This window comes from Apteryx rowi, unplaced genomic scaffold (assembly GCF_003343035.1).
Source record: "Apteryx rowi isolate R43461 unplaced genomic scaffold, aptRow1 scaffold_197, whole genome shotgun sequence".
Taxonomy (NCBI): Eukaryota; Metazoa; Chordata; class Aves; order Apterygiformes; family Apterygidae; genus Apteryx; species Apteryx rowi.
The window spans coordinates 1,503,135-1,575,223 of NW_020448274.1; the positions used below are offsets into that span (position 1 = coordinate 1,503,135).

General features: G+C 37.6%; 2 protein-coding genes across 2 annotated transcripts in view; both read right to left on the minus strand.

The window, feature by feature from the left end:
• Positions 1-16,425, minus strand: part of CCDC152 (coiled-coil domain containing 152) — an 18,689-nt gene extending 2,264 nt beyond the window's left edge. Inside the window, exons 1-6 of the mRNA XM_026062979.1 lie at positions 16,345-16,425; positions 14,623-14,728; positions 4,567-4,635; positions 3,370-3,434; positions 1,728-1,830; positions 816-943 (exon numbers count right to left, since the gene is read on the minus strand). Coding sequence (XP_025918764.1) covers positions 816-943; positions 1,728-1,830; positions 3,370-3,434; positions 4,567-4,635; positions 14,623-14,728; positions 16,345-16,407 — 534 coding nt within the window. The 5' untranslated portion in view covers positions 16,408-16,425. The remainder of the gene's footprint in view (positions 1-815; positions 944-1,727; positions 1,831-3,369; positions 3,435-4,566; positions 4,636-14,622; positions 14,729-16,344) is intronic.
• A 16,840-nt stretch (positions 16,426-33,265) lies between these two features.
• Positions 33,266-49,093, minus strand: GHR (growth hormone receptor). Its single transcript, XM_026062927.1, has 7 exons — positions 48,957-49,093; positions 46,334-46,494; positions 45,091-45,269; positions 40,017-40,188; positions 37,735-37,825; positions 35,027-35,096; positions 33,266-34,764 (listed from the first exon to the last, which is right to left on the minus strand). The coding sequence occupies exons 1-7, from the start codon at positions 49,091-49,093 to the stop codon at positions 33,793-33,795; spliced, it is 1,782 nt and encodes a 593-aa protein (XP_025918712.1). The 3' UTR covers positions 33,266-33,792.
• Between the last annotated feature and the right edge of the window lie 22,996 nt (positions 49,094-72,089).

A 72,089-nucleotide genomic window follows, 5' to 3' on the forward strand; every position in this document is an offset into this window, starting at 1 on the left:
TGAAAGTTTATTTAAAAGAAGAATGCAATTACATGTTAAATTTTTAAAAACAATGCTTCAAATTATTTCAAAAAGAAAGAAAATTGATGTAAAATATTATAACGCCAATTTACCATACGTAAGTATTTCTGAAATGTTAAATGAACAAAAACTCTGCTAAACAATGTTGAAAAAACAAAGATGGTTCCTCAGTCCCACATATGTGGGAAGAGAGAATGGGGAGGATGCTAAAAAACCTTGAAACCATTACCCTTCCTTCATGTTCCAAGGGGAACTCAGCCCAAACAGTTTCACACCTTATTTCTTTTTTAATGTGAAAGGTTTGAAGTATTTCCTTAATTTTTCAGTAATTAGGAGAGTGGCCTTAAAACCTAAGCCATGAAACACGCATTGAATTCTGTGACTCTCAAAGCTCTGCAGGATTAGAAGTCTTTAAGCTCTTGAAGCTTATAAATAACYGTATCTTCCAAGCATTAATGAAATTAAAAAGAAGTAAGTAGAAAACATTTTCTTTMATTTCATTATAGCTTAAAAAATAGATGGCAAAATTTCCAAAATAATTTAACTTAAGAATACAGCAAACTTCAGTGTCCCTATATAGCAGGTAAAACTTATTTCTGAGCAGAAGCTATTCAGATATGGTTATGGAAGGGAGTTCATGCCACTGCCATTTGTACAGACAATCGCTTTTAAGTTTTCCTAGGTTCCATCAAATTACTCTATTAAGTACCATTTACACCATTCTTCACTACACAAAATCTTATTCCAAGTCTACCAGTGTCCAATTATCTTTAACTCAGCTTCATAATGCATACCTCTATCTGCAGTTTAATTATTTCATTTTGCTTCTCTTCATCTTGAGTTTTCAGCTGTCTAGTTAACTCTATTATTTCCAGTTCTTTTTTCTCTATTTGTTCTTTATATTCCACTTCTATTAATTCAACTAATAACAGTAATAATAACACAAAATATTATCATTAAAATATAAACAGGCTTAGATGGAAAAAAAATAATAGCATTTCACAAATATTAAGACTTTCTTGAACAGCCTTTGAGTACTTCACAGGAAAACAATTTCAGTCAAACAAAAAACATGTTTTAAAACTACATGGAAATGACCCTGTCCCATCACAGTATGATGGAGTCTCTTTAAAGAGGCATCGCATTCRACAAAGACTTTGTTAGCCTTTATTTGAGTTAAGTGGATAACCAAAAACTCCTACTTTTGAAAGTTACATTAGTAATGAAAAAAATTAATATTGGAATCAGGTGTTTCTTGTTGCAGTATTATTTATTTACAAAAATATATGAAGTCCTGTTCTTCTGAGCATAGCTGGAACCCCGTAAAAACAATCTATCTCACAGTTCAAACGCAATTTTCCAGCCAGCACTTAACTCAAAATTTCATTCCTCCAGATTTTTATTAGGCCCATGTTCCCAGTTCCTGGGATTGTTCCACCTGTTTTGGAATTTCTGATCACCTTCTGTACTATTTCCTCACTGCAACTGGCTACTCTTGAGCTACGATAAAATTCAGTTAAACACTCTATTCACTTACAGTTTTCATGGGTCTTTGTTTTGTCAGTACTACATTTGTACTTTAAGTAGAAAATGTTTTCCACTCATATGTTTCCATTAAGAAGTTGAACTATATCTTGTATTTATCCTAGAATAGGTTTCAACATGGTTTACCCAGCTCCATAGCATTTAGTCTTTAGAGAACTTACTTTTTTTTTCCATGTCGCAATTCAATCGTGTGATTTCTAATTTGTGGTCTTCCTCTTTGTTTTTAATTTCTATCAAAAGCTTCTCAATCTGAAGTTTATATTCCTGTGAATGTAAAAAGCTTCATAAAAAATCTTCAGGTTTCTGTGCTTACTTAGAAAGTCTTCTGTGACATTCTGGTCAAAACGTACAATACTCTCTATAATTCAGTATTTGTTTTTTCTGGCTCTAGTAAATTCAGAATGTCCAGTTACTACTTCCACAACCTGACTGAAGTCCACAGATGGAAAAAAGTAGCAGATACAAATTGTATTACAGCTATCGGTACTGTTAAAATAAAATTAGAAATTGCTCTTATTAGGAAAAAGGGGTGAATGGAGAGGTGATAGCCCTTTCCCCAAACCAGTGCTGTAGTTAGTTAATGACTACAGTTACACAGTTAATGACTACAGTTAGTTAATGACTACAGTTACACTTTCATAGATTTTGACTAAAGTCTGTATAACAGTGAATTGCATTTAAAATACGTAATTTTGTTACTATTGCTTATATCAAGGATTTCACARCTTCTCACTGGCAGCAATGGAAATGGTAGTGGTATTAGCAGTAGTGATGCTGGTGGCACTGATATCCAAGAAAAGGGAGTTTGAGCATACCTATTATAAGCTTGCTATAATAYATTAAGAAATACTCCAGAATTACCAAGCAGTAATTACTGGCTGTAGTAGCCAGTGTAGAGGTGCTTACTCCAAAGCTCCTGTCCAAGCCCTCTGCTGTAGGCAGTCACTGACCAGAGCAAAGTTCAGAGGCACTTAAAAAGGCAATTACTGATTGGTGGTAATAGTATATATATCAGGTAAGTGCCTTCAGAACACTGGGAGGCTCCACCGCGTATATAATCATAGTTTGTATACCACAATTTGAGGATTAACAATGTAGGTTTTCTCATCCTTTTGAAGGCTTYACTTATTTAATCCTCAAACTGTCAAGATAACAGCTCTATCGGTATATGAGTTTAATATAAACAACTCACAGTTAGTGTTAATGCAGACAAAGAAAATCAGTATTAAGAGTGTTCCAAATTCTATATAGATAACAAATGTGCGATCTTAGCACAGAGCACTGAYGTGACTCCTGACTAGCATCGCTGGTGTTATCTGTCTTCCGAAAAGGAGTGAAACAGATGAAAAGGAGAGAGATGCTAGATGGAATTTGTTATGAGTCAAGCAGCCTATCCTTTTCGTAGCATTCACTCCCAAGGAAACCACAGACAAAATTCAGAATGGTTCTTGATTCTCTGGCAGTAAAGCAGTTATCTTGAACATCAAAAATATATTTGCACTTTTGGACAAATGATTAGCTTCTAGCCTATGAAGCTGAATTTAAAGCTAATACAGCTAAAAGTAAGTACAACTTGGATTGAGCCAGAGTTCTCAGCACCTAGTGGAACTGACCTCTTAGTCTTGCAACACATTCTCATATCGATACTGGTGAGAACAACTTCTCTTTGTACACATGATGAACTCCAGGAAAAGTGCAACAATAATGTGATCAGTAGCAAAGAGTTTAAAAATATATGAACTGTTACAATAGAGAAAGAGACACCTTATTCCTCTGCCTAAAGAAAGACCATTTGTGACGGACCTGTTCACGAGCCTTTAATTTCTCTTCCAAGATGTGAATGTTATCCTTCAGTCTCTCATTTTCATCTATGTAATAATAAAACAAACTGTATGAGACACTAAAAAGTACATTTCAGCAGTATTATTAACATGAGTAAAAAAACCCCTTCCATTTGACTTGTCTAAACTTTGAGAAACTGTTAACATTTTGAAGACATGATAATCTTCATTTACACAGTTATGTAATTTTAGTCGCCATTTTTTTAAACAGAAAATTTATAGTTTAATCATAATATTTGCCCAATATTACTACTTTGATTGATTTTTAGCCTTCTGATAACTGATTCAGTCAATAAAACTTAGATGCAAAGTTCTTTAGTTCAGAAATTAAGAGATTATTATCACRTCTATGGCACCTGCAAATAGGAGATGCAACCCTTTCTTTTTAAGTACCTGTTTCCCAAAAAATGAACTCAGGAAATGCATGTAGGCTCCTACACAGCCTGACTATAGTCATAGTAAATATGCTATTATTGGTAAATATGCTATTAAATGGAAAGTAGCATTGCAAAGACAGAACTTAGAAAAAGCAGATAATGCTTTTATTATTAAAAATCATTCTGATTATTAAAAACAGCCACATACTTCCCATTTTAAAGGTAAATATACTTTGGTTCATGTTATGTATAAAAATGTAATACATGTTTATATATTATATATATTATTTATTATTTATATTATATTTATATATTTTTATTTTAAAATAGCAATGAGACTTTGTCAAGTATTCATGTATAACAAAATTTTACAACAGCAGCTGAGGATTAAGACTTTGATTTAATAAAGCAGTTAAACATGTAAAAACTATGAGTAAATGCTTTACTAGACCACAGTCCAAAGAACGAATAAAACTTTCTCACTTTTTATAAGATTTCCTGTGCAACATTGAACTAAAATTAAAACCCAGCTATTGACTAAAAATCTCACTGAGCTAGAACCTCTTTTACTAGTGGATTCTAAGGATAATAGCAACAGACATTTATTACGCACATAGACCACTAAAACATGTGCAGGATTGATTTTAGATACAATTTGTTTCCTTTCTCATTGGCTGCCACTGAGTTTTCCTCTCTGAAAAAAGCATTAAATATAAATTAAACTTTTAAATGCCTGCTCATTCTAAATTACAGTACAGTATATGTAAGATTTTTGTTTTTACCTTTCACGTTACATTGGTTTTCAATAGTTTGTGTTAGACCATTTATCACATTCTGTAGAGCAGTACATTCTAAAAGAAATGACAAATCCAGTATTTTTGAATAATTTCATTATTTTCATTTTGGAATTCATTATAACTATCAAAAACAAATAATAAACACCACGTTTAAGTGTTTTTTAAAACTAATAAAAAACGTAAGAGAATAACATACATTTTTCATAACGGAAGTTTAAACACCCATCTTCTTGGTCTTCCAAGAATTTTCAATACTTTGAATAGTAGGAACAATATACTCCTTTGCCAACTGTAAAAATAACTGAAATTCTTTCTTCAAGAATCTCTGCACAAGTATGACCAGCTCTCTCTTTTTTTTCTAAGACACTCTCCTTATTTCATTTATCATACAACTTTGCAGAAGGCCATCTTTTGCAAGAACAAATTATGGACTATACTGATTTAAACCTCACTTCCATAATTCAGCTTAAAGATTCCTAGTCTTTTATTAACAGACCACAAAACTTTAGAAAAAAAATAAAAACCCCATATGTTGTGTTGTCCTAAGATTGTACATATAAAACAAAGAACATTTAAGTTACTTCATAGTTGAGATTTAGCTTATTTAACAATGTTATTATCCCAAGCCTCTCCTTTTGCAGATATACTTCAGGYAAGACAATAGTATGCAAGAGAAAAGGCTGCTGAACATTTTGTTAATGGCCATACGAACAGGAAATGTTTGGCATGTATAGGCATTAGTATAGTTTATTTTAAAGATTCTGTGAACATGGTGTATAGGATAGGGACTTGAAAAATGGTAACAAGTCAGATATTACTAGATGGATTTGGGAGTTTCCAGACAGTGTATCAAAGTGCTCTGTAAATCCGCATTAAATTCAGCAATCTATGAAGGGAGGAAGATTGCAGCACTGGGGTCTTTGCTGTACAATGCTATCTACAACTAAATGTTTTAGTAAAGGAAATTTAAAGGCAATAGACATTACTTTCCTACATTAAATGAGGATTGCCCACAGCAATGTTTTAGTCATTCAAGGTTGCTGAAAATATCAGTGATGAAGACACATTTTCAGTGGTTGGATATTAGCTTGCTTTCTTTCAGAAAGTGCTAAGCATTTTTGTGAATAGCTGTAAAATTAGAATACTCTAATCCTATATGTGACCTATGACATAATGCGTTAATTAGTTAATTACAATAAAAATTGATGAAAAATTGATCAATCTGATTTAACTCATCTAAAAACATATAACAAAGCAGAAAAAAACCCTGAGATTATTTGTTATACATGAAGTTTCAACTAACAGGCTTTGTATTTTGATGTCTGCAAGCAACATCAACAAAACTTGCTTTAGCAACTTCCTCCGAAAATATGCTGATTTTTCAAGAAACCATAACCATTACTATAAGGTTGAATATTACTGTAAGCTATACGTGTATTTTTTCTGTGAGGATTCAATAAAGTATGTATACATATTTCAGAACTATTATGTTAGGGATAGATGTAATGTTCGATTTCTTAATATTTGTGCAATTTATTAGATTCTTTCCCTACTTTTAATACAGCAAGGAAAACATTTTCCTTTTGTATATCTGTTTGGACATCTTGCAGAAGCTGGCTAAATACTGATTTTAAGACTGCTGCAAATTAGTTTCAGTTTTACATATAGTTATACACCATTCTTCCCCAGAATGAACTAGAAGAAGAGAATGGGGAGGGATAAAGACAGTGATCTGGGGATAAATCAGTACCACTGTCATTTCAGTTATAGAAAGTCAGAATTTTATTTTGAGTGAGACAGGATGTTGTAGGACAGGGAAGGGTTTGACACCACAGCGCAACAGATTCTATCCCTGCCTCCCTCAAACAATTTCTTTGTGGTACTGCTAAGCCACTTAAACCAACAGTAAATACTTTCATGCTTGCAGGCCACCTTACACGTCAGCAGATGGTGTCAGTGTGCCACTGTCCATATTCTGTGCCACTAAGTGTCCTGCAAGCCACTGAATATTTAAGATATTACATCCTTAAAGGCATATTAAGACGAGAATAAAGTGTCCTTGACCACTTATTCCTCATTTTATGGATACTCACCTTAAGATCTGAGCTTCCAGATACTGCAAATGTGTCACTACTAATCAAGAAGCATGCCAAACCTATGAAATGGTATAAAGTATAACTGACCCTGAAAAATCAGACCTTTTATGTCTCAAAGTGGACATCTACAATTGAGGGACTTTTTTGACATTCATATGTCAGTAAGAATCCATCTGTAAAACTGAAATAATGTAAGATCTGCTTTTCATTAAATAGTATTTATATGCCTTATGTTCCTTGTAACCTTACCAGTTAAGTTACAAATCATTCAAAGACTGAGAACACTAAAATTGAGGTTGCCTGCTCTTAAAACCTTCCTTTTAATTTCTGGAGTACCGCTGCATTTCTGAAATGGCTTTTAATTTCTAAAATAAATAAAGTACACAAAATAACAATTTCTCATCCCTTAACACCAAAGCTCTATTGAAAACAGCAGATCATATAATTAAAGACTACATCACAAATAAGGCAGTCAAGAATAATTAAGAACCCAGCCCCAAGATTAAGTTTTCCAGTTGTTTTTTTTTTTGATCTTTAATCTGTTTTTCCATCAAGCCCGCTTTTCATGCATCTGAATTTGTCAGCCTGCCACATTCTCCTGTTCCATGCTTTCAAAGAAGCAGTAGAGGGAGCACTAACAGCACAGAAACATTACCTGCCCTCAGTTTCTATACTGGATACCACACCAGCTCGAAAGAATTTGCAGAAAAATCCTGCTCAAAAGCTGAAGCTCCAAGTTAGCATGCCCAGTACACAGAGAATGTTAATTATGCGGAGATAAATCTTAATTTACAATAGAGATAATTCTGGGGATTGAAAAATTGGGCAAATAGGAAATGTTTTCCATGAAAAAAAACACAAAAGACATCCTTTACACCAAGAAATGTCTAAAAATATTACGTGTCTGCTCTAAAATATGGAGAGGCAAGAGCTTCTCTGAAAAGAAGCTTTACGATGTTCTATCAAAATAAAATTTTTCTGATTTTTTTTTCTACTCTGGTTTGGAAAAAACACTGACATGTTTGTGCTGAAGTGTAAACTACATGCATTCAGTGCAAGACAGACACCTGGTATAGAAATTYGCACTGTAAACAGTTTGACAGAGATATAATCAACTGAAAACCTGTTAATCTTTACCACAGGCAGCAGTAGTAGCTCTCCCTGTAATTTAAAGAACTTAATGGCTCACTCTATTAAGCCACCAAAGAGTGATTATTCTTTATTATCACTTCTACTAATAATCACAATGCATTCAACAGTGCATTATTTGGGTGCCATACAGATTTTTTCTCCTGTAGGTCTGTTTGTGCTGGAAAAAATTTTCACATTTCCATTTATGGTCAGAAGCTAAATCAAGACTACTTTCTTAAAATGTGACTCTTCCAAACAGTTTACAGTGTTTGTACTGACTAGTTCTACTACAAATTTTCTATCCTTTCAGAACATATGGATATCAATTCAAATGCTTGAAATTTATGCAGAAATTGGAAATGCATCTGGGTAAACATGGAAATAGCAGCTAGTCTTACAGTGAACCACAGCCATTTTAAGTGCAAGCCATTTCAGACAAAACATATCCAGTCCCAAGAATATTTCCTTATTTTTATTATCTTTAAAGGATATATCTTGACAAATTCCTTACGTTACTACAGTGGCGTGACTGTAAAATTTACTGGGAACCCACAGTGAGTTTTACTTGCCTACATTAAGGAAGAAAAAGCAGAACTGTGCTAAACTGTTGCAGCTTTGCTAGATCACATGGCATTAGCATGTTAGGAATTCTGCGTGGTTCTTCTTCTGTAAAGAATACTCCCTTACATGCAGAAAGACTGAACAGCCTAATTGATCTTTTTCCATGTTTAATGTTTCTAACTTAACTGCAGTTTCTTCCATCTGCATTTACACTTGAAGCTACTGGCTTTTTAAATAGGGCAAATTACATCAACCATTTTTTAAACACACTCAACACACTAAGTCAACATCCTCTACAAATACATGATCCTGAAGATACTATGAAAATGTGACATTCAATATGTCTGCCCTATCTTGGTTACTTAGAAGCATGATCTACTGCTACAGAGTAATTCCCATGAGAAATATTTCAAGAAAGTGAAGGAATCAACTATTAGCAAACATATTCTAACAAAGTGTTAATTTAGTCAAAATAAAGCCATAAGGTGTTTTGTGGGTAATTCAACTGCTTTCTTTTCAAAGATTACAGCAGATACAAGAGTCTACTGCAACAGGAAAGTTCACTTGGTCACCACAGAAGTTCAGGGACGGGGCGGGGGAGGAACAAGAATGCCAGAGTTTTGTCTGTCTTACGTGGATCTGCAGTGATTTTTCATCAAACTAGAACTGTGGTCCTGAAGCTGACCTTTGTTTAGCAAAGAATGTATTAGGATAAAACAAGGCTTATTCACGACCTTTCAGAATACGCTTGCCCAGCTTTCTCACCTTTTCTACCTTTAGTTTTGTTTAAAGGGTATCACTCTCCTCTCTCCCTTGAGTTTTATACATTTTCTTTCCTTTGCATTTCCTTCAGAGTTCCCACTCTTCTTTTATGTTACCTTAAACAGTTCTTGAGATAAACTTCTGGCAACTGAAGGATATCAAGGAGCCCTCAGATTCTCACTGATACTTGACAGAGATTTCTTGGGGCATGAAATGCTATCCCTGTTGCTGTTTCTCCTACTAGAAGTTCTTTAGCTGGAATAAAGTTACACTTGCTCCACACCACCACCACTAGCAGCCACGAATCCTTTAGGRCAGATGGAACAAGAACCTCCCTTCCCTAATGCTCCTTCTCTTTGCTCCTCTGCTGTAAGCAGCATGTTTGGAATCATATGTGAACCATTCACCAGTAGGTGGTCTCTTGTGCTTTTTCCTTAGTCGTTCTATGAGTCTCTTTGTGGTCTACTATTAAGCCTTACATTCTAAGACTGAATTGTTTACTTACCCTACAAATACATTTGCTCTTGTTTCAAATTTGTAATATGATGAACTGAATATTAAGAATGCATGTTGATATTGGTGATCATGACGTTGATGCAATTGTCCAAACCTAGCAATTTCAGCTGCCTTTGTACTGACTCTTCAAACGATATGCTTGAGAAGTGTGGCTGGATTGGATTCTGGGAAGTGGTTTGGAACATGAGGCTAGGAGATATCTTCTTTTCCAAGTTGGCAGGATCACTGTATAAAGCCATTCTTATAACAAGAGTCCCGAAAGATAATGTTGTCAGAAAAAGAATGGAAGTATCAATGCTATATTTGATCCCATACTTCATCTCCAGTCCTGAGGATCTATTTCCCCAATCAAAGAAGGAGAGCTTTTTTAACCCACAGTGCTTTGACTTTCAAAAATGTTTTACAAAGCAGGAATCAAACTACTTGACACAACGCTTTTAGTGTTTTGATTCTGAAAAAGAGTATACTACTACAACACAATAGATTTAATAATAAAGATGATGTAGGTGAATTTGATGAAGGTGTGAAGAACATTATCCACTTTAGAAAGAAAAATCAAAATGCTGTAGTACCATTTTATAATAACTTAAACTGTAATGCCCTTATGAGCTATTTTTAACATTAAAGATGTTGGTGATGTCCAGTAACACTGTAACTGTTTATCTGAAGATTCCTCTGACAGCATCTACTGCACATTACAGCAATTTGCTGCCCAAGACAGTTTGTGAAACTATGCTCTGATTGCCATTAAATGAGTGCAGTTCAAAAGATTACTTATATAAACACTTCAAGTATTCTGGCATATTAGACTTCTATTGGAATACCTTATTGGTACATTAGTCTAATAAAATAGCCCCATTAATTGTACTAATTTCTAAATACATTCTGCTTCCTTGGCATCTCTCATTTACCTTCTTCTTCCTTAACACCGAATGGCTTTCGGAATCACCTGCTGGATACACCATATTGTTCTAAGTTTCTGCTTTTCCCTTTTTTTCTTTATTGCTATTAACGGCTCTGCAATCTCTCTTACTTCTTAGATCGGAATCCTTGCTTTCCAACAGTTCTGCCTCCCTAGCCACACTCTTAATAACTTGTACAACTACTACAACTTGAATATTATTGAGATCTGTTCTTTCCTGACTAACCCTGCTGCTAAAACTCTGGTTCCTATTTCATGCTGATTGCTGTGGTATTTCTACTTGGCCCTCTGCCTTCCACATTTTTTTCCCCATCATGTGTTTCAAAACAGCTCCAGAGGTCATTCTCCTCAGTTATGATATCAACATAACTATCTCTTCAAATCATTTTGTTCTTATCTCAAACTGAGGCACCACTTTCCATTTACAAAGCCCAAATCTCCCATCTGACTTCCATCTGTTTTTAGTCCATTCTGCTTCCACACTCCTTTCTGCAGTCTTCCCAGCTGCTCTGACTTCCTGCCTTCTCACTTTCACATTTGCTGCTCTATGTCTTTTTTTCCCCATTGGTTTTATGCTAGAAATAATTTCTTCTTTTTGTCCACCTTTTCCTTTCCCTCTTTTAAGTCTATTTTGTACAAAAACCCTCCTCTTGTTTTCATCAATAATAAAACATCTTGATCTGTTTCTGAATAACTGTCCTGCATTGTGTTCTGTGCTTGACTGAAAAACAAATGGTTCTAATGGGTCAGTCCAGATTTCCATCCAGTTCACTACCACATTTCATAATACCCAGCAGTAGGTGCCTCAGGAAGGAATAAAAAAACCTGGACAAACGCTACTCTTAACATATCCTCTCAGCTTCCAATTACCACAAGTAAGGAATACCTGAGCGAGAGGTACTGTCTTTGTGTTTAACAAGCTTGATAAAGTTTTTTTTCATGAATTTGTCTCATCTTTTTGGACTCATCTATACTTTTGATATCCACAAACTCCTGTGGCAATTGATTCAAAAACTTCATTTTATAATGTGTGGAAAAAGTTCCTCCTTTTGTTTGCTTTAAAGAAGATTATCCATCAAGAAGTTTGATTTCCATCTATTTATTTTATTACAATGAACAGTGAATAATCATGCCTTAGTCACTTTCCCTACACCACTCATAATTTTACAGCTATCAGTTATATCCCAACTCTGTTGTTTCTGTTTAAGCTGAAAAATATCAGTCAACCTATGTCTTTCCTCAGATATTCCATAATTGTTACCATACCTGCCAGGGTGCTAAGTGCTTCCTCCCCCACCCCCTTCCTGAGGGTTTGGCTGCCTGGGCTCAGGGCCAGCTTAGAAAGAGTACAGATGGCGACCTTGAAACAAGCTGTTTCAACAAAGCTGGAAGACAACTCAGAAACGGCTGCCCCTCTTTCCCTTGGGAGATGTTTTTAAGTTGAGACTCTTGCCCTTGGCCTGGACTGAGCTATGTTGCAGCTGTGTTGCAGCCATGTCTTGTGCCTGGCCACGTACCCTGTCGATCCAGACCCCGATCGTGACCTATGGACTGCCTTCCTGGCTTCATTTCAGACCTGCCTCATCACTATGGACATGCTGGTGATCACTGGACCATGTCTGACGCTGTTACTGTTTCTGGACCTGATTCTGACCCTGACTCACCTTCCTGTCTTGACCTCCAACCTGCCTCATCACTATAGACTTGTTCGGTAACGGGGACTCTTGGCTGACCCTTGCAACCATCCCCATCACAGATTTCTACAAGGACATAATATTTGTTTCCCTGTTTCTTTTTTGACCACTGTTATTTTTGGAGAACTGTCCACAATGACATGAAGACCTCTTTCCTAGGTAGTAGTTGCCAATTAGAGCCTGCTGCTGTTCATATACAATGTCTCCTATATGCATTCTACTGAATTTMATCTTTTTATCACCCTGTCATTCTGTATCATGAGATTCTTGGTATAACTGAATAGATTAGTACCACTAGCAAACTTGTACTCATTTTTTCAATAGCTTTTCCAGTTCATTTCCGAGTATGTTAAATAATTTAAGTACCAGCAAAGATGTAAGTGAAAGCCATTGGCAACTTTACTCCGTGTGAAACTAAATTTATTCCTACCCTGTTTCCTAACTTTAGCAGTTTGACTTGTCTGAGACTGAAGTTTTGTAAGAAGATACACTTTTCAGTGACCTTGCGAACTACAGAAGAATAAGAAACCACAGAACTATATATACATATTTATACATATATACATATACAGCATATAATCTATGTAAAGTACCATATATTATTTCCCTCTTTTTTTAAACAGTCATCTGAAAAGATACATTTCCAGAACAGAAATATTAAAAAAGAAAAAAAAAAGTTCATTTAATCTGTTTTCTCTTTAATTCCTCACTTACATGGCAATTTTTTTATTACAAGTTAGAGGCTTAAAATTCCCCAGCTATTAAAAACAGTCAAATGCCATTTCATTATTTAACTTTAGTTGCTATTAAACAGTTTGAATACTCTTAACATTTAGATAAGCTATTAATATCATCCATAACTTTTTAGCACCATAATGACATCCGTTATGCAAAGTAAAAGAAGTATGACCAAAACCCTGATCACATTAAAACTAACAGTAAGAGAAATACATCCTATAGAATAAACTTACAACAATGATCAATATCAGTTTAATTGAACTCAAGCTTGAAGGAACTGTGTGATGTATATGTGTTATGTATAACTGAATTGGAAGTGCCACTGTGATAAAATCTTGATGATGATGATATAAAGTCAAACAGGCTGTCACATTGTTTAATCYGACCTCTTAGCATCACAGGGGATTGAATCTCACACAGATATAAAGTCTAATCACTTTGGAGAGACTACAGCTGTTCAGTCATCAAGAAGTTAAAGAAATGCTTAGGGAGAACACAAGACTCAGGTTCCACCAGTACCAAAAGTCCAATACAATGGCACGGAATTGATTTAGGTTAAATTATTTCAGTGACCTATATTAAAAGAGGAATACTAGAACTTCAATACACCTGTCAGCATGGTACAGGGAAAAATGTATTCCAAACCCCAAACTGGGCTATCAAATTGACCTTAAATAAACCAAATCACACAAGCAGCTAAAAGAAAACACTTTTTTACACCATCTCAGAGCACCAGTCCCACAAGCCTGACATCCCATCTCCAATTACAGGCAAACTTTGATGTTTTGGAACTTTGACATTTTCAAACTTTGATGTTTTCAGAGGACAGCAAAACACATCCAAGAATGCACCTGGCCCTTTTTTTCAGTGAAGAAAACACTTCTGGCAACCACATGAAACATAACATTAGATTTTGTCATATTCATAGCAATAGAACAGCTCAGCTTGGGATGTGACGATGTCACTGATGGCCTTATGGTTCCCAAATGTTGGTTCTATCATCCTATACAGACATCTGAGTTGCTTGCGAATGTTAACCACAAGTTAAAGGCTTGAATTTTAAGCTAAAACACTACTGATACTAGCCTGCCTAGAAATGCTTGCATCAAACTGTGGTGGTTCACTCGATGCTCAAGATGCCTGTATGGACGGGAAGGGTGTACTTTGGGGAACAGTAACATCATTAGGTGTCCTAAGCTGAGCTGATCCTTTCCCTCCTCCCCTGCCAAAAGATTGTTTCTTTGGAGCAGGAGAAGGAGAGAACACAAACAAAAACAATTTAAGAGGGAAAAAGCAGAAAGAAAATACAGAAGGGAAGCTTTTCTTTCATAGATACCACATGAAATAAAAAAATCTATTAATGTGGAGAGACACTAACCTTGACTAGAAAATAATTATTTTAACTCTGCTCCCAAAATTTATTTGTGGATTAAATTTATGTTTTATGCAAATGAGGTGGATTCCATTGCATTATCCAAAACTAAGCATTACTATTTTTCAAAGTGTCTTAGATCCTTGCTATTTTATTTTTGTATTTCAGATTACCAAAGATAAAGGAAATATTTCTCAGAACTTCCTAAATACAAGAAAAGAACAGACTATTTTTCAAAATAATAATTACCTTCTTTTACTGAATCCTCTTTTGATTGGCTTAATTTTACCAACATGTTAGATTTTTCCAGCTGAAGAACTAGTAGGTTATTTGCTTCATTAATTTCTGATATTTTCTAGAAAATTGGTAAGAGACTAATGTTATACTAAGAATTTTTTATATAAGTTTTAAATCTTGAGTTTTAAATTGATATAAACACTTACACAACACTACAGTTGCAAGCCTATTTTACTTGCTACTCTGGGAATTCCACTGAAGAGAAGAACAAAGTTAGACTTGAAAGTCTGTGCTATATATAATTAAACATTTACCATCCAGAACATACAACATTGACTATAATATAATTTTGGGCTTCCTCTTGCAAAATTAAATATACTAAATAAATGTTACAGAAGGGCACAAAGTAGAAGATATATCTGCAAAACTGCTTAAACCCATTTTAATTCAGTTGCTTCCTCTGAATTCTTAAGTCCACAGTCTAGATCGATCCTCAGCAAAGTTCTTTCTGTTGCTTTGCATAAGAGGTTATTAATGCCCTCGTTGAGCACTGAGTAATGTGTGTAAATAGTGACTGGTGTAATAATTTTTTCCATGAGAATCACAAAATTTCTTTCAGGTGCTCCTTCTGTATTATCTCTGGTAAGGATTTACTGATCAGGATCAATCACCAGAGAGCTAACCAAAATAGGTCTAATCAAACAAGAAATACAGCACTGATTTTCTTAGTGGAACTATCTTTAAAGAACTGACATATTCTTAAAATAAAGGGAGCTCAATGCATACGGAATATCAGAATAGATGCTCCTGCTATGGTAATGACTTTTTTTTTTTTTTTTTTTTTTTTTTTTTTTTAGAATAAGGAACAATTTCTGCAGGGACAGTACAACAAAGCTGCATAATACTGGTATCTCCAATAGCAGCTTCTGATGCAAACACTTGCACATATTTCCTGAAAAATCAGAATTCTACCACAGAACACTTATTGAGCAGACTCCACAGATTTCAACAAGTCAGGCATTCTAAGACAAATTTTAATCTGGGAATCTAAAGGTTCTGAACAAAAAAAAGTGTCAGTTTGCATGCTTATGCAACTTAGATGTCTTTATAAATCTGATTTTACATCCACAAGTTCTGAGATGTCAGCACTAACCTTTCTGAATTCAGAGCTACTCCTAGCTTCTTTTAACCCACTCCATCTATACATACAGAGATTCTGATTCACTATTAGAAATTTTAAGTGCCTAAAGATAAAACATCTTTGTCTATTTATGGACACGGAAGTCTGAAGCTTATCAAACTGAACAGGCACATGCGGAATACGTATTCATTAGGAATAACAAAAGAAATACACATCTTTCCTGCAGACAGAACACATTTTAATGGACCACATGTAAATGGTAGCTTTCTGGAATCTCTTGTCATTCACCTATGAAAAATGATCCAAGATCCTCCTTCACACAAACATTAAATGCACAACAGCATAATTTTTCACTTGCTATTTCACAAAGCAGCAATAAAAATCAAGGACATTTGGATAACCACTCATCTTAAATCATTCTGAGCACCAGCAGACAGTACAGACACTTACTTTCCAAACAAAGTTGGTATTGTAAGACACAATAAGAATAAACAGACACCACTTAGAAGAAACTTTCACCTGAAAAGCATATTAAAACATGCCAAAGTATTCACAGATAGTAATTTCAATGTTTTTTTACCTTCTTCACTTACCTTTTCTATCACTGAGAAGTCATCTAGAAGTTTACCAAGATTGACCAAACTGATATTCTTCATAGTTTCTTCACAGCTGTGATTCACTTATTTCTAGAACATTTCATCTGATGTTCATTGTATATATATAAAAAAAATCCAAGAATTTTTATCTTCCCCATTCACACTATTTCAAAACAATTCCATAGATGCAAATATAAGCAGAACACAGAACACCTTTTTTTAAACTTAAAACTATTTTTGCATGTTAAACTAAATTTCAAACAACCTAAGTTCCAGCATTTCTAGGAAATGTCAGAAGGCTCGAGCCAAACCTATCAAACTGTTAGATGGTATTGCTGAATTTGGAATTTTTGTTGCTGTTCAAAAACAAACCTGAATCCACTTCCTTAGACACTACACCATAATTTTACCTAAAAAAYAGTGCTCTACATGTAAGATGCTTGTAAAAAGTTATATGAATGACTCCTCTTTATATGCTGCTAAGACAGACTGGTCTTCCTATACTCGTTTTAAAGGCTAGGAAACTGAATCAGGGAAGCGATCCAGCGAGTAACCCAAGACCATAGCAATTTTTGTGTTTCAATGAACAATTATTCATTCTCCTCTGTGTATATATTAGAAGCAACAGATCAATTTTTGTTAAATTTGATAACTTGAAAAATGTTACTGAAGTAAATGAAACTTTACCAGGACTAGATCCTGTATTAATGTATACCTTTAACCATGTACATGCTGTGATACTTAGCTGCTACTCAGGCTACAAGTCCCTTACATGTTCACTCTGGTTACATTCTTAGTCATTCGATATTTACAAGCGTTTATGTAACTTTATTAGCAAAGCAGTAGATAAAGATAGTTCTCTGCACTTAATGCACAATTGTCGCTTGTATCCACTGTTTCCTCCAAGGAACTAATGAAATAGCTAATTAACTTTTATTTAACAACAATTTTAAGAATATATGTAACATTAAGAGTTAATACTTTTCTCTGTAGGTGTTTTCCTCTCTGTAAGCCAAATCAGTAATTTTAATAATCTGTAACTGTTATTACAATGCAATATTTTTTACAATGGATTTTGAAATACGTATTTAGGACATCAATTCTGTAAAAAAATTATGGATTTTAATATGCTATTGGTTAATAATCTAAATGTACAGTATGACTGCCAAGCCCTGATCTTTCAGTTTTTATCATGGTCAGTATCTTTTCCATTTGTCTATCACCCTTTTCAGCATGCTTTTATAACCGTTTATTTGTTGTTATAATTTTTTGTATTTTATCCTCTAAATTTTGACTGAAGATGGAAGCCGAGGGAGCTGTCATGTTGTACACTGTTTTGTTTATGTATTTGCCCACTGCATGGCATCATTTGTTCTTTTACAGGACAGGATGTGCTCAGCACTTGGCAGCACTAGCCAATAGTACCACAGGGAATAAAACTCTTATTGAACTAAAACAGTACATTCAAAATAATATGTTGTATTACTAATGTATTTTTCCAGCAGGAAAACTCATCGTTTTTATTTTTGTGTATTAGATTATTATGTATGCTAGATCTTCCAAAGACATTTTTGCTAAGACTCTCACCCCTATTTTGAACAATATTTAACTAAAAAAAAAAAAAGAAAGATCTAACAGGTATTTTCAACTCTCATAAAACTTTATTTAATCTTTCCATAACCCTCCTGCAATGATTCTCCCTCAGTATTCTTTTTTAGTATTGTAGCCGATTCTTCAATTTTGGAAACCGAGGTTTCATTTTTCTTTCATGTAACAGTGAAACTCGCATTTATAATCAAAATAACACAATAATTTCTTCTTGGATTACTAACTGCATATCTCAATTGAATATTAATTATCCAGTTATAGGAACTTTAAATAGCCTCACCCTTTTCCTGCACTTCAACCTTTTTAAAGGCAGGCAACTAACACTTGCATTGAATCTAACCTCACTTTAATCACTCAGTCTTTGAAGACCCCGAGGATATTGAAAAACACAGTTTGCAGATCAAAATGATCAGCACCCAAGTAGCACCCCGACGCGGGGTGAATCCCATCGCCTCATCCGATCTTACAGAGGCCTCACGACGATTGCAACGGGACGGACGCACCAGACGCTCCGCCGCAAACCCAGCCGACACCCACCGGGTCACGGCGCCCCTACTCCCCCCCAAACCCCTCCATTTCTGCAGCGACACTACACGAAAATGTGCCCCAGTGCGAAGCAAGATCCTCTCACAGCCCCTCAGGTGCGCCGGGCACCCGTGGCACCGCCTTTTGCTCAGCCGGGCACGGTCACAACCGAGGGAAGATGGCGGATGAGGGCGCTCCCTACCCCTGCCGCKCCGCGTCTCCGCTCCGCTCCGTCCGCCGCGGCGAGGCGAGGAAACCGCCACGCGCTCCCGAAAGGCGGGAAACCAGCTCCGCCAGCGGAGCGTACCACTAGCTTCCTTCCTCTCTCCCTCCCCCCCCCCGCGCCGATCCGCTGTTGGACTCGACCGGCAGGCGCGTGCCAGGCGTTGGAGACTGGCGCGCGAGGCGCGGCGGGCGCTGCCGTTGCCGCGCCCTGCGGGGAGGGGGCGCTGCCGCGGGGGGAGGGAGCGACGGCGGGGTGCGCAAGGCAGCGGTGGTGCCGCGGGGCAGTGGTGGTGCCGCGGGGCAGTGGCAGGCCTCTCGTACCGGTCTCCGTTGTGGAGGATAACTGTCTCTTTGGGGGAACTGGGGACACAAGGGTACTGTGCTGGGCACCCTCGTGCTGTCTTGACATAACCCAAGTGCTTCGACGGGTCCCTCGCTCAAAAAAAACCAAACCAAAACAACAAAACAAAACAAAACAAAACAAAAGCCACCTCAGAGGAGCATCCGTGGAGGTCCTGATTTCACTCCGCTGTGCAGTCTGTGAATTATTTTATCAAATGGCTCCTCACATCGACAACGTGAGCTGAGGGAGGATTTAATGTGTTCCTTTTAAGAGCAGTGAATAGACTTCGGATGGGAGCACTTCTGTTAGTGACAGAGGCCGATTGATTCCCTTTATCTTTAGTTTCTCAGCATTTATACTGTGCTTGTAACTATGGTTACCAAGCAGTGATACTCTCCCTGCCTATTACTCCTTTTCTGAGGGAAATTACCACAAAGAGCTTTTGAGAAAAGTTTCCAAGATATCCATGCTAGTGTGGGAGCATGCCAGAAGGCCTGAGACTGATCAGCTATGATTTGTTACTACAATCAAGACCTTTTCTCCTCTGTAGGAAGGTTGCTATTTTGGGGCAAAGTGCTCAGATGCTGCCACTGCGCTAGTGACTGAAGAGCCTGCAGCTGCTTTGGGTAGCCTGGGAAATTGATGGTTCTGCTTAAATATGAAAAGGAGCACGTTTCTCCATTAATTGTTCTGTTACTGAAATTTGATAGCAAATCCAGTTAAGATTACTCTGGCCTGATATCTTTTATATCTTGCCAGACTTTGTTAAAAGTAGGCACATAGGACTGGAAGGGACCATTTGCATCACTGAATAACATCCCTGTGAAATTGTAGGCAACCAAGCCCTGTGGTTATACACAAAAACAAAATAACCTCCCCTCCCCCAGCTTCTTGCCACTTTACTACATGTAGATTGCTTCTTTTCCAGGTTAACATTGAGCCCATGATCAAGACATATCAACCTGTCATATGACAATCCTGCTAGGAACATCTGCATATGCTGCTTAATATCCTCCCTGACCATGGAAACAAACTGTCCTAGGGCATTGGGGGCTCTTCTGCAGGTGGGTTCATAGCAGTTAAATGTAGCTGTAGAAAACAACTCATCAGCTAGATGGTCCTGCTGAGAGGTTCACAGAAAAAATTAAATATTTTAACATTTAAATGATCATCATTAGGTTTCAAGGTTAGTAGCACTGGATGAATAAGAGAATCACAGAATAATTTAGGTTGGAAGGGACCTCTGGAGGTCACCTAGTTCAAACCCCTTCACCAAGCAGGGTCAGCCTCAAAGCTAGACTGGGTTGCTGATGGCCTGGTCAAGTTGAGTTTAGAGTACCTCCAAGGAGGAGATTGTTTTATGACATAATCTGAAAAGGAATTGTTTTAGGTTAGGACTTGGACAGAGAAAACATTGTTAATTACTTCATGAATGTAGATTTTTCAGAAAGAGGCAGTAATATTGTGTTCCTAGAGCCACATCTGCATGCTAGAAAAAGTGTCCTTGCTCTCAGAAATGCTAAAATATGCCATGGCGTTCCCAGCTGGTGCATTTTTGTTTGTAATAGAGAGGAAAAATGGTATAGTTTCAGTGCTTGTTGATGCTGATCAGTTGAATGTTGAATGCAGATTACAAGCCATAGGAGCATGCAGGACTTTGTCTGAACATGTCCAGAGAAGCAAAAACCTACCAGGCACAGTCACAAATGCTGTTTGCAGGCAACTGTATGATTAGAAGGTCAGAGGATTGTTGTCCACTGGGATATAGGCACAGCCAAAGTAATTAAAATCATTTTTGTTCATAGAGGATCTGCAGCTGAGATGCAAGTGGGAAAAGGAGGACTATGCCATCATAACCGTAGCACTAGACTTGGCAGTCCAAGTGTGTTGCAATGGCTGCCACTAAGAAGGAAAGGCATCCTCTTGTCATCCCCCCATGAACTCAGTGCATGCTCTTTGTGATTTCTAGCACACCTATCCTGCTTCACTGGCCAATTTTTACAAAACATCTTACAACTTTTTAGCTGTCCTTGAAAACTGTACCACCCCTGAAACCCTGCTTTAAAGGTTAAGTACTTAAATAAAAAATTCCAACTCTAATAGAATTATTTGTGGAGAAGATTAGATCAGTGCTTTAGTCAAACATCACAGTAATGAGTGCTCTTCTCAGGCCTGGAAAAAGGTGCACAATCACTCTTGATTGCTATAAAGATTTTTTTTTAAAAAACCCTGAGTGGTGAGGAGTTTAAAGCACAGTAAACCACAGTGTATTGCACAGTCTGGCTTTTGTGATTATTTAGTGGTGGTTTTATTTTATAGATTGCATTCATAGGAAGACAGAGAATGAAGACTGAGATCCAACAGTCGTGGTTAGGCAAAAATGTTATGACAGACTTTGACACAGAAATACATAGCATAATAAAAGACAAGACTTGGGGGGACAGAGCTTTAAACTTRTAACAGGTTTAGCAGTCAGCAAATATTCTTTTGTTTTAGCTTCTAAAATACTGCTGCTAAACTAGTAAGCAATCTGGTAGTGCTAAAATCCAAAATATGAAAGTTTTGCTATAGTTCATTTAGAGTTTATTCTAATTTTTTGCCTTTTTATAGGGTAGTAACTTCTCTGGCAAGACACTCAAGGAGTCTGGTGGTCACTGGAAAATATATTACATCCACAGTGTATTAGGCACGTAGGGTGGTATTTTGTGGCAGAAATCAGTCAGTAGCTGAGTGATGCCATATAAATACAGTGCAGCCTATAGAGGGCTTCTAACAGTGGGAAACACAAATGCATTTTATTGCAATAATGAGCATCCTTGTAAGAGAAACTTCTCTGTGCCAGAGAACTATGAGATGGTAGTCCCAACCTAATCTCCTGTTCTCACAAACAGCATCAGCTGTATACATTGAAAATGTCATTGTTAGGCTGAGACTTGAGTAATTTTTTATTGATCTTTTTGTTATTATTGCATTTTTCACGTTCATCCCTATAAGCCCAGTCATATCAGAGGAATGTAGCATCTGCAGTTAAAATACCAACAGTGATAACATTTACTAGAATTAAGGTTTGCAAAATTCAACTCAATTTACAAAATGATTCTTTTCCTATTACTCTAAAGAGCACATGGGAGGATGTGCATAGGTTTCAACCTGCTCTAGACGGTTAGTGTCAGACTCATCAAAGTAGTTAACTCGCTACTGTGTCAGACTGCAGAGTAGTTTAATAAAACAGAGGAAGAAATTATACTACTGTGCATCTTGTGCATCAGCATTGTTTTTGCTGTTGTTATAGTCCTATTGATAAGGGAGTTTATTTTTTTAGTTTAGGAAATGAAAGGTGTCGATTATGGGCTTTGGTACAGAGGCATCCGCTTGTGTTGTGTTCTCCAAAATTCTCTATATTTGTCCAAAAGAGAAAAACATATCAAAATATACAAAAACATGTTTATTAAGTATTTTAATATGCTAGAATACATTTAAATATAGATATTTAAATGTATAAATATACATATATATATATAGGTACCTTATCCTTATAGCTGGAGCCATCAAACAACACAAAAGGTCACTTAGTTTCAGCATGTGCTTGAGTTGTTGTTTTGTTCAGAAACAGAGAAATAAGGATTTTTTTTTTCTGTGAAGCATTTTTTTTTTCCTCCATACTTGTGTCTTTTTACCAGGCAAAAGATGACCTAATCCTTCCTTTATAGCTACAGTAATTGAAGAAATAATAGCTTAGCTTTAGTGTTTTTTAGTTTTTACAGTATCTATCAAAATACAAGTCTCATTATTTTTAACAGGGCAGTGGTGGGCAGTAAATTTCTGATATTGCTTATATAAATTCCTTATTCTTGTAAACCTAACAGTAGTGGTCTGTGATGCAGGATGAACTAAAAAAAAAAAAAAAAGGGAAGGTAAACACTAAGTAAAATGGAAATGAAACCTACTAAAATGTATATCATTCTGTGCCTCTGCGATAAACTTGATTTTGTAGTCTCCAGAAGGGGTTATCAGGGTCAGATATAAAATCACAGAGTCTTTTGTGTTAGCTGTACCACATGCTTGACTTAAAATGGCTTTGGTCTGCCTTCTGAAAAAACCTTGTAAGTGCTTGGATGAACTGGATGAAAAATAACTCGCTATATCATGTTGTCTACAAGACTTTGTCTGGAATAGCCTGTGTTTGTCTGCAGCATAACTTTTATTAAAATATTTGGCCATATGTTGTTGAAGGTAGACAGCGTGTTCCAGCAGTTTGCTGCATAGGCAGACTGGTACGTGCTGTTTCCAAGGGGAAAAAAAGCCCCTCGTATTTAACTGGAGCCTAAGAGATCTTTACAATCATTTAGCTTGTCAGAGCAATATTTTTCATTTTAAAAGTCTCAACCATCACCCAAGCAGGAGTGAAAACATTAATTTGTAGCACAGCTTATTTGTTTTTTGTCTGACACAGATGCTCATTTATGTTGACTCAGTTTAGATCAAATTCTCTTGTGTATATACATAAATACATACATACTGATGCCCAAAGAGAAAGCACGTACCTGGATTAAATCATTATAATACAGTATTACCAAATTTTAATCTACAGGCATACCTCATTTTATTGCGCCTCGCTTTATTGCACTTTGCAGATATTGTGTTTTTTACAAATTGAAGGTTTGTGGCAACCCTGTGTCGAGCAAGTCTATCAGCGCCATTTTTCCAACAGCATGTGCTCACTTTGTGTCTCTCTGTCCCATTGGGGGAATTCTTGCAATATTTCAAACTTTTCCGTGATTATTATATCTGTTATGGTGATCTGTGATCAGTGATCTTTGATGTTACTATTGTAATTGTTTTGGGGTGACACAAACCGCACCCATACAAGATGGTGAAGTTAATTGATAAATGTTGTGTGTGTTCTGATTGCTCCACTGACGAGCCCTTCCCCCATCTCTCTCCCTCTCCTCGGGCCTCCCTATTCCCTGAGACACAACAATATTGAAATTAGGGCAATTGACAACCTTACAATGGCCTCTCAGTGTTCAAGTGGAAGGAAGAGTCGCACGTCTCTCGCTTAAATCAAAAGCTAGAAATGATGAAGCTTAGTGAGGAAGGCATGTTGAAAGCCAAGACAGGCTGAAAGCTCGGCCTCTTGCGCCAAGCAGTTAGCCAAGTTGTGAATGCAAAGGAAAAGGTCTTGAAGGAAATTCAAAGTGCTACTCCAGTGAACACCTTAATGATAAGAAAGCAAAACAGCCTTATTGCTGATATGGAGAAAGTTTTAGCGGTCTGGATAGAAGATCCAGCCAGCCACAACATTCCCTTAACCCAAAGCCTAATCCAGAGCAAGGCCCGAACTCTCTTCAATTCTGTGAAGGCTGAGAGAGGTGAGGAAGCTGCAGAATAAAAGTTGGAAGCCAGCAGAGATCAGTTCATGAGGTTTAAGGAAAGAAGCTGTCTCCATAACATAAAAGTGCAAGGTGAAGCAGCAAGTGCTGATGTAGAAGCTGCAGCAAGTTATCCAGAAGATCTAGCTAAGAGAATTGATGAAGGTGGCTACACTAAACAACAGATCTTCAGTGTAGACGAAATAGCCTTCTACTGAAAGAAGATGCCATCTAGGACTTCCATAGCTAGAGAGGAGAAGTCAATGCCTGGCTTCAAAGCTTCTAAGGACAGGTTGACCCTCTTGTTAGGGGCTAATGCAGCTGGTGACTTGAAGTTGAAGCCAATGCTCATTTACCATTCCGAAAATCTGAGGGTCCTTAAGAATTATGCTAAACCTACTCTGCCTGTGCTCTATAAATGGAACAAGAAAGCCTGGATGACAGCACATCTGTTTACAACATGGTTTACTGAATATTTTAAGCCCACTGTTGAGACCTATTGCTCAGAAAAAAAGATTCCTTTCAAAATATTACTGCTCATTGACAATGGTCACCCAAGAACTCTGATGGAGATGTACAATGAGATTCATGTTGTTTTCATGCCTGCTAACACAACATCCATTCTGCAGCCCAAGGATCAAGGAGTAATTTCGACTTTCAAGTCTTCTTATTTAAGAAATCCATTTTGTAAGGCTATAGCTGCCCTAGATCGTGATTCCTCTGATGGATCTGGGCAAAGTAAATTGAAAACCTTCGGGAAAGTATTCACCATTCTAGATGCCATTAAGAACATTGGTGATTCTTGGGAGGAGGTCAAAATATCAACATTAACAGGAGTTTGGAAGAAGTTGATTCCAACCCTCATGGATGACTTTGAGGGGTTCAAGACTTCAGTGGAGGAGGTAACTGCAGATGTGGTGGAAATAGCAAGAGAACTTGAATTAGAAGAGGAGCCTAAAGATGTGACTGAATTGCTGCAATCTCATGATAAAACTTTAATGGATGAGGAGTTGCTTCTTATGGRTGAGCAAAGAAAGTGGTTTCTTGAGATGGAATCTGCTCCTGGTGAAGATGCTGTGAACATTGTGGAAATGACAGCAAAGGATTTAGAATATCACATAAACTTAGCTGATTGAGCAGTGGCAGGGTTTGAGAGGATTGACTCCAATTTTGAAAGAAGTTCTATTGTGGGTAAAATGCTCTCAAACAGCATCTCATGCTACAGAGAAATCYTTCGTGAAAGGAGGAGTCAATCGATGCGGCAAACTTCCTTGCTGTCTTATTTTAAGAAATTGCCACAGCCACCCCAGCCTTCAGCAAACACCACCCTGATCAGTCAGCAGCCATCAACATCGAGGCAAGACCCTTCACCAGCAAAAAGATTATGACTCGCTGAAGGCTCAGATGATGGTTAGCATTTTTTAGCAATAAAGTATTTTTTAGTTAAGGTATGTGTATTGTTTTTTTAGACAATGCTATTGCACACTTGATAGACTACAGTATAGTGTAAACATAACTTTTATATGCACTGGAAAACCGAAAAATTCATGTGACTCGCTTTATTGCAATATTTGCTTTATTGTGGTGGTCTGGAACCAAACCCGCAATATCTCTGAGGCATGCCTGTATACTACAAGGAAGAAAGAGTCTATCTACACACAGACAGATTCAGATATCCTTATGCCTTGAGTGTAACTTAGATGTCTTCAGTAGTCAAGTATTTTTCATTAAAGTGTGTCAATATAATTTACTTTGTGTCAGATTTTGGGAGAACCTAACTGTGCAAAAATATATTGTTGACTTTGAAGATATGCATCCATAAAACCTCAAGGCAATAAATAATTATTTTTCCTCCTTGAAAGATTTTCACTTCATGAATTACCAGTAACTGTTTGTACTGCAGCTGTGTTGGCATTGCAGCCAACCATGTTGCTCTGACTGTGCAAGCATATTAAAAGGCAGTCTGCTTAGAAGCATGTACCAGACAGATGTCATAGGCAGTTTAAACAGGATATGACAAAGAAGACAGATGAACAATAGGGATGAAGAGCAGTAAAGAAGGACAAAATCAACATAATAAAAGTCAACAGAAGTAATTGTATTGCTTTCACTGAATTCCTAAGCAACCAAGTGTGCATGCCTTTGCTTTCCCATTTACATAATATTGATCTGTTGGCATATTGATGAGTCAAACTGTAATAATTTTAATTTTAATTAGATTTACAATAATTACGCTGTTTTTATAATTTATTTGTGATTCTGGTTCTGTCATAATCCTAAAATAATGCTAAAGTTCTCTTGACTGAGTTTTCTTACATTTCTAAAAAAAACCCCCTCAAAACCAGGATGCTAGTGAGTGTTTGAACCCCACAGCAAAATATATATTTGTGTGTGTCAGGAACAAATTTTCTTAAATATGTCTAAAACACTCTAGGAACATGCTGCTTTGATAGCGACCACATTTTTGCAAGAGTATTGTCTTGTCTAATTGATCCCATCCAAAGCAACCCATTTGGATAGCATTTTTTTTTCTTTGTCCTGGTTTATTTTCTTTGTTTCTCTCCCTTGCCCTGGCTCCAACCATTGCCTATTAGCACTTCTTCTACGGAAGTTAGGCAATGGGATAGTCTTGTGAGAAAGGAAAGCTTGTGTCAAAAGCATCGTTTACTGCACTATGGAAGTAGGAAGGCAACTTGTGAAGACACATATGCTTGTATTTTCTTGTACTTCTGTTTGTGGTAGTGCCCAACCATCAGTGCCAAGCTAGAAACATGCATTTTGCCTCTAAATAATCAATTTATACATTACCCAATCAAGTAAATTCAGGAGGTTGTTAACATTGATTAATTGGTGATTGTTTGAAATCAGCTGATTAATAGTGATCACATTCCAGGAAGCAAGTGACACCACTTTGCAATTATTTATACTATAGAAGCAAAAGACTTTTTATCCCTAGAGCTTTTCATAAAATAGGTCATTCTTTGGCCAGTCTGCTGTTGTAGTCTGACTACTATTATAAGATGTATAAACTACAAATGGGCAAAATTTTACCTTTTTAAATACTGAGGGATTGCAAACCTAACTGTAGATAACACAGACCTTTGTCCAGAATTGCAGGTTCTTCCATCAGCAGTTTGGCTCAGGGAATTTAACTTAAAAGATTTCATGGCATTTCAGTGCACTGGCAAATTGTCCTGATTCCATCATAAAAAATATGCCATGACTTAAAGAAAGAATTCCAATGCATAGGTAAAAACTCAGTGAGTCTAAAGAATCCCACAGAGCTAGGCCACAGATGGAGGACAAGGTGCTCATAAAGATCTCGGCATGTCTGCGTAACAAGCATGGAGCCCAGACTATCACCGAAGCAGCATTGGACCCACTCATTTGGTAGCACAGTTTTGCTAGGAATCGTGTTGCCCTTGRTAACTTTCCAAGCTTGTGCCTTCCTCTTGCAAGGAAAGTACATTTAGTTGGCTCACAGAACTAGTTCCTGAAGAGGTTTTCCATTCAGAAGGGCAAGATTGCTATTTCCTTAGTTTGCAACTAGAGATCGTAGCTGCGCTGATAGCTGTTGTGAAATAGGTCAGAAAAATTAATTTCTTTCTTAGCCTGTGAAAGCTATACAAAAACTATATGGTTCTATAGCTAATGTCTTTCTGGTATAATGTCGTAACATTTCATTTGAAATACAAATGAAAAAATGTAAAATTAATGTTCTGTTAATTTTACTATTAAAAAAAAGAGGAATCGGTTTCCTGGCATACATAAGACTCAAGTGTCTCTTAGGAAACAGATTTATTTCCTTCCACGTGAGCTCAAAAGCAAACTAAGGATGGTAGTAGAAGCATGCGTTATTTCTGCCTCCTTAGCATCTGTGATTGGAGGCTACAGAAAGCTGACAGCTCTTCAACTTCGCCTTTACTTCCACTCCTTGAGGACAAGGCTTCTGCAGCCTCTTATTCCTTCCAGGCTGTAAGAGAGGAATTCAGCTATGTTCTCTCCCAATTTGCAGCATGACATGGAAGGATCCTATGCCTTCTCTGACTAGTTTCAGGAAGCCAAWGTATCATTAATCTGCTAAATTTCATATATTAGGAGAAAGAAGCTCACATTATACAAAAGGAATGTTAAAGCCTGTAGGAAAAAAATTAAACCTGTCAAACATTTATGTCAATTGACTGGATGCATTGATTTAAATAGCTGCATCTGCTTTTCATTACAACTACTGGCTACAAATGTCATCCCCGCACACCACTCCTGCAGCTCCACCTACAATTAATTACTGTGTGCATTGCTGACTCCTTTTGGCAGCCACCCCACTTCGCCTAATTCCCTAACACCACTGCTATTGTTTTCCTCCCCTTCCATCTGTTTTTGAATGTTGCCTACTCCCTCTAATAGCACTGATTAGTGAAGGTGAGGAAATGCCAGAGTGCTTAAGTAATATACAAATCATGGAAATGGACTTCGGCTACATCTTGCTTTTGTTTGGTCTAAGGGCATGGTTTCTATGGCAGTTAAAGCATTGGCTGTGTGTGTAATTAATAAAGATTAGTCAGAAGGCAAAGTTTGTGCAATAAAATTAGATTTAAACAGAGGGAGTTCCAACAGAGAAATACATCTAGTGGTATCTCTTCAAAGTCAATCAGCTATAAAAGCTGGTTAAGTTCTTGCCAATTTCATTCTCTGGGTGAATTAGGATATTCTTCAGAATTGGCACTAAAAAATATCTAATGAAAAGTAATCCTCTGTAGTATTTTTCTCTTTGTCTCCCCATTCTCCCAAACAAAGTTTGCATTGCTTCTTTAATAAATGTTTTTAACTTTCTTTCTCTCTTTTCTTGGCAAATAAGTCAACCTGTCACCCTGAATCAGGCACTCTCTTTTTTTACAGGGCTCTGTGGTAACAGCCCCTGAGATACCATATCTCAGTGCCAGCAAAAAAGGTCGTCTGTGGCTACACTTCATATGGCTTTCAGTTTTGCTTTGAACCAGAGCATCATTTCCATTTCTTAAGACCTTGCTGATGCATAGAAATTTGTGTATACTAAGCTACAAATGACAGCAGAGTGCTCCCAACTTGGATTGCCATCCTAAACTTGAAGCATTTCTAAAAACAGTGCAAGAACACCTCCCATTCTCTTTAATACTCTTACTATTTTGAAAAACAGAGCACGTCTTTGACAATGTTAATTTTCATTCATAAAAGTTGAACAGCTCTCATAGCCTGCTGATCTCTCCTCCCATATCTTGTAAATGCACATTGAGCCATTGTGCATTATTGTGTTTTCCACCAAAATACTCCTTGCTTATAGGGTCCCTCTGCAATGTTTGTGTCTTTTCTCCTTCAATAGTTTAGCTATTGATTAAACTTAAAAAATAAAAATTTAGCTAGCATTTTGCCATGTTACGATTAGAAGTTTTTCTAAAAGAATGAATTCTGTCACTTTTTCTTTGAGTTATATGACTAACATTAGGACAGTATATCCCATTATTTCTCTATATGAGTAAGAGAGGAGATGATAAAAAAATTACTGGTCCAAAGGCTCTTTCTATAGACATCAGGTGTGTTTTTTCTCCACCTCAAAGAAAAGGTGAAAGTAAATAAGCATGTTGCTTTGCAACAGTGTAATATAAGCTTTTCTGTATCTGACAAGCATATGCTGAAATAACACGTAGCTGTGTTCAGTAGAAAAACAGTGAATTGCCAGAATAAGAAAAGGAAATGGCCAGAGACAACTGCAAGTCTGACACTCAGATATCTCTTCTAAGTACCTACATGTGAACAGTGCACACAGACTGCAGTCAGTAGGCACAGGATTACTTGAGCTGTGTTACTGCCACAGGGGGCCCAGGCTGCCTTTCCACAATCCTTTTAAGATGACCTAGGTGATAGCTGCCACCAAAAGAGGTCATCACACTACCTTCCTGCAAACACACACCTTACTTATGTTGTATATTCCTCCTGCCTCTTCCACTGGTGCGACTGAGCTGCATGAGAACTGTTTTGGCTAAAAAGATATTCCTGGGAAGACCCTCTAGCTCCTCCTTTCTCTTGTCCATGTGGTCCTGCCTCTCTTCCCTGCTGCTCATCAGGGACTTTGCTGAATCACTTGAATTCATTAATCAACAGAAAATGACTTCTGATAGTTTGCTCTCATAATTATTTCAGGTTTTAGAGAGTTGGATCAGCTCATGGAGAAGTCTGGAGAGCACAAGAACTTGCACAGATAAACAGGGGGAGCAGGAGTCCCCCCCCATGGCAGTGGTGAGTCACTGTGTTCATTCTTTGACATCTCTTACCTTCCTTCAGTCCATCTGGGAATCCTCAGATTCCCACTGAAGCCCAAGCGTTTTTAGAGCCTTATGAAAGGCATAAGCCTCTTGAAGCTTAATTCTTCATGTGACAGGTGTAAGCAGTGTATTTACTCATCATGTTAGTTCATTTACATTGAGTTCTAAAGCTAAAGTTGTTTTTACACAGTAACTCTCTCTGGCTTAGCTTGTCCACAGGGGTCAGCTAAGGTGAAATTCAGCTCAACATTAAGACACCTTAATTAAGACACATATTTTGGTGTCTRAATGTGAGCAAGATGTCCAAGCTCCCATTATAGTCTGAAGAGTCAAGAACACAAGTCAGCCCATCTAAAGCAGACACCTGTATTTAGTCAGCTAAATAGCTCTTTAGGCTCCACTAACTATAATGGTAACTTAGACCTACCTGACACAAAGACATTTACATTCCTGGAGCTGTATCCTTCCATGGGGGATTCATGCAGTTGCCAAAACATGGGCCTCTGCCAAGATTTAGGCTGACAGATAAGACAGAATCTACAAGAGACCTGTGCTGTTCTGGACCAGCAGCTGGAAGCCAGGCTGCATACCCTAAATGATACTGGACTTGTGTGTGTAGGCAACTGAATCATATCCTGATTCCCTTGGGAGGGAAGGGTTTACCCTTATCTGGTTGGATTCTTCCAACAGCTCCCTTGATTTCAGTCAATAAAGAAGATGGGCAGTAGTGCATTACTGAGTTACATGCTAAGAGACATTCAACATACAGCAGTTTTCATAGAGACACTCATTTTCAGAGTTCATATACTGCTAGGACAGATTCCCTTTATTGCTGTAAGTAACTAATGAGATTTGTCAGAATATCTGATTTGTGGATTCAGCTGTAGGTGCAAATTTTGAACTAGTACAGCTTACTTATTTGCAACCACAGGCTGTTCCCACAAAAGGTAAACTGGGCTGCTAAATCAGTAACACATCTTGGGCAGTTCTGGGTATAGCATGCCCTATCTCTGTCTGTAAATTTAGGTCTGTGCTTCTATTTTTAGCTATATACATCTCAGTCAGTGAAAATATGGATCCCAGTTGGCCTTGCTTCTATACAAAGCAAGCTACAATCTACTTTATTCAATGAGAAATACTTGATTTCTCCTGATAAAATCTCTGCAGTCCATAAAAATTTAATTATCTGCAATAAAACACATTGTACCAGGACAGATCAAAGACAATACATTTATTAAACTGAGAAAAACAAACAAAACACTGACATAAGGAAAGTTAAATACAAACTGAAAGACACAAATCTTCTGACCGGCGTATAATGGCTTGTGTGACCAGTAAAGTACCAAAATGACATTCTGAGTTTGATTGAGGTATTTATCTATTTTTGGCAATAGAAACAGAGTAAGAAATTTCTTCCAAACACACACATAGGCATTAATTGTATTAGTGTCTATCATCTATGAAATTTTATATGAAACTAAATAATGTAGCTGTTAGAAAAATATAGCAGCAAATTAGCAGAATATCTAATGCACATTTACCATAAAGTCCGTGCTAAACTAAAAATCCCTCCCAATAGTTGGGCCCGGTCCTGTAGCCCTTGGTCACAGAGAGCATCAGTGAATTCAGTGGGAGACATCATGAGCAACAGCTGCATTCGCTGCACTTCATAAACTTCTGTTCAGGTTAAGAGAAAGGAAATGAACATCCCTATTTGCTTTCTAAGTAGTACTTCCGCTACGATGGAACTATGGCCTGCTAAGTTAACCTCTGAAGCACTAACAGTTCTTTGCAAAGCTCTGTAAAGTTCCTAATATACTTAAGAACAAAAAGCTTCCCCACTGAGTTTTGTTTTTCTCTCCTTTCCGTCTGAAAGCCTGCCTAAATGCAGTCAGAGGAGAGATGCTGCCAGGCTGCAAAAGAGAGAAACTTTTGAACAATACTGTATTCAATTCCCTTGTTCCATTGAAGTTATTTAATCCCAGTATAGCTTCAAAAATGAACTGCTGGCCAGATCCTGAAGTCCTTATTTTATCTGTTTAATCAATACTTTATGTGGCACAAATTAATGACTGTAGTGATAGCTTTGGCTGTAAGAGGGCTTCAGAACTTGGTCAAATGTGAAAAGATTATGCTGCTAAATCACTAGAGCTTATTCATGTGTGTTTCAAAATTGTTCAATGAAAGTGTAGTTCTACACTGTTAAATATTGTGGTCAACAAAAACTTGCTTATAAAAAAGTATATTATTAGTATTAACCAGGATCTGATGAAGCAGAAAATATCATTTGCCCAAATATTCTGTATATTTTAAAGTTTTCTACAAAACTTTGAATTTAATGTATATTTCTATATTAGTTACTGTAAGAAAGTAATAGGATCAGTCACTGTAAGTTCCTACAATATTTCAAAATTTCTCTAGGTTTCTTTGGAGGTACAAAATGGCTCTGTAAAAAAATCTATTCTTTTTTCTTTTTGCTGCAAACAAAACTTTTATAAAACAGAAAATACTTTTCTAAGATTGCAGCAATTGCATTGTTTAGATGGGTCATCATAATTAAACTACAGAGTGTAGTGTAATATAAAACATTTATGTTTTTATGACTAAAATATTAAAATATATTTTATTAATTTATATAAATCAAAATAAATGTGTTCTTTATTCAAACTGCTTTTGTTTTTTCACCTGTATGTTCAGTTCCCAATTACTGATATAAAGATCTCTGCCAACAGAATGATTTTTATTAAATTCTTAGACTTTAAACCGCCTGATTTTTAGCTTTATCAAAAAACATGTTTTACTGTACATTAAACATAGTAATTTCAATGCTTAGTATCACAAAAATCAACACCCACAATAACAAGACAGTCACTGCTAGTAAAACAGTCTCAAGACAAATTCATAGATAATATTTACAGAACACAATAGGAATATTTTGATGAATATTTTATGTTTCAACATTTCAGATAAAATTATAACAACCACAAGAAACTTTTAAACTTCATTTTGGTTTCAGCATACAAGCTCAAGCTGACTCTCTGCCATGAAATACTGCATACACCTAGTCAAAGAAGAGCTATGGCATGATTTTGTTCAGTTGGTCTGTGCTCACATAGCCACAAGATATGTTAAATTCTTTGTCTGGCACAGGCAGCGCAGTTGCATTGAGCACAAGGCCTTGGGGAGAGTGAACTATATGAATAGAAGTATAGTCTGGGACAGGCATCTCCGAAATGGGGGTTTCTATTGCCGCACCTCCAAGATTGACACCAGTAGTGGTAAGGCTCTCTGTGGTGAAGTAAGCGTCCTCGTTACAGCTTTGCTCCTGAACATGTGGCTCATCCTCTTCGTGTGAAGTCACAGCAATACATTTTTTCACATCTGCCTCACAGAAGTAGGCACTGTCCACGGTGAAGTTTTGTTCTGCGCAGCCTTCACACTCCGCTCTCCCCACCTTGGATTTCTGCCYGGGTGAGAGTACAACACTGCCTGCTGGAGTAATATCACTCACTTGCGCATAAAAGTCAGTATTTGTCGTACAGTTCTGGTTACTTAGCTGGGTATGGACCGACGGACTAGCTGATTTAACGCTGTCAGCAAAAGGTGGCCACGACTCATTATTTTCACACTGAACTTTAGCATTTTTAGTATTAGGCTCTTGGGTATCTGTGTCTAGGATTAGACTAGGAAGTAACTTGTTATCTTTCCTATCAAGGCACAAGAGATCCTCTTCTTTCTCAGTTATCTTTTTGAACTGGTCAGTATCAGAGATGGCATCACACGTGTCACTAGCACTGAAGTCTGTCTCTGGAATATCTGGTTCACAACAACTGGCCCGTCCAGAATCATCATCCTTCGCCCCCAGGCAACTGTGTGATTTCAGATGATCATCAGTTAGGAGCCTGTCGGTATCYGAACCTCTGTTCTTTTCATCAGGGTCCTCTATGTCCAGCTCAATAAACTCAACCCACAAGTCGTCATTGTATAGCTGTGTCTTGTAGCTGTCGTGGCTGGCTAAGATGGAGTTCACTTCATCTAACTTTCCTTTCTATAAAGCAAGAAAAAATGAAGGTTATAAAGGAACAAGCGAAAATGTTTGTGCTTTTTAAGATGTTAACTTAAGGAAAGATAACTGTAGCTGATGTAATAATTTCAAGGTGTGTTCTTCTGTACTTTATGAAAAACAATTTTATGGCAACTCGCCTCATTTCATAATTTCTTTCTACAAAACTGTTCTGCCTGGGAGAACAATTGTCACCTGGTACTACTGCAACGWTTGCCACTCTGAAGATTTCAGAGCATAACATTACCTTTAGGAGATCGGGGTCAATCCCTTTAATCTTTGGAACTGGCACAGGAGGAAAAATCAGCATTTTTAACCTGGGAAAAAAAAGATGGTTTTTAATTTGAAATGGTCCTTTTTGAGGAGTTCAGAAATACGGGAGTTTTACATTGCATTTTATACTTATTTACTTCAAAACTGAAATGCTTTAGGATTCAGTTTAAAATAATGATAAGGAGAAGGATTGTTTTCTTTCATTCCAAATAAAAAACAAGCTTTTTGCAGTCGTCCTTGTTGAAATCACACACATTTATGGTGGACTCCATTCTGGACTCCAGTCTTTGATAATTTAATGCTCTATAAAAGGAGAGTAAATTCCTAGAGCATTGTCAATAGTTTTCATTTTTACATAATTTGCAAAGGAACCTAATACAATTCTAAGTGTTCAGCATGACTTTCCTAAAGTTTTTTTTAGGGACAAAGTAGTCTTGCAGAAGGGCAATAAATGCAAGTAAGGGAACAGAAAAAGGGGGACTTGGTGAAAGGCAGTGAATTACTTTAGAACTAATAAACAAAACAACTGAAACACAACTGCAAAAATTTAGGCTAATGTTTTGCCATCTCTGTGATCCTTCTGTCTTCCCAATTATTAATGTAATAAGTAATTTATAATAACAGCAGTCTGGGTTTTATCCTTGTAGAGAAAGAACTAGTCACTTTCTAATGCATGATTACTTACTACAGAAATAGGTATTATTCTAGTCCTTCATAAAGCAAGTAAATTCAAATTATTTGAGGACAAAAAATCCAAATAGAAAGATGATTTTCCATTAATAATAATCCAATAATAGTGGGTCATGCCTATCTCCTCCATTTTACCTCCTTGCTTCTTTTGCAAATGGATGAACTGTACTTCCCAAAAGGCAAATCCCGCATTCTCTTTACACTGCATCGCTTGCCTATTTGAGAAGGTGAGTAAACTATGAGAATAGAAGATCCAAATCCAAATATTAGTTTTGCTGTATTTTTAGTGACCTTGGCGAGGCCCAGGAAGGATCTGAGGAGTCTTAAGAAGTGCTAGAGAGAGATTTAGGCACCTTCTGCTTAACTATGGAAGGCCCAAATTCCCCAGGTGTTTTGTTTTTTTGGCAGGCACTGCCCAGTAAGTTAGAATGACAGCCAAAAACCCCGTAACTTTCTGCCTAATCCCTGGAGGGGTTGTGCTTGCTGTGCACTGGCCATGCTCTCAGAGCAGCTACAGCACTGAGCACTGCATCTAATAAAACAGCTGAAAATTTCTACCACTCACTGCCTGGAGAGATCATTCAGGAGGGAGAACTAGGCTCAGTTCCTTTCTTATCCTCAGATAGTTCAAACCTGCATCTCTCAACTCTAAAGAGAATGAGCTAACCACTAAGGATAGGGCATCTGTCCTAGGGAGCCTCGTTTGGATCTTGTGAGGTCAGAGTGGAGGCAAATATGAATTGGTATTTGGCATCCTGCAGCTACAGGAGGAAACTGAACCTTGATATTTTGCATTATGGGAAATCTATGCAGTCTGCTCCTCTACAGAAGTTCCTACTCACACCACCACAAGGAGAGGGTAAAGGCTAAAAGGCCAGAAAAACTTTCCAGATAAAGGGCCCTCAGTGGAGGAAAGCTTCCTCCAATAATCATGATTAACATCTAAGATATGAAGCAGCTGTGATCAGATATGCTTCAGCCCTCAGGATTTTCTGTGACCAAGACCATTTTCTGTGACCACTACTTGCTCAGTGTACTGACTTTAGTAAGCTCCAGGTCCTACACGTGAGTTGCTCTCTCCCCATTCTGACACATCTAGATTTTCTCATGCATTGTGTCAGGAGTCTTGATGTTAGCTCCAGATCGGGATGCTATTACAGGGAGTGGCTGCCTAAAAGTTAAGCAATGCCAAAGCTTAGAGCTGCCTGCCTAAATTATTTTTTTAGAGCTAGCTCAAACTGCACCCATTGCTCCATCTTGCTTTCATTTCAATGATTTGCTGTCACGCTGGTGTGTGAAAAACACCTCAATGTTCATTTTCAGAGTGTATATATAAGACCACTGACATGCATGGGGGATTGACCATGATATTGCTCCATAATCTAGGACGGTACTGCCATGACATCCAAACTGAATTAATTCTGCCAAAACCCATCCTTGAACACACATTTTAGGCAACAAATTCACTTTGAAACCATTATGTCATTTTTATAAATGACACAATCCTGAGCTTTGTTTTGTTTTAGTCATGTTATTTATAGGAGCAGCAATCTGTCCATAGCGACCAAATACTGCCTTATGACTCAAGCTCTTTCCCTTGGCTCAGTGAAGAAATAGTCAGTGATCRGCTGAATAGTCTAAGAACAACAAATATACTGACATATGTTTGTGTGAAATTTTTGAACAATAAGTGTGTAAAATAGTATTTACAAAATTTGAACAGACTAAAAACCCAACCCCATTCAAAGCCTAAGTAAATTAGCCAAATAAATACTGTGCTATGAAATGCTCTGCAATCCAAAAGGAACAGGAGCTGTCGATCAGACTCCCACTGCTCAAGGCCCAGTGCTTATAAATGCCAGCATCCATGTAGCTTAAGAGGATGGGAAACAATCCCCAAAATAGTTTCTAGTCCCCCAAATTTAAAAAAATTGAAGCACCCTATTTTTTAAACTACAAGTAAAGAAAACCTGACAGATAAAAACTCCCTACCTTGGTTGTTTGGACAACAGGACTAAGATCACTGTTACAGCCAGCCCACATGCTCCAAAGATGACAACTAAGAACCAGGGAAACTCAATTTCTGAAACAACAGAACAAAAACTTATTAGCAGGAATCTGCATCTCTGTTGCATCTTTAATTTCAACCTTCTCTTCTGCTGCCCAAGGATTCCAAAGCCATAAAAACTGATATGGGAATTTCTGGTTACTTAAATGTGAAAATTTTGTATTAAACAAACAAAAATACCCTTTTAGTCTCAATAGTTTCCATATTGCATTTGTGAGTCTACTTAGACTCCTTGCAAAAACAGACTGAGCTTTTTAATATAAACAAAATCCTAGCAGAGACAACATAAGAAGCAAAAACAGTCATGAGAGGAACATCCTGCCTGCTTGGAACATGCCAGTAGTCGTGACAGCATATAATGCTGCAGACCATGTTGCTGCTTCTGTCAGCCAAAACTCAGTGAACACTATTTATCGTGTGTAACTCTACTAAATCATAGGCAAACCATCCCTCTGTCACAGAAACTAAAACATGGCTGTGTCATAACACTACTCTTTAAATGGTGGAATATTAATTATGTTGTGAGCAGTGTCAAATGCAAAAAAAAAAAGATTTCTTTTCCTCTTTGTATTTACATTGCAGATCGTTACAAGGAGAGAACTTAGCTGACTGATAAAAGTGGTTTGGTAGGAATAAAGAACAATGCTGATAAATGAAATATTTTCTCTCTTAAATACTGGCAATTCCATCATACTCAAGATGGCACTGTAGAAAATACAAAGTATACTAAAATTTCTTCTGGCTGTAGCCTTAGATTCTTCTCATTTGTTGCCAATGTTAAGTTTTCCAAACAAACTTCACTTATTTTTGTGGCCAAGAAATACTGGACAGGGAGCTTTAGAGTTCTATATATGAATATAAATATGTGGCCTTTCGGAAAAAAAAAATATTTTCAGGCGCTGGTTTTAGCCCTCTGTTCACAGCTTAGATTTTGACTGGACATGTTTTGAAGCATGAGTATTTAAAGTTTTACATGGATAGGCCTATGTTAGACAGGTCCCTATTTTGATCGAGGAGAAGCAGTAACTCCTTTTCATGTCAGTGAGAGCTGTGAATACCCTGCTGCTTTGAAAAATTGGAAGAGTACATTAAAATTTAAATGCTTAACTTTTAACACTGAAAATTTCAAGTTTAATTCTATGTTCCTAAAGGTGAAGTACCAAACAAGCAAAAATAAATTTTGCCACACCACAGTATGCTGTCTCAATTTTCTTGTGCAGAATTTCCAACCTAGTCCTAATCCAGCAACTCAATACATGGAGGGGAAATCATCCACCAAATCAGATCACTGCTGCTGTGTGAGACATATAGATAGCTGGGTTGTAGTGACTGAGGAAAACTGTACAAGTATGACAACTTAGATTTTCATAGTATTTTCATTTTGTTCATATGAAAACTGTGACAACTTAATTCAAATTGATTCGGAGTAACATAAATAATGCCAAGTGTTCATATGAACTAGAAAAGAAAACTATTAATATAAAAAATTTAAAAAGGGGGAATCTAGCAAGATTTTGAAAGATAAGAGTTATGTCTGGTTTTATTTAACACCTCCACTTATATTCTAGAAAACAAAATGAAACAGCCTGTTAAAAGGATTTGCTGAAGAGATCATATTTTGAAGAGTTAGTTTAGCAGCTCAGACCTGAAAATGCTTTAGAATAAGGCACTACCTCATTCTTTTAATAGAGAAAAGGTGGTGCCCAGCAGTTGTTTCTCCTTCTATCTTATTTAATAGCATTTTAAAAACAAGTACAAGCACAGAAGCAAGAATCAGGAAAACACTATCCTTGACAGTTTCAGGCAGATCAGGAAAGCACACCACAGTTCTGATAACAGACTTAGCCAGTTGTATGGAAGTGACAATTCTCTTCTTCACTTTTGGAGTGATCAGTTTACACAATGAAGTATGAGATTTGACTTTCTTTCTTTTAGGCTCTATAGTGTGGGCAACAGCAGTTATTATTTCTGATTCTTGAAGCTATCCATATTTTTGCTCTTTGAAGAGCTGGGRGTTTTGCTCGGTTTACTTGTGAACCTGTATATGAAACTTGTATACTCTCAATCTCATCAAATGAGTTTCACATATTAGATTGAATTACCAATCTATTCAGGTATAAAACATAAAAGGAAAGGAGAAATCAAAAAAAAAAGACAAAAACCACAGCAACGCTTATAAAAACTTTGCTACATTTTTCTTATTTACCTTCAGCACAATGAACAAATTCAACGCCAGTTTGAGAAAAAGATACATAAAGGATTTCACTGAACTCCCCAAATTTTTCAGAAGTACGTTGTCTTGATCGAACTCTTATCTCATAATCTCTTCCCATCTTCAGAGAGTACAGTGGAACCATTGTTGAGAGCCTGGGTTCTAACTGTAAAGACAGAATGACTGTGATTTATTTGTTTGAGTTGTACTTGCAAAATTATACTGCTTCTTGATTTCAAAAATAAGCATTTAAAGGCATTTTTGCTACTTGGAACCTTTAAGGGCACCACAAGAAGAGTTCAGAGAAAATTCACACCATTTACTTTGGACTTACTAGCCATCAGACTCTGCTGTGATTCAGGACACCAAGGTGGAGAATCCAAGTTCTCTGTAAGTCCACTCAATGAAGAAAGGCAGCTGCCCCCAGTTATATGCTGTAAGTAGGTGGTGTGAATATCTCCCAATGCTCTTATCAAGTTGTAAATCTTTTTTGCTGTTATAACACACCATTACCAACTTCACAATGCCAAAAACCTTGTTAAAATAACATGAAAGTCCTAAAACTACTGCAGTCCCCACTACAGAATCTATCTTAAGAAGGAAAGTGATTTAAAGGCCTTCTAGCCAAATTTATTACATGTCTTACAAATCTGCTTTTTTTGGGAAGACTGCATAGCTTCCAAAATCTTCAACTATATATAAACGAGATAATGCATAGAGACACCGGTAGAGCTGGGATCAGACTGTAGTTCTAAAGATTTTTACAATTAAGTATTAACTGCAGCATACTTGGATATTGCTGCATACCAAACTACATGGGAAGTCACACTGGAGGTCTTAATATGTGAAATCTCTCCTTATATTCCTCCTCTACAGAATATATTTTCTCACTCCAACAGACCAGCACAAGTATACAAAAAATAAGGAAAATGTGCACAAAATATAAACACATCTGGCAGGTGTTATATTCTACTTTTATTTCAGAATCAAGGACAATACTGGCAAAAATGATCATGAGCTAGGAGTTAAAACAGCTGGAAAACAATAGCCATTGGGGATTTAAAAGAAGCTTCAGCAATGCAATCCTACTATTACTGTACCTGCATAAACTACAACTTGAAACACATTCTGTAGGTAGCTATGATCTGTGAAGTACTTGTGATCCTTAACATCTCTAGATTGAAGTGTTTTGAGCGCTAATCAGTCAGATTTGGCAAGAGGCAGTGATCACGGACTGATCCTTTTCTCTGCCAGTAGTTCAGAGCTGGACATTGGAGAAGCATTGCTCTGCGTCACGGAAGTTATTATAGTGTGAAGCCAATCCAGTTGGAAAGTGGCAGGGAGGGAATACAATCTACACTAGCCCATGTTACTTATTTCATGCTATGAAGCCACAAAGAAATAGTACACTAAGTTTTTACACTARGTGTTTTTACTGAGACAATTAAAGGAGATTCTTATGACAGGGATGCTAGGCCACATAAAATCTTATGTACCCCAGATAATGGTGGCCAAAGCACTTGGAAAGGGCAGTATACAGGCCAAAATGGAGACCTGGAAAATATGAAGTATAATTACTGCAGCTGTGTAATTGAAATGAACTGAACTTGCTAGAGTTGCTAAAAAAACAGGTAATTGATTAATAGGCAGGATATCTCTAGTTCTTCAATGGACTAACAAAGGTTTACATAAGACACCTGGATGGTGCAAGATGTATAGACTGAAGAAGGTACAGCATGAACTGAATAGAACGTGCTACTAAGGAATAGCCTGTGTCATATGGATCAAATCAATTAAAAACTGTAGGAGAGACACATGATAAAAGATAACCAATAAAAACGAATGGCAGCGCATAGGAAACTCATTTAAAGTATCTGAAAGGGAGCTTGGAATCAAACTCTGGGTTGCTGGACCCTACTGCACGTGGTTTACTTAGCGCACRCTGTTATGCCCGTGACTACCACACTGTTCTGACTACGGACACGTGTGACAAATCTGGCGTCACGCTGAGCTGTGCAACTGCCCAGCCCCTGCGAGAGGGGGGGAAAACCGAGCAACTGCTTGTCAGCAGCGGGCCAGAGCCCCCGGGGCGCTGAGGGTGCCCACCGGGACAGCAGCACCCGGGGCAGAGCCTGGCCCGGGCGCCGCAGCCAGCGCAGCAACTGAACCACTGGCTTTAACTGCCCCGGCGGGAAGAAGAGCGAAACCCCACACGTTCAGAGCGCACGGGGCAGGCGCAGCGCAAGGTGCGGCGCCCCTGCAGCACAGAGCTCCCGGGGAGAGCAGGCTGTCTGCCTAGCGCAGGGCGGGGAGACGACACCGGCACCCCCAAACGGCCCGCCTGCCTCTCAGGAAGGCCCATCGGCTCAGTCACAGTGCTCTGCGGACGTAGCTATGGCCTTCGTGCTTCGCGGCCCTAAGAATACTGCACTGCGATGTAAAATTGACCTTTTCCAGCAAAAATTCAACAAGATATGAGAGCCAGCAGTGAGTCCTCCCTCATCCAGTCCTCTTCACTGAGGACTGACTTGTGATCATCGATGTCATCCCACGGCAGGTAGATTTGGGCCTGTATTTTTTTGTAAATAAATCAAAAGATCAATCCAATCTAAAATATGATAAATCCTAGAGGAAAATTAGACTTTCAAGATTCCCTGTTTTGCATACATTTTTAGGCACTTCACAGTTAGCCACTTCCCTTCTAGATCATCACTCCACTACTGTTCACATGACAAGCGAGTTTTCACACCTTCTTAGAAGAACACAACAGCCTCACAGAGACTGTACAACTGCTGCTGCTCATAACTGGCAAACTTGCACTGACATAAGCGGGGACAGACTTTCAGTCCAGTGAATGAAACGGGCGACACTTCAAGATAACAGCAGAATTTTAAAAAGTTACTTAACAAAGAGCTAGTAACAATAGCAAAAGCTTTTCAAAGTGTAAACTAGACTAAATGTGGCTCTGTCTCATGAACAGCGGCTAAACAAGGATGGGGATTTTACTGTTTTAGGAAGTTGCTCAGGAAATAATTTTGATTCTTTTAGCACTATGACTTACTGTTGCAGTACTTTATTAATTAAATAATGTTTTATCCCTCTATCAATATGTAAGTTATCTACTTTCAATTATCAAATGGATTGAGGGAAACAGGTATGATGTACATGAAAAACCAAACAGGTTCATCCCAAAGCATCTAAAATAAAATTACAAACAAGTCTGATTTGATAAGTACCATAAATTCATTTTTGTATCAGTTATATGTAGAAAGCACTATGACATAGTTAAGTAGCCAGAGATCATCCTTTGTGTATAAAACTAGTAATTTCATAATGGAAAATATAACTTTCCACTGGACATCCATCAATAGTACCTCTTTACTGCTTCAACATTCATTTTAGAAGATATCTGCAGAAAGTAACGCAAAGAGTGAAATCACGTCAATCTACTGTTGCCATTAGGAATTTTGCTATTGTCTTAGTCCAGACCAAAATTTTGTCTAGAAATTTCAGTTTTGTGTTCTAATTGATAGTTTTGCAAGGAATTATGCCATGCTGTGTAAGCTGAAAGGCATGATAATATACAATACAGCCCCAATACAACATAATCTGTGATACTATTTTCTTGAGGCAAGTACAGCATTCAGCAATTCCTTAATGGTTTTCTGACAGAAGAAAGAGTGAGCTTCAAGTCTTTGCCCTCCTGAGAAGAACTATTCTCAAGGCATACTGGAATTACTGATGGTAATGGAACAAGCAAAGAGATTTATTAGGGTATTTATATGATTGATAGCTAAAGGCTTATAAAAAATCAAGACTGGGCATTTTTAAAGAGGTACCTGTATTGCCATCTTCTTTTGTAAGTCTCATACAAAACCCCTGCAGGCTTTCAAGTTGTTCTTAAGGAGCATTGATTTATTGCCTAAACTTAACCCATTAGTAGGCTTTAAAATATAGAAGGTATACAGTAAATAAATACAACCTAACTCAGTATAGAAAGAAATTCAGACAAGGAAAAAGTTATAGACATTATAGGTCCTGCCTGACTATAGACTTACTAATGAGAAATAAAACAAACAGAAAATGTTAGCATTGAAAAGGATCAGAGGTGAGAAGGGGTCGAAGGTCTTCCACAGATGAAGGCCAACAAATCAACTTGACTATAAATGTTTCAGTTGGTAAATTTGCGTTTTATAAATTAAGACAAATTCTTAACAGTGTTATCTGCTTTCCTTCTGTCAGTTAACTCAGTTCCTCTTAATAAGATGATAAAAGAAGGGTTCTACTCTGAAATGATTTTCTTATTTCATTGAACTGATGTTTAGGAAGAAGTCCCCATATCCAAATATTCTGCAACACTCTGACACTTAGCCTAGACGTTCAGGTAAGCTGGGTACAACTTCTTCCCCATAACAGGAAAACTAACTTCATGAGAAGTTAGTGATCTTCAAAAGAAAACTTAAAGATTTGGAGTATAAACATTTTATTTCTTCATGTCCTATCTTTATAGACACATTTTTCACATTGCTTTCTCGTATGAAACCTGTATGTCTTATCTATGTTGCATTGTTTGCATTTGCTTACTATATCAAATTTTAAATTATAAGTAATTTTTTTTTTAAATCTTTTGAAACCATATCCATAAATACCAGAATTTTACAGATGCCCTGGAAAATCTGGACTGACACTGTGACATTTTCCAAGAATAAAATACCTATTCCAACTATTAAAAATAGCACACACTGTTTCAAATAGCTGAGATTCAGGAAACCAATAGAGAAATATTTTATCCTTGAAAAACTTGTATATATCTGACTTACTATACTTTCTAATCTAACACAGGGATCTCAGGGTCTTTTACTATTAACCTGTGTGCCAACTATCTGGACATGAAAAGTTATGATATTTGTCAGAAAACTTCAGAAGAACACAGGTAGATTGTTTAAAACTTAAGGTATCATCTAATTAGCAATTACAAACCTGTTACTTTTCATAATAGTACAAAAGTGTTAGGGACAGAACAAGCCTGCACTGTACTACTTTTACATAACAAGTATTTGCTTCGTACCTCCTTCCATTTTGTCTCATTAACTTCTTTGTACTGCAATTCATACTCCAGAGTAATCCATCCCTTCTGAACATCTGCTGTTGGTGGTGGATCCCATCTTACTTGGATATCCCCATGGATCCCAGTCTGACTAGTATTTAGCAGAGTCCAGTTAAGGTGGACAGGGGGATCAGGTAGTACTGTTTAAACAGAGTATTTGGAATAAAACAGCCAGTTTTCAATGTGAAATGACCATTCTTGCTACACACTGCTAAATGATTTCAGGACTTAAAAAGCATATTAACCACACATTTGCTGATTAGCCTCTAATTCTATGAATTAATGACAAAGTCACTAAAGGTTTGGTAATAAGAAGGCATCCTGCCACTGGAGGCAGACACGCTCTGTGTAAATCTTATCCGAGTGACTAATAAAGACTAAGAATGTATTACCTGTTACACTGTATTTTCCAATAGCAGCTTATAAAACACTGAGATGTAAACAATTGTCCATCAAAATTTAAATTTTTAAATTTAAATTTAGAGTTCTGATTATGAATAAAAACAATAATTGCTGTTACATATTTTGTAACTACTTCAGAAATAATGTAGAAGCTCATTGATAAAGTACAGTATCTGAAAAATGACTGCACTTCTGTTGAGCTGAAGGAAAGGGAACAGGGGGCGTTCTAGTCACTTGCAGGACTAAAGTGTTAATTGCCGGTCCGTATATCACTGATCTGAGCAAACAGTAACATCCAGAAAGTTGAAGGACAGTCACAATTCGTATGGCAATAAATATAAGCTCTAGCTTAGAAATGCTAGACATGCTGATTCTGCAGACTAGTGCTGATTCAGGAACAAAAACTTATTTGGTTCCAGAACTTTGCAGAATCAAGATTTTGGGACACCGTCCTTGCTCATAAAGAACAGGGTGTGTAGCGTCCATTAGAAAGGGCCTGGAGTGACGGCAAAGACAAACTCATCTGCACACATTTGAGCAACCCTGGTATTCATAAAGAGAAACCACACATTTACTTTTATCCTTTTAGCATTCTTTCATCCTGGGCAATACGTTCTGGTGCAGATCACATTACATATGTTACAAAACCAAACCCTTTTCTATACGTTGTATTTTTTAAAACTAACCTTCAACCTCTCTCAAGAGGGAGAATTTAAATACAGTATGAATAATAAGAAAGCTTATAGAACCATACCTACTGTGGTATAAAAATATAGCGTTAAAATGCAAAATGGAAGCATACCTATTTCATCAACGCTGAAACATTTTTCATCAAATACTTCATCTTTATTGGCAAGCTTAACACAATATGGTATCCAAATAGAGGTGTAAGATGTGTTGAAATAACAGCTATTTTCTCCTGCWGTGATATAATCAGGACATTCTTTCCAGTCTTCATCATTCCTACAAAGACAATAGAAACATAATATAAATGTGAGAGAGATTTATAGATTTCATAAGATACAAATTATAGATGTTACAAAACACATTATTGCTAAGTCATAAGTTGTATGGAAGTGAGAAATACATGTCAATATTTATTGTGATTTACAATGAAGCCAAACCATTATCCAAGCTACCTGCATAGATGTGTCTAGGTTCTCATGTACTGTTAGTGGCATTTCCGTGGTTTGGACGGCACTGCTGAAGGAACAGTCAGAGGTAATATTTTAAGCAACTGCTGTTCAGGCTAAATTAAATTGCAACAAGATGCTCATCTACGTAATGAGATCTGAAACACTGCAAGGCAGTCCATAAGGCCGATCAGTACTGCAGCCTGCAAAGCTAAACCCAGGGGAGTGAGTTTCCCTGAGGAACTGAATGCGAATGCAGGCACTGGGGTATTGATGGCTCGCACTGGAAGTGCCCATGGGTGAATGCTGCAAGGGACATGGCACAAACCAGTGGAGAACTGTGCACTGTGCCGGGGAAGAGAAATACAGCGCTGCGAGTGAGGAAGGGCCCAGCTCCTCGGGATACAGGACTTCTAAGACACAGGCTTGGAACTACTAGCAAAGAAACTACTTACGTTTTTCCATTCTGACTTTGTTCAGATATTCATGTTATTTATAGATTAAAGAATTGCAGCAGGAATATCATATTCATATAGATCATTTCACCTCTTAAAAGAGAGAACCTAGCGAAGTCATAAAGAGTGGCTTGAATACTCAGACTGAGAAATACTGCTACTACATACTGCCATTTTCAGATGGCTGAGCTGAAATTATCTAGCAGGTCCAAACCCCAAAATGTCTTCAATTAAAGCAAAATGGGAAGGACCAGATTGTTAGAAATATTCTACAGGAAAAGTGACAGATGTTTACTCAGTGCTTCTAAAATCACTTTAGAAAAACAAATCTCACAGTGAATAGATCTGCTGTTGCTGTTGTTTATCTCTAACACTACTCTCAGACCAAATGTAGACTGAATAGGGATCTTTACAAACATACTGTTAGATGTTTGTTGGAGAAATAACAGTCTTGCTTTTTAAAAAGTATAACAAAAACGTCTCTTCTTACTAAGAGCCATTGAAGCTGCACAGGAGGATTAGGTGGAAACAGAGTTATGCCAAGTGCAGCCTTCAATACTTGAGTGGCTGTTTAAGAACTAAAATTTGAAATGTAGATGCTACATAAACTAAGAAAAGAGCATTCATGCCACTAGGCACAGGTCTTGCAGTTATCTGGTGAGACTAGACACTTTTCTAAAAGAAATGCTGTAGCTCTGCCAAAGTCAGGACTTGATGAAGGTGTTATGAGATAATATGGCCTGTGTTATGGATGAGACTGGGTTAGGTGGTACAGCTGTGTCCTGAGCCTTAAATGTTGTTTGCACATTAAAACAGAAATATTTTCGAAGTGGATGTTTAGTTCACAACTTTTATCACAGTATACTTAGTTCTGGGGCAAAGATGAAACACCTGATTTGGTTAACTTATGTGGCACTGTTTTATCGCAGTTTCATTAATTTTTGAAGTTTGTACTCTCTCGGTGCTTGCCACTGACAACTGTCAGCTAATCATTTACACATAAACAGTGGTTTTTATCTTGAATCCCTATATTTCTGAGAGGTCCAGGAAAAGCAACTAAGAAATRCCATTAAGCTTAAGTTTGCTAAGTAAATGTATCATCACAGTAGAAAGTCTAAAAAAAGTATGAGAACCAGTATGTTAGCTGGAACATAAATTCACATCCCCCTCTAGTTCACGTGAACAAGAGTTTTGTCCTTAACAGCCAGTACTGGCAATGTGCATGTCCTCTTTCAGGCTACTCACTTTAACACCTGAAAATTACAGATGCTTAAGTAAAATGTGAATCTAAGCCATTTAATTCAACAGGACTCAATAAAACATAATGCCCAGTCTCAGAGCAGACCTCCTGGACATACACATTCAGAATTTAAACTAGCATTTGATCAATGAAGCTTTTATAAAACTTTAATAAAAATCTGAGAGGGACTTGGATCCAAAATCCACATACATAATGCAGGGACATAAAGAATCTCACAGCTGCATGTTATGTCGATAAGAAATAAACTGAAGTTCCATATTAAATCTCCCTTCCCAAGCCATACAGTGTTCAAATTTGGATTCTGCAACATGGACCTATATTTATTAAGAATGTTTTCTTAATTATCTCCCAAGTAACACTGGTCACTGCAAAAGGCTTTATAATTAATAAAGAATTCTAACATTGAAAAATATGCATTTAAAACACAATTTTATGCCCTTAAAACACAGTATGGTTCATATCATAGCAAGAAAGCAATGAGATAACAGGCATATCTAAATATATGACTTTCTTTCTTTCTTTCTCTTTCTTTCTTTCTTCTGTTCTTTCATTCTTTGGTTCTTTTCATTTTAGTACCTTTTCATGTACAACAGTTGTATTGTTCCTGGAGCAGTTAGGTTATAAAAATTTCCATCAGTCCAATAACATGAAAATGTCTCCAGTTCAGGTGATCTGCACTTGCTGATTTGTGGCCACCGCAGAAGTTCTGTCATGAAAAATGGCAGGAGACAGAATGAGACTTAAAAACATAAACCAGACTAACACGCAGTTAAAATGAAACTTGGCATTTTTACAAGCAATTATCTTTTTCTTTCAATCACTTATGTACAATGAGGCAAGATTTAAAATCCTCTTACATACATATATCTAGGTGACTATACCTGTAAAAGTCAAATTAGCAAGACAGAAAAAACTATTGTGCAGTGAGGAAATTTTAGTATCACAGCCTCATACACAGAGCGGGGATACGTCAACACTGTGGCTGTAGTTCAGTACAGACATACCTGAATTAGCCCAGCACTTGCTTTAAGAAACTGTGGTACTCCAGAGCTCACCATTGGTCTAACCACAGCTTAAGTATTTACCCAGCTGAGCAGTTTTGCAATGTATCAGGCGCTGCAGGGCTAACTCAGTGTAGCTACCTTGAACTGAGTTCAGGTTTGACTACCCTACATTGTGTAGATATAACCTTGCTCTAAGAGAGATAAGGGCAGCTCTAAGCATGTGCCTATGGTGCCACATGTTGCTTCTATGTTCATAATTTCTATTCTTTGTCAAAACTGAAATGACGTAGGACCATGAAATGGCAGGTACAACTAGTCAACCTTGTCAATCCTTGTGAAAAAAATAAAAACAAAAGCTGCGGGTATGATTCATTGCTTCCAAAGTAGGTACCCAACTTTTTCCTGATTCTTAATGGTCTAGTGGTTTAATGAAGCAGTCATCCTAAAATACCAATGTTTCCTATTTAGCCTGTAAAGATTTCCAGAGGGACACCACACGCACATGGAGGCGGCTACCTCCTTTCACTGACTAGCTGGGAAACATGTTCATTTACTATGAACATTTCTCCATYAGGCACCTAAAATTTAGATACGAGTTGGGTGTTTATGACAGGTGGAATGATCCCTGGCCAGTGAGGAACACAATGCTACTGTTCTGTGCACGTGAAGTTCTTTGCAAATATTTTTGCAATATCACAACAGTAAATATTTGGTCCAAAATATCAGACACTCAAAATTGAAGAAAGTATCCACACAATACAGATGCTTCCTCCTATTTATGAGGATTCCTGCATGTGGAGTCTTATGGCACATTGACTCTTTATTTAAGGCTTATATAGACTACAGACACTGAATAACAGAGCAATTTGTATTTCTTTAGCTTAATGGTTCAAACTGTCCCCTCTACATTCTACACTGCCAGCCATCCCCGGTAACTAATAGTAACTAATATATGAATACCATGAACTTCTGATTTGCTCGCTCCATATCATTGCCTCATTTAACACTTTGGACATTGAACAAGGCCTGAACAGAAGTGTGTAAATAAGAGATTTTGCAAGTTTGACGGCTACACCAAAAAWGCATATAATTTTTTCTTGTCAACCTAAAATAACTGATGTTTGATTAAAATATTTAAACAAACAATATTTTTACTATTCCTTAGCCAGCAAGTTCCCCTTTACTGAACTTTAAAGAAATTTCTTTTTTAAATGGAAAAAAAATTTGAACTGAAATGTTGCAGCAAATGGAAAGATCAAATTGTTCTTTTTCAGGAAACACTGAAATAAAACATTTTGACTATTGCGCATTGTTTTGTTTGGTATGGTATTCAGTGTTTGACAGCTTAGGCCTAAAATCCCCAAATACTTTTGGCTGACCTTGATCTGAGTTTTTATGTATTTTTACATCATTCTTCAAATATATTTTTACCTGGTAAAAATCCTATGGTAAAAAACACATGATCATGAAATTACAAACTACTATAATATACAACCACAAGAAAACAGAATAAAAGATTCAAGAACACTATTATATTTATCATTTTTAAAATTCATGAATGTTCCAACTTTCAAACTTTACCTTTCTTTTCTATGTAATGCAAAATCAAACCCTTGTTTAAAAACAAAACAAAGAAAAACAAATTAAATTTTGTGCACCTACTTCAGAGACATGAGTAAAATTGCCTCAATTGCATAATACCTATAATCAAGAAGACGAGTCTCTCCCTTCTTCTATAAACAGACAATGTGCACAGAAGTATATGTTATGTTTTTTCCTGTTTCTATCCTCAGCTATGTGAACCAAGAACAAATATAGACAATTTCACTGAAACAGGTAAGAACTTCAGAAAATGATATACTGAAAAAACCCTCCTAAATTAGAATATTTCTATTGATGCTTGCACTGTATTTGTAACTAGGACACAAAATATTTAAAGTCCATGCAGATCATGTCCTCATCTCCAGGTATAAATAAAGTCACACAATCACTTCTTAACATGATCGAATAACAGCTGGAATCAAACTTCACTTACAGTTTGGGAGATTGAGCAGGAGTTTAGATTTAGGCTCTATTATACCTTAATAATGAACTCAGATGAACTCACCAGCTTTATATATGAGCTAAATTAAGGACTATAAAATATATTAACTCTTCTAGAAAAATGGATTATAATGTAGCCAGAATTAGCATCAGTTGCAATGGACAGGATTAGCAATTCACACAGAATACAGGTTAAGATGTGGTCCCTTCCACCCTAACTTTAGAGGAATGTATTCCTAAGGTCCCACTTCTTTGCCTACTTTCTCATGACAAGACTCTTATTCCTCTGTCTGGACAGATGTTCCTTCAATGGGCCCAAGAATTTTTCAGCAGGGAACAGATTCGTCTAAGATTCAAATACTCCTAGTTTAGTGGTTTATAATTTGTATTTTTGTATTTTATGACTATTTCCATTTGTAAGGAAAATCACCTTCCGATTGATCGTTTCTAGTCTGCGTGCCAAATTTTCAGCTTTCAAAACAGCAGGTCTTTGTGATGGACTGGAGGAAACTTTTGTCAAATTGACTTGTTTAATGCTTGGCACTCTTGGGGTAGATCTCCTGAATTCCTTACTTTCCCCTCAAAATCAATTATCAACATTTTACAGGACCCTGTGTGAGCTCCATCTCCTGAACAAACTGTACTAGAATGAATAAATGAACACAATAGCTCAGGGGAATGCATTTAGACATAAAAGCAGCAGGCTACTGAAGTAAGGGCTGTCAAACTGAGATTTAAAATAGACCAGAAAAGCAAGCCAAACATGAATACATGCTTGCTCTTTTCCTACTTGATCAAACAAATTCTGGTCAGATTGTCATGAACATAAACAATCACTGCATTCAAGACACTGCATATGGGAGTAGTTTGCAATCTCTTACACTTGGCTAAATATTCAGATTCAATGGCAGAAAATATGGAAAAGGACTAGAAAATCTGTGGCTTCCACTTTGACTGCTAAGAAAGTTTGGTAGAAAAGTTTGAAAGGAAAGTGAGTCCTGCCTTAGGGTTCAGAGGAAGGTAAAATGCTACGCTACCACAACCTTGTTGCAAAGGAGTTAAATCTCTTCCCATTCTGCTTTCATTTTGCTATGACCACAGATTAGCTATGGTCTAAACTCTGGCTCAGCTTGAATAAACTGTGCCAACACAGTAGCTAAAACAATAGTGTGGTTTACGGAAAGAATCAGGAATGCAGATGTACCATCTCTTCTTCTTACATTTGTCTGTAGGACATCAGCCTGCAGTTTTCCATTTAGTGTAGTTTCAATGCTATATATAATCATTAAAAACAGAATACTGTAACTGTAGTTTTCAGAAATTAATATTTAGATGGACTGTAAAACAAAAAAGTCTTAAAGACAAGCTAGAGTTCTCAGAAGGCTAACTCTTTTACAGATTAATTTTCCTTGACTTATAGTCTGTCTTAGGTACTGTTTTGTTTAAAAGTCCCACTAATAAAATCTAACTTCAAAGGGAGCTGGCCGCGAGTGTAGAACAGCAATTGTTAAATACCAACAGGAACTGAACTTTATAACCAGGGTGTAACCAAGTAGGTTATTCTCACCTTGGCGAAAGTCCTACTGCCACCAGAGTGCTAATAGTTCTGCGAGAACAACGGCAGAGCATTACAAGAGCTGTAAAGAAACGTCTCCTACTAGTATGGTGTAGGTAAATTCATAATGATGATAGAAAAAATCAAGGTAACTTGATCACTAAGCTAACTTAATCAGTAAATGAAGAAAGAGAAATTTTTTTGCTGAACACAGTGAAGTATTTCTGATTGTGGTCGTTTTAAAAGGTTTATGTAAAATTGTCAGTTATCAGAACTTATGATACCTATCAAACTTAGAACAAACTCATACTTACAATAACATGCTCCAATATGAAAATCAATGATAGGGGAAACCTTATGTAACAGTATATATCTTCATATGATCAACTCTCAAAGCATACACAATGCGTCATTGGCAGACCATAATAGAGAAAGATGGAAAAGTAGCAGAACTACATCTAAAATTGGAAACAGTTATGAAAAACTGGAGTGTTATTTGCTGTAGCTCAAATTTGTACATTGAAACTGAATGCTCTGTCAATTAGGATCTGCTCCTGAATCCACTAAGCTCAACAAATGTTGGGCAATTTACTTTAATAAGAGCAGAATAATTTCTATTACTGGTACCAGGAAGTTCTGATTCTTTCAAATTGCACAGCAAAATGGACAGCATTTGCTGTCAGTGGATGACATTTTTAGGTACAGTCTAGTACTAATATATTAACAGAAATCACACATATGGGAAATGGGATGCAGTAGGCAGAGACAACAACAACAACAAGATCATTTCCTAATCAGGTTGCTTCCTAATCTGCCTTTTGAYCTAGGTACACCCTTGCCATGAATGGGCAGTAGCAAAGCTCTGGAACAACTTTTGGGGAAAAAAGAAGAATTTCTTTCATATCAGTAATGAGTGAGATCCTTTTACATGATGTACTCTACAGAAAGAAAGTAAAGCTGAGCAACTCTAAAATGGATACTATACTGCTATGCGAACTGAAGGGAAGTTCTGTGTAAGACAGTATTTTGCCTATGGAATCAGTCTAAATATTGTAATGGTTCTTGATAAATACTGATGCTTTCCTAAGGCTTGCCTACAATGGTAGTGATATGTTTTAACCACCGCATTAAGACTATTTTAGTGACTACTACTTAGAGCAATGATACATCGGCCTCCCTGCATAACAGATAGGGGATGGGCACAGAGTTTTGGGGAATGCCAGAAGTAATTTTTAACAACGTTGCAACATAGTTCATGAACAAAAAAATTAAAATCCCATTCTGGAGGTTGATAACACTGAACAACAGAGAGGCAATGGACAGTTTTTCTCTTTCAGAACAAACTTCTTCTTTTTGTCTTTGTGAGGTTGCTATAGTGAAAAGAATAAAAGCCTTGCAGGAGCAGATCTATTCCACAGCACCACAATCCAACAGCTGTTCTGTTTTCCCATGTGCTCTGTGCTACTAAATGTCCATAAAAACAGAAGTTGCCGTGGCTTGCAGAAATGATGTCGATAAGACACATGATGCTGCTCAGGTACACAAGAAAATTAACCAATTAAAGCTCAGAATTGTGGGAAAAACAATGATGCTGCCTGCAGCATTACTTAGTACTATTGCCTATGAGACAGTACAGGGATTAGCAAGGATGTGGATATGCGCTATGTCCCAAGCTTTTTTGGCATATGCTTTCATATCCTCCTATATACTGTGGTGGAATCACATAATTCTGTTATACGCAGGCCACAAAAACTAGCCTGCCTACATGTAAAGGCAAGTGCAGATGGAGGACACCATATCGGTAAATGAAAGGCAGTTAATGTAACAAACACAATTCCAATTACTTCTTAATTGATCACATACTTCTAGCTCAAAATGCAATTACATTTTCAAGAAAGAGTATATAAAAATAATAATGAGTAATGCTTTTATCTCTTACTGTCATGGCTGTAGATGTTCAATATTGCCTAACATTAGTTGGTAAGGCATACAAGGAAAGCTGCATTCTTACTGGAAGCCCAAACGAGGTCATGTCAGAAAACAGTATGTGCAGCAAACGAACATCGCGAAAGGTTTTCCATGCCCTTCTTAGAGAAAGCAACTTCTACAGTACTGACATAACCCCCAACAGTCTGCTTTCTCCTGTACCTCTAGTAGTGATTTCCAGTCTGAAGCCCAGTTCAAAGGTAAGAGCCGTTTGATTGCAAACCCATTGCTTCATCATAATGAAGCACAATAAAGCCACTCATTTGTGAGAGAACTGGGCTGTCCCACCAGAGGTTCTCACACACAGCCTTGCAGAAGCTGTCACCTTCCTGCTGAAAACGGAGCGCTCAAAACCAGAACTGAGGTTTCTCCCACAATACAAGCTGAAGTATAATCTGGCACTCACAAATCCAATTCCAAGTTGACAGGCATAGCTCCCCAAACTCCAAGAGGAAGATAGTTGGAAAGTCTGGGGGTAAGACTGTCAGGTTATGAATCCTATTTTGTGAACTGCAATTTTACAACTACCTTCATGTAAAAGTCACGAAAGGGCACATCATGACAGTCTTGGCTAAATCTGACTACTTATTTTCCTTGTTTTAACATTAGCCTGTTTCCTCCAAAAGAGAAGCTGTGTAGAGGGGCAGTTTGACAGTTTTAGAACGAGCATTCACAGAGAATATCGATGTTTTGGTTTGACTTTAGGTGATCCAGTCTTGAGCTCCAGGAGACATTCAGTGAATCAGAGAAGCAGCCCGCTGAGGATCCAGCATGCCCACACCAGATGAGCATGACAGATGCAATACTACGAAAGCTGCGTGAGGTGGCAGCAAATAGTTACACGGCGGGGTCAGAAGAGCAAACAAGTGCCAATGTGAGAACAACATGGAGAGTGTTTTTACAAAACAAAAGTTAAAGCACAGCTAACATACGCAGTGGAAGTGGGTAGAGGGGAGCAAAAGCATGGAATACAAGATAAAGAAGGACAAAGAAACAGGAAAAAAGATGAAAAAGAAGATGATATATTTGGAAAGAAAAGCATGAGAGAACACAAATGGGATGTGTATAAGAGGAAGACAGAAAAGGGCAGCAAAAGACTTGAGGTGAAGGAAGAAGAAACATAACACTGACAATTCGTAAATGAAATGTTAAGGTGACATAAAGATGCAATCACACTGTCACTCAGTTTAAACAGTAAAGATGACAATTACTTGATCTGGTATGTAAATATCCTGATACGTAGAAAAGAAATTGCATATTTCAGGGATCACCAAAAGACAGGGAGTGAGAGACTGGGGGAGGAAGCAGGCAGTGACGAGGACAGTTCAAGTGGCAAGGCAGAGGAAACAGTAATTAAAGAAAATATTACAATACACCTCTATTTAAGGACGTCTGCAGAATAATGAAAACTTGATAGAAATATTGGAGTCTTCCTTACAAATCTAACAAGATTTCAATCAAGAGGTTCAGTAGAATCAATGCTCCATAAAAGCAGGGCCATGGATTTGCCAGGTTCCATTAGAGAGACACAGCTGTGTATTATCAATCACCGATGACACTATGTCCCAAACTCCATATTTCATCATCAAAACAGTGCTTGTTATGCACAAATCCATCCTGATGTTTCTGGTTATTTATTCCCACTCCACACCCTCGTTACATTCGAATGAAGTAACTCATGAAGATACTGGCCCTGAGTCTGTGCTTGTTCTTGACCTTTGTTCCTTTTAATTCACACTGCTGTTGTGAGACCAGAATTAAATGTAAATTCTTGAATCTGTTGTTGCTGCTTCAAGCTACTTCTGGCTTCTGCAGATTTTAACCTCTCTTCAAAATAATGACTGCCTGTTTTGTGGGGAATAACGGTTGCATATAATAGTTAGAAAAATCCTATTCTGAACTCTACAGAGATTTTAATGAGATGCAATCTCTACAATCTCCATTTCACAAAATTTGAAGTGTTGGAATTTGGTGCTGCTTTTAGTCATCAGAGAAGGAAAAAATGTCAGTTTTGACTGTCTATCTGAATGTATTTGGAGGAAATTCCCAGGAGCAATCTTCTTCAGTCCAGAGAGATATTCCTTATTATGATCAACATATCAATGCAAAAACTAGGGAGAGAAAAAACTTCCAGAGGTTGTTATTAGGAGGATCATTCATAACCTTCCACATCTGGAGTGCAACTCCAAAGGGCGTTGCTGATCTGCCATTTAGAGACTCCTCTGACGAGTCCTGCTACAAGATTCACCTCTCACAACAAGGGGCCATTTACAGAGAAAAAGATGCTGAGTTTTCAGAGCAGTCTGGGTATTTAGTTGCCGTACTCTGATCAACTATAATGAGAACTGAAACCTATATATGCTTTGAATATCTGAAGACAGATTCTTCAAATATTTTTTATTTCATGGTGAAAAATGCCCAAGTTCATCTTTGCACAGAGACTGAGAAAAAGACAGTGGCTTACATGATATTTTCACTTTTTTTCCATATCTGGGCCATAATAACTTCCCTTGGGTCAGAGAGAAGACTGCATCAATTTGAGTATTTTAGAGCTTTCTGGCATAGAGTATTTCTCCTGTGCTTTTTAGATTGTCTGATTTATTGCTGCAGCCAGGATGTTTATTTGTTCAGTAATTCAGAGCTTTATTATTGCAATGAATCATGAGCTATGAGTTACCAACTTCAAGGAAGATCCAGTGAAATTTAAAAAACAAATCAGAGAGAAGAATAAAGTATTGTTTTCTGCTCAGTTTATCCTCAGACTTAGCAAGAACCTGAAACTTTGTAGTTTTGCATTTTTACTGTAAGAACATCCTTTTTTAAATGGTTTTCAAAAGGAAAATGACTGTGACAAATTTTGTCCCCCCACTGATGTAGAGTTATTATAGACTTATTAGAATTTTTTCCTTTAATAGTATTTCTAAAGCAATGATCTCTTTTTTTCTCTCACTTTTAATGGTCTGAAATGAAGCCAATAGTGTGATATATCATGTAAAAAAAACTGCTAAATTAACAACCAAGTTTTCCTTAAAAAAAACCAACAACAACCAGAGCATCAAGCAGTTCTCAAGAACATGACTAATCATATATGCTTTGGATTCCAGCTGGACTCTTGCACAAGAAAGAAAATATATGCGACACATCTAAATTTACAAACATGGAGTATCTGATGTTCTGCCCAAAATAGGAAAATTGCTGAGCTGGACACATTTTAACTTACTGTGAAATTCAGGATTATGTAAATACCAAAAGAAAGAGAAATCATGACGATGACATTAGGCAGATGGAATTACATTAAGAGTAGAAAAACAAACCCCAGAGAAGTAATGGAGATTTAACACTAGGATGAACAAAGCACTAGAGAACACACAAACAGGGAGTATTCATGACTCAGAGGGGAGCTGAACTTAACAGAATACAACATATTTTCCTTCAGTTTTTATTTCTGCAGTCTGGCTGTGAGCCTGAAAGAATTTTCTGATCATCTGCATAGCAAGTTGCCTGAAGTATGCTTCCAGATTCATCCTGCATTTAGTGATTCGCATGCACAAGAAAACTGAACAAAACAATCACATTCAAAAGCACAGTGGGCAGACTGATGAAGGAAATCTCATTTTTTTCTGACAGACTGCCAAAAATGATTTAAGTTTTACGTATCCTCTGCTGAACTTAACTTTCTCTAACATGCACTCCCTTTTTGTGAGAATTGAGTGGTGTCAGTCTGGTGTTTCTGAGCTGAGTTAAGTAGGAATTGCAGAGAATGGTGGTGAGGGTCTGCTCTTCTCAGCACTTGAAATACACTTGAACTCATGTAATTAAAAACCAGTGGGGTTATAAGAGGTCAAGTTCGATCACTACAAAAAATGGGTTTTCTCACTTGGCTTGTTTCCTGCCTTCCTCCAACGTCTTTTCACAAACTAGTCTTTTCAGATAAACATAGGAGGAGTGTAGAGGGTAGCCCTCATTTTTTTCTTTTGAAAACACAGCCATTTCCTCACTGGTCAAAACAGAGCGCAAACATTTAAGTTACCTAAAGACCAACCTACGTATCTAGAATTACTGGTACCACATTAGTCCTCAGCATGCCTAAGATGACTCCGCTTCCAACAAAAGCATGGACTTTAATGATACTGTGCCAAGGAAGGACTCATTCCCAGTGACTGAGTGACATTGATACAGAAGCAATACAGCGCTCATTATTAATTTAGATTAACAAAAGATTAATAGGCGCTGTCAATAAACATACACCCAAAGATTCTTTGAAACAATCAAAGAAACCCAAGTCTGTCAAAAAATGCTCTTACATATTATCTATAATAGTACTTGCTTCTCTTCTCTATTAGCTTTCCAAAACACACTTAAGGTCAGCAGATTCTGGTCATTTAACACACAATAATTAAGTGCTTTGTATGTTGCCTCATTCAAGCTGTCATTCAAATGATAGCACATAATCCCCCCCAAATTATTATGACATATGCATTTTTCTGCGTTTTGCAGCAGGAAAACAGGGGAAAAGAGGTTCATTAGGTGAACCCCAGCTGAGCTTGAAAAGTGGGAAGGAAGAACAGTCATCAAAGTCAAAGTGATTACGCAGAAACTCCTAGCATCACCAACTTGCTCTAATGTCTCAGACACTGCGTTGCCAGTCAGTTAGGAAACTCCATTTACATTCAGATTTCTAAATGCATGTATTATTATTAATCATTACTATATCTGCTATAGACTGACACCAGGTATTACTACTATATATATGTTTCCTGCCTTCAGCCCCTGTAACTCTGGAAAGCCTTAAGCAGATACTGCAGAATCCTTCGTCTGACRGAGATCACGTGTCACCTTGCTTCTGACCCAGCTTGTCTGGTTCTCTTCATTTTTGTCTCATTATCTCTCTGCGTATTTTGTAGGTATCAACAAATGCAACATTTAAGCCAGCGGTTGCTCTGTTGACTTTGCTCCAATGCCTTTGTAATGGAAAACACAGCTTACAACAGCCCACGGACCACTTGGTAGCATTTAGCCAAATTTATGCATCTTGACTATGGTTTCAGCAACTATGATCCCATCTACATTCCTGCACAGTAGCAGAGAGAGGTTTCTACTCAGGTCTTAAGAATAATGTTATAATTGCACCATTTTCTCAGCTACAACCACAAGCTGTAATTATACAAAAGGAACAAAACTACATTTATGACATAAATAAAGCACATGCGATTAAGTGATTCATTCAGTGCCTCTACAGGGAATCAGAAAAACATGTGAATGAAGGAGGCTTTATTTTTAAATGTACTTTCTTAACAATAAGTAGAAATAGTAAGGAGGATGAAAATTAAAGTGAAAGCATCACTGAGTCATATGATGACACAGTTTTATTTCAGCAAATGGTTGTTTCAGTGAAAAACTCCCTAATTGATGCTGTTCAATCAACATCAACAGGTGAATTGGATTTACCCAAGTGTAAGAGAGAAATGAAACCAAGCCCAGGTCCAATTTAATTTTGAATAGAAAATTATTCTATAATTTCCTACATACACTTATTTTTGGCAGGTTTGTTCCACATTCCCATTGGTTTGCAGGTTGATAATTTTATGATTAAGAAGTATGTAATATTTAAAGAGCTCTTAAAAATTATTCACATTTTCATTTTTATTATGCCATTTCTGAAGGATCTTTGGATTTTTTAAGAATTACATTTAGGTAGCTTTATGATAAGAAAAGGAACAATCATAGCACTACTAGACTGTACATTTAATTTCTGCATACTTATAGCACAGACACACGAACAGTGTCTTCAGACATACTATCTGTGTATATAAACATCCATTTTTGTTTCTAGAACAGTAAGTTTATTTGTAAATTTAAACTCCTGTATGTACAAAGTCCAYGTTTTCCTCATAATACTAAATGCGGAGTTTGCCATAGTACAAACTGTCAGGTCCTAATCCCTACTGATTTTTATCAACTGTAATTTTTTTTATTGCTCACAGAAGCCCAAGACAGTCTCAGCTGCAATACATAGAAATAGCTTGGGAGATTTTGCCAGTTGTGATTTTTCTTAGCCATGAAAATTAAGAAATGTCTATGGATTTATTGATATAATTTAAGAAAACAGAGAGGCTGTATGGTAAGACTAGAATTAGAAAGTATTAGGCCAAAAACCAGATGCAAACACCTGATTTTAAGCAGCTAAATGCTTTTGTTTCAGCAACAAGAGTGAACTTGTGAAAATGGCACCCTTTTATTTAGCTCTAATCCTTGATTATCCTACTGTCTCAGTTTATTTAAGTAAATGCTAAATTGTGATGGCCCTCCAGAGCCATCACAAATTTGGAAAAGTGAGATGATTACACAGTGGCCTGTGTTTCAACAGGATTTGTCAGAGACAATTTCAGAATCTTTACCTTGAGATTTATAGTGCTGAACCCCTAATCTAACCTTTAAATACACCTGTATTTTCAGTCACTAAAGATGTTATGTGAGCTAGAAGCAGCCGAGAATAAGTGGGCAGAAACAGGCAGGAAAAAAAAGGAAAAAGAAGAACAACAAAAAAAGCAGCCAGAAAGAAAACAAAGCTATGAACTGTAAACCATAAAGATACCTATACCCGAAAGCTGCTTGTTTTTAAACTCATATTACAGAAAGCAACTGCGGAAGAGATACTAAAAACGAAGCCAAATTGTTTGCTTGTTTATATACCAGAGAGATTTCTTTATGGGAGGTGCTGGCAGACCTGGCTGTAGATGGCAGGCGGACAAGGGACACCAGTGATTTCCTGGGGACACAAGAGCTGGCAGATGTATTTACACTGGTACTGAGAACTGTGCGCTATGTGTTTGCTAGTCAGCAACAGTGAGATTGGAGAGTTACCAGCAAACTGAAATGCTAGACTGGCAACTTACATAAAGTTTGTATAAAATTTAGCCCAAAATTGCTTTTTTCCCTGCTCAACATTTCTGCTTTAAAAACTTGCCTCATTTTTTGTCACACTTTTTAGTGAGAMAAAATATTTTGATTTTTTCTGGGGTAAATACATCGGCTCTATATTTGAATGCCTCCCCTACTTACTTTTGGCTGGCCGGTGATCCGGTGTTGCGTGCGTCTGAAATAGCAGCACGTTCAGTTTTGGACGAACGTGGAGGAGTGGTGCCTTCCTCCCTGCTCTCCTTCAGACAGACCCTGCCTACCCCGCGCTCTCTGCTTCAGCTGAAGAGGCGAGAGGCGCGCTACAGCAGCTTGGCACAGCGGTTGCTGTTGTCTCATAGCAAACAAAGCAGCGTAGCGTGATTAGGAGCAATTTCCAAGCCAGTAAGGAATCGCTGCTTGGTGCTAAGCTGATGTCAAGCGTAGGAGATTCAAAGTTGTTTCCAAGTCTGGACAGTGAGAGACAACTTCACAGCACACACCAGAGCGTACATACAAAATAAACCGGACTGTGGAGGCCAGCTGTTCCCACTACCTTACTTGGTGAAATAAACACTTGACCGAGTATTTGACTGATCATGAGAGAGGACAGAAGCTACAGCAGGAGATAAATTGAGTATTTCTACGAAAGAAAATAAGATTTCAGCAGTATATACCTGGTCTGTGAACAGAAAAGTCCACGCTACAGGCACAGATATACACATGTGGTTATTCAGCTGAATTATTTTACACCAATTCTTTTGTATTACAGCCATATGTAATATTTATACTGGGTTTCAAAGAAGTCAGAAAGTAAAAACTACTCAAACTGGCATTTGTCTTCAGAATCAGCCTAGGCTTATACATAAGCTGTATAGTAACAGATAAAAAATTAATCTGGAACAAATACTGGTTCTTTCAATAGATCCAATCTTTGTGATTCCATGTATCTATAAAATAATTTTTTAGTGAAAATAGATAAAATGAAAGAGCAAAACCTTTTCTGTGGAAGCTTGACATTCAAGAAACACAAGGGATAAGCAAAAGCTAAAGCAAAAGACCAGAAGATCTCAAAAGGCTCCCGACAGAGGAAAAAGAGTAGATGGTAAAAAAACCCTAAACAAATAGAGTATGTTGAGACTTATTTGCACCTGCTGGAATGTCTGAGAAGGCAATTCGTCAGTAAGAGCCTGTAGTATTTGCATTTCATCATTAACTTTGAGATCAGAACTACCCTAAACAGTCTGATGGGTTTACATCGGCAGCTAATGTTTAACTTTGTAGACAGTAAAAACCTCCATTATCTCCTAAAACATTTGCAGTAAAGAATCTACCACAAGAACGACACTATTTCTACTAAAAAGCACCTCCTCAGGAGATGTTCATTAGTGCTGAACAKGGATAACAGTGTTGGACTAACCTCAGACTATCTGAAAGCTTAGTTCAGCACTTCAAGCTTGGATGCTTATTTGCATCTCTAGAGGCAAATTTTTCTGAACTTGCAATCCTGCTGGCTTTAGCAAGGCAAATATTATATTATTAAGAACAGAACATGACCTATGGTCTGCAAATCTGAGTAGGAAGTCTCTGAGCAAGACCTCTCACGTGATCTTCAGTATCCTCCTTTTATAGCCAACCAAAAGTAACACTAGAACAGTCTCATAATGGTTTTTCACCTTCTCTATCTAAAGTTTTTGCTTAAACTGCAAATTAAAAGGTAAAGTTCTCCCAGCATTCCACTATTTCTCAATGATTCTTTATTAAGCAAGGACTGATTGATCCCAAGGTACCATAAAGAAATCTCCTGTATGCGAGTGCCATGGTTTATAACTTCAAGCAACTAACAAAGATCTGCTTTTCAACTGGTGGAACTTTAATGGTCACCACCTTCCAGCATTTCCTATTTATTYGTAGGCTATCCTGTCGGAACTGTTTAGATTCGGCTTCACAGGTTATAACCATTCTCATGGTTCTTTTAGCACATAAGCTGTCTCACCTAAGTGATCAACAATTTGATTAACTTGGATAGTAAGGCATATCTGGCTGAAAGCAGGAAGGCTGAGAGAGAATGAGTGGTTCAGGCATTGCTCGCAATTGCAAAGTCCAAGAAATGCACTTATAATTATTAACTGCACTTTTGTTATGCTTAGGAGAAAATAATTATGCCTAGAGAGGCTATCTAGCTTGGATCTGTCTACTCTGCAAGACTACTGTGTTGCAGTACCAAGCATAAAAAGACCAAGCTACCAAGGGAATATTCAAACTAAATAGGGGCCGTTTAATGCTCAAATCAGCATTCAAATCTTCCCCAAAGATTTCAGTTTATGGAGAACTTCAGTGTTTCTTTTAACCTTGTTTATGTCAGAACCGAGACAACACTATAGTGAACAGTGTGAGCCATCACGTTCTCATGGTTACTCCAGAAATAGCATGCAAACCACCTTCTGCTATGTCTGAACAGGATATGGTTATTAGGATGTATGACTAGCTAATAAGTGCATACCTAGCACAGCACCGAGTCAGGTCCAAGACAACAGAAATTCAAATAATACTGATTATTTTAATGTGCTTTAGCAGCTTCTGTTAGCTAGCAGATAATTTAAAAATAGGAAAACGTCACTAATTTAAGAAGCACTGAAATCCTCTGTCTCTCCAACTGCTCCTGTTTCTTCTGAAAAGGGRAGCAACACATGTATTGCATCTGATAGTGTCCAGGCAATCACACAACACTCTTTAACAAATTAATCTTTATAGAAACAACAAAGAGTTGAAATATATATCAGCTTGGTTAAAAAAAATCTCAGCATAGATATATCCAGTAATGGCCTTCTAAGTTATATTATTTAAGATCAGCTTTTCTTCCGGAAAACAGAAGAGTAGTATAATAAATAAGAGTGACTGCCATGAAGACAGAGGTCCCAAAGTTGATGCAGAAAATACCCTCTGTATTTTTTAGATTATTTCCATGCTTCCCATCTTCCCAGTCSGGCAAAAAATGCTATGACTTTAGAGCTTAGAGAAAAGAGAAGTGAGGAAGACACACTCATATGCTTTGTCTTGGTTACAATGAACAACTGGTGTTACAAAGAAAGATAAGTAGGAATAACTGTGAGGAGAGAGGACAGCCAACAGAGTCATGCTGTGAAGTATCTTGATTCTGACAATAATATTCAARAAATCTATTTTTCGTGATGCAGCTCACTGTGACTGGGAATTCTGAGCACATGCTGCTGCCTTCAAGCAACGCAAACCTAAGACATGCAAGGCAAGTGCAATCCACAACATACAAAGCCCTTGGTGACACTAACATGACCAGCAATGAGTTTTGGTAACAATCGTCTGGTGCACTTTTATCATTATGCCAGGCTTCCAAGTGCCTCATTTATATTGACCTTACTCAGAGTTTTGGTACCTTGTTACCMGTAAAGGATCCAATGCTGTCACGGATTTCCTTAAAACATATCAAAACACAGCTAAGGACCCTAAACAGTAAATCAAATCATATATTAAAATAACATTTGCATTAATTGGAAGGTATAGCATGTACAAAGGATGCAGGTTGGATAATCTCTTTGTGGGTTCTTTTCTAATATTAAAACAAGGAAGTGCAGCAAATGTTTCCTTGCTGCGGCCTGTTCTGTCTAATCTCTATCAACAAGCCTGGTGTCTGTTTTTCAACAGTCCCAACACAGTGTTGTCAAAACTCTGCCAACTGAACATTTCCCAGACTACAACGGACACTGCCACTAGTGCTGCCCCGAAGTCTTCCTTGTTCTGGGGGGGGGGCTCTAGTACTTTCTTTTCCCTGGGCTCCCTGGCATGCTGCCTGGGTGCTAAGATACGGGTTCTTGCCTTCCATGTTAAAGAACTTAATCGATGTCCCTAAGGAAAGAGCTTAGGTGTTCTGAATTGCCACGTGGAGATACTGACTGCAGTTCACTGAACTCTTTTAGCAGCCCTAACYGGCAGGCCACTGAGAGAAGCAAGCTCGGAGGCCATTTGCTCCCTCCTGCCCCATTCCACGAGCCTGCAGGACCATGTGGTACACTGGGCTGGGGAGGGGAAACAGCTGAAAACTAACACGGGGAGGGGGGGGGAGGACTATTTTCCAGCCAAATCATTTCCTCAAACCAGCTTCCTGTGCGACTGCAAAAAAGCTTTTGCCAGCAAGTACAAGGAAGCAGTGAAGGTTTGGGAATCAGCAGCCAGGGAACAGATGAGCCTACTTCTTTTAGTGGCAATAAAGTGCTTATTTCAGAAAAAACTTTTCTCCTTATTTGGTGTCTAAAGGTGAGTACCAGTGTTTCTGCACAGCATAAAAATGATGCGAGGACATATATCATCAGTAAGAGGTTCAAATAAAATCCAGATTCAGCCCCTTGTCATAACTTGCTATGTGACTCTAGCAGCAGGAACGAGGATAAAAGACAAAACCTCTCTCTGAGAACTTAGTTTCTATGATTTGCAACTCCCACGCATGGACTTATGGAGAGAAATTTATACTGGTTGAATGATTCTGAAATTTTGAATAACATCTCTGTGTTGACAGTATGTCTGGCTCCAACGATTCTGAGATATGCATATGTTAAAGAGTCATAAGTAAGCCAGTTTATGAAATAAGAATAGCATATTTTACACAAGCTTATTACTTTGCTTTGTTTGAAATTTGAAAAACTGAAGCTATTTTTTTCACCCTTTCATATTTTATTTATTCTTCCTCTAACCTTTTTAGTTAGCAGAAATGGAAATGGAAATGTCAAATTAACATGAAAAAGATGAGTTTCAAAGCATAAATTGTTCCAACAAAAGCAGGAACCAAGGAATAAAGGAAATACTTATGCACACCTGTTCTTTTAAGATTTCCAGGCTCATTTGTAGACCATTAAAGCATGAGCTAAGCATCCAAATTCAATCACAACATTTAAGAGAGAGAGAAAGAAAATTACGGTAGTCAAGAGATTCAAGTTAAAACCGTAAACCAAAACACAAAAATCTAGGTAGTTCTTGGGACCTTATCTTAGCATTAATTACAGAGAGAAAAATTGCTGGAAGGTGGAAGGAGTAGGGAGAGTAGAATGGGTAGCAACAGTGTTCACAAGACAGAACAGACATAAGATGCCAGAAACACATCAAAATAAAGTATGTATCAGCAGTAGGGTTATCAATGCCATCTGCTACGGCTTCCTCACATATCCCACTATAAAATCTGGTATTCATTTGCTTGACATGTTGCTGTAATTTATTTCTTTGGGCTCAAAATCTTAATCTCAGGTGCCCGCCTTTTATGGAAAACACCAGCTAAAGCAGTTCAGCTAGTTCTGAGCAGAAGGCTGGAGAAAACAGTTTGCTCATGCTAAGTAATTCTGGTGTACTTCATTTTGAAAATAGCTTTTAGATTAGGAGTATGTCATCTTCCTGTAGAAATCTGCCCCAATTCCATTATGCAACATACTGAGGGCTTAACGTCGTGCCCAGATTTGCACTGGCACTCTGCACGGGGCATAATTTTATCTCATGATGCTCAAATAGACCTTCTACATTTATTAAAGTGACTGCTTATATAACGCTATTGTAGGTCAGTGTAGGTCTCAGCCTATTGGCAAGATGTTCACGCTGTTATCTGAGCCGGGAAACCTAACCCAGGAGCATCCTGCAGGCACACAACATGGTGGCACATGTTGTGAATTCCTAGGACAGTGGCAAAATGCTGACAGATTAATCTTCACCTGGCCTCAAAAAGTCCTGGCATGTCTCACCAAACTATAAATCAAACATGTTTTTACAAGCTTTCTTCTTTTAGAAATCACCCAGCAAATATTTTGAGCTAAAAATCAAGCAGGATCCTTTTTCTCATAGAAGTGCCAAGTCCTTTTAAAGCCAGTGTTAATGGAGGAGCTGATTCAAGTGTCAGTTGCTTCTGAAAAACACAAACTTTAAAGCATCTGGAGGAGCAGCACTACAAAGAAAGAATCTCTCTGACGCTGCTTTGCAGAAGGTAAGTCACGGAGTCATTACCTACTACCTATTATCACTGCCGAAAGCCTGTAAAATTTCCCAAAGAGCTGCCACCACATTCAGCAGCCTGATGGGGCTCTCCATGCTCCCGTCTGCCCTTGCCCCGTTGCACTACGTGATTCCCAGAACTGAGTTAAGCTCCAAGGGTGAAAACACCAGTGGTGTGGAGGGCAGAGCGGTGTGGTGTGTACGCGTGCATGTACACACCTATGCACCTCCTCCCCCTTCAGCAGAGCTGACTTCCCATCATAAATTGTTTTCAGACAAGGCTATCAAGAAAGCTGAAGATCAGATTTTTTTTACAATTAAATAATCTAGGACATTCCAGCATGGAAAAGAGACAGCTTAGTACACAGAGAGCTACCAAATCAAAAAGGACATAGAAAAGATGAACTGGAATTGATTAGTCACTGTCTCTTGCAATACAAAAACAAGGGGGCAGCTAATGCAAGGAGCAGGGTCAGAAGGAACAAAAGGAACTGTTTCTTCACACAATTTCTAGTTAAGTTGTGAAACTCCTTATTATAGGACACTTAGGATCGTAAAATTTTAGGTAAATATTTCCAAGAGGAGAATCATCAACTTTACAGGAAAAAAATAATTCAAAGGTAATTAATGTCAAGGTACCACCTCTGACTCCAAAACCCCTCAAGACTTGCATCATTGGAGGAATGCAGAATATTCAGAGGAAGTCTGAGTATGTGCTTGCTCTGTTCTGCTCTTCTCCTTGGGTTTGGTAAGCAATCATTTAGAATATAGGTGGTAGGATACAACGCTAAAGGGATTTTAGGTCTTTTTGGTATAGCTATTACTGTTTTTACAACTGTTTTGAAAGGAGAAGCCTGAAATTAAGATGGATATAAACTGATGGCATTTTAAGATAATTTTCCTACTGAAAAATCATTTAAACATTATTTAATCAATCAGCCTAGCTTTGTTTAGCCCTGTCAATGAATGAAATACTCAGACTTAACGAGATTTGCTATATAATGAGCTGTGATACAAACTTTCTTATCTTTCCTCATCTTAGTCAAAAGAGACTGAGTTAAATTCATGTCAGTTCACAGCTCTGTGCCAATAAGTTCTGCTTAGTTCTGCTATACCATTTTATCTCTGCAAAGGAACCTAAGCTACATGTAACTTGTATTCTGAAAGCTCAGAAAGAACAGTATGGCAAGAATAGCATTAAATTCATGGTTTTGAAAGGTGTAAAGTTCTGTCTTGTTCTCTTGAACTCTATCCCAAGTCTTCTGTCTGTAAATGACACTGTCTCAAGCTTCTGTCCACATTACTATATAAACACAATGCTGGGAGTGTAACCAAACACRAGGGGGTCTAAGCTATATCACCTGTTTGGTCCACAGACAAAGTAATTTCTTTTTTTCTTTTTTTTCTTTTTTTTGAAAAGAAGGCAGAATGTCATAAGGGAGGAAACATCAAGCTGTAAGAAGAGGTAGCTTAATAAATCCCTTCAACATCCAGTAATTTAGCACCAATAAAACCGATATGCCTATCTTGCACATAAGACTCATGCTAATTTCTCAAGTTATCAGAATGCAACATTCATGGTGGTTTTTAGCTTGCTTCCCAGGCATAGCTCTGAAATGCAACAGTGACTAGAACAACCAAAAGAACAGATTATTTCTTGAACTTTTGCCATGTGATTATTTTACTGCTGAGATCTTAACAGGGGACAGATAGAAAAAGATTTTGTTGAAAGGTCTCTTACAGACACTACCAGGTTATGAACCCCCCCCCCCCGTAAATCTTGTGGAGCAGTTCATGCAGCATTAATTCTCTCCATGACTTCCACACCACATATGAAGATAAGGCAAAGCATGCATGGCTATGGGGAGTAGTCACTGATGACATACCAAGATCAGTATTCAAGCAAAATAGCAGGGACCAGCAAAGGGAAGGGGCCATAGTAGCTTGTAACTCTATAAACCATCAAAAGAGCCTAAAATGTTTTAAAGCTCTGAAGAATCAAATGCACTGTATCTTTTGTGAGGGATTTGTGATAGTGCAGCAGGGCCAGGCTGGTTCACAGCCCTCAGTGACACACTGGTAAGAAAAAGTGATTAGTGGAATAATCCCAAAGCATGATCAACTTTCATACCTTTCAGCRGGAACTGAGCACCCTTGGGGCCAGGCTCCTAGAAGGGTGAGAGTCAAATAAAAGGCAATGTTGGGATTTAAGTCCAGTTTTCAAAGAGAACAGCTTCATTCAAGGAAGAATATACATGTGACTGGAAGATCAGAGAACTAAAATCCCTTTCATGTTTCAGAGCACTGAGGAGTTCAGCTTTTGTCCCTTAACTTAGTGATGAACGTCCCTCAGCACTTTCCATTTTACACTTTTTCTCCTTTCACTTCCTCTCTTTCCCTCACCGAGCTCTTTACTTCCACTGATTAATTCCTTCCTTTCTGTTTTCTCAAGACCTTTTCCTTCTATCCTTATTTTCCTTCCTTCCCTCTTTGATATCCAACCTTCTTTACTGATAGTTCTGCAATTCTGAGTTAATTTTCAGCATTCTCCCTGATGGATGAATCTGCGAGTGTGTGATACACTGTCATTGGATGCCCATAAGAGGATGCTGCTGTGTACAGCAGACTGCTGCAGAATGACAAAAATCCAAATGCAGTCCCAAGACAGTTCTCTATTTTCTGTTTAGGGCCAGAAGTTCCCAGCTAACTTTGTGAAGTGGGAGAGTGGAAACTGGCTAGGTCAGTTCAATCCAGAAAACAAGATTTACTAAGGGATCTACCTTACCATCTCTAAGTAGTGCAATTAGGGCTCATTCAACAATTGTGCTACATATTCCACAGGGAACACAAAGTTTTTGCTATTGAGACAACAGCACAGAACTTTAACTACCTATAAAGTAAGAAAATACAATTTGGCCAATATTTGTGCAAATTTTGTTTTGCAGTTTGAAAAGGGACCATGAGAACTACAGATCTGTTATGGGACCCTGAGCACTTATTGAAGTGTCTTTAAAGACTGCAAAAATAACACATCAAATGAACTGCACAAATCTTACAAAGGAGAAGGCATTAAATCCCTAAAATACTACAAAACTCCCTCAAAACTGTTGTCACAGAATCCTTGCCATCCTTTCTAAAAGCCTTGTATAATGAAGCAGTTGCAGCATTTAGCTATTTGTTACGCAGTTTATAAATGTATTTACTTTTTGTCACAGGCATCCTGGAAAAAAACCTGTTGTTGACATAGACAATGGCAATTTCTTCTARGGAAACCATCTTTTATGTTCACATCAAAGATACACTGAACAGACATTAACATTTCTACTGCTTTTAGAAAGCTAGGCTATAAATTAAAAATGTCAAGATTACAGTGACTCCTGATCAATTTAATTCCTATCACTTGCACTAAAAATACACATTCATTATGAAATGAACACAGGATGGGACTGATTCTACCACGCTTACTCATGCTGAACAGCATGTACCTAGATAAATCACCCATAGGGCCATTCTGCAAATTGTAGAACAGGTCTTTCAGATTAAAATAGGAGAAAAGACATAACCAAACATTCACATTCTAACACCTTCATATGCAGATCTGCTGTGCCTAATGACACCAAAGTTTGGTGCACTTCTGGCACACTGCCTTGATGAATCTCAGTCACCAGCAAATTTATGTTTTCTGCTTTCTGCAGCTCTACTGTGGAATGGAAAAAAAGACGTATGTATATAGGAAGAAAATATATAATAAATAAGAGCCAATCTTTCTGAATGCCGGCTCCAACAACACTGATAGCCTGGATGTGAAAGGCCTCATTGCTGGSTCTCTAGAGCTGGTTCAGATATGCACTTTGACAGTGAGATTCACACCTATTCAGTACAAAGCAGCAGACTGGTGAGACTAAGGAATCTTTAGTTCTAATTCGGTCTCAGGAAGCAAGTAGGTTGTAGAGCTTATACAGAGCTTCTCCTTGCATTTCTCTGCCAGTGTGACCCCTTCTGTCTCGGTATCACAAACCTGTTCTTAACTGCTTCTGACTTCTTGTCCTTATCACAGGATCTAAACTTCAAGCTTCTGTGCTCAGTTCCACTTTTCTGTTCAGACAATCCTAATCTTTACTTTGCCTCAGTGGTCCTCAAATACACAGAATCACAGAATCGCTGAGGTTGGAAGGGACCTCTGGAGATCATCTAGTCCAACCACCATGCTCAAGCAGGGTC